This window comes from Budorcas taxicolor, chromosome 1, assembly GCF_023091745.1.
Source record: "Budorcas taxicolor isolate Tak-1 chromosome 1, Takin1.1, whole genome shotgun sequence".
NCBI lineage: Eukaryota > Metazoa > Chordata > Mammalia > Artiodactyla > Bovidae > Budorcas > Budorcas taxicolor.
In genome coordinates, this window is record NC_068910.1 from 75807946 (window position 1) to 75880034 (window position 72089).

Genomic DNA, 72089 nt, shown 5'->3' on the forward strand with positions numbered 1-72089 from the left:
TTCCTGTTTTTTTAAAAAATAGTGCTTGCTTCTAAAAGCTACATAATTAACTTATTTTTATGTTATTTTAAAATATACCATGTAAAATAGATAAGAGCAAGCTTCCCTGGTGGTTCAAATGGTAAAGAATTTGCCTGCAGTGCAGGAGACCGAGGTTCAATCACCAAGACCAGGGTTAGGAATATCCCCTGGAGCAGGGAATGGCAACCCACTCCAGTCTCCTTGCCTGGAGAATTCCACGGGCAGAGGAGCCTGATGGGCTACAGTCCATGGGGTCTCAAAGAGTCGGACACAGTTGAATGACCAACACTTTCACTTCACCATGTAAAATCCATAAGAGCAAGAATTTTTAAAAACTATTGTATCCCCAGTAAAGAATAGCTTTCAGAATGTATATTGGCCTTCTGTAAAAATCTGTTGAATAAAGAAATGAATAAATAACTAAATTAGAAAGTTTTGAAATACAATGCAATATAGGATACAATAATACTGACTTCTTGAACTTAAAATCTTCTGTTCTTTCATGATTAGAGATATAAAAGAGGAACTTCCTTCACACTTGAAGAATATATAAAGTTTTAAATACTATACATTTTTAATTTGCAGATTCTATGCCCCAAGCTGATAAAATTTCAATTCTTGTTTTTAAGAATAAATGTAAAAGATAAAAAGATTCTGACACACAGAGAGATTTGAGTGCCACAGTGAGCCAAAAAAACCTTATTCCACTTATTTTTTCTCCTATATCTTTGAAACTAACAAGAAAAGGGGGCAGTTCTTTTCTCAAAAGAGTAGCTATTTGTCTCCTCTTTTCTTGAAAATCCCTGTGGATGATACAGAGCTTACAGAATTAGTCATCAAAGAAAGCTGTATCCTGCACTGTAAGAATTGTTTCCTTATGCCTTTGTCTCTTTGGAGACATTGACATATCAAGGTAAACACTTGCATCTGCATGCATGCTTAGTCTTGTCTGACTCTTTGTGACCTTTTGGACTGTATGTAGCTTCTGTTCCCAGGCTCCTTTGTCCATGGGATTCTCTAGGCAAGATTACTGGAGTGGGTTGCTGTTTCTTCCTCCAGGGGATCTTCCTGACCCAGGGATTGAACCCAAATCTCCTGTGACTGTCTCCTGCATGCAGGTGGGTTCTTTAGCTGCAGAACCATGAGGAAACCCTCATACATTTCTGCAATAACTTGGAACACTGGGTGTATTTCATCTACAGGCCTTTGTTTATCACACAAAGCTTCTTAATTTAAATTGTGCTTTGGTGGACATCCCCCTGTGCCTGCAAGTAAGTGGTGTGGTTTTCATAATGATAGGGGCTCCTGCAGGAAAAGCAGCCTCTGTGATAATTTAGATATAGCGAGGTTAATTTCCCTTTCTTGTCATTATCCATAAATTGTATTCATGTTTCCTTTTGTTCTTGGAGACAATGTCAAATTGTAGAAGTAATGAATAAGCAATCTCTTTTGAAAGAAAAGTATTACAAGGTGATAAATGCTATTAAAATATATTTCTCGAAGGGAAATCCTTCTACATACATAATTTTGCTGAATATAAATGGTATTCTCAGGAGGCACAGTGGTAAAGACTCTGTCAGTCAATGCAGGAGATGAAAGAGACCAACATTTGATCCTCTGGAGAAAGAAATAGAAACCCACTCCAATTTGCTTGCCTTGAACATTCCATAGACAGAAGAGCCTGGCAGGCTACAATCCACATGGTCACAAAGAGCTGGACATGACTAAGTGACTGAATAGATTTTTCAAATTAGTATTTAAGGTCATGAGGTTATGTAGATGTACAGACTATGATTGCTAATATATTTTTAGTAATGGTAGCAGAAGAGATGAATCTGTAAAGGTAAATTCAATATAATAAAAATATTTCTGTTCTTTCTTGACTGAGATTGCATTTTTACAAAATATCGTTTCCGAAATGAAATTAGACCCAGATGAAATGCATTGTTTTATATTTTGGATGAATTAAACTTAAATAAGCAAGAGTTGGAGGCCCATAGTGGTTCTTTTCCCCCACTAAAGAGGAGGGAAGACCTGTGAAATGGTAGCACTACTGAAACAAGAAAAGCTATTATAATCATTGGAATTCTGCACAATTTCAGGAGAGAGAACTGAGAGCCCCATTTTATCTTTGATTGATCAACAGATTATGTTCATTCAAGCAACACTTATTAATCATCTCCTATGGGCTGAGCACAGTGCCAGGAAACAAAGATGAATACAATGAAAATCTCGGTCTCATGGAGTTCATATCTCAAAAATATAGGTATGCTTTTGGTTGGTACATTTCTTATGCAATTTGGTTTGCACTACAAACCAATATTTTTATCATATATTTTTTCTGGTTATAGATATAGTATATGAAAATTCCCATATCTCTACTGCCTAAGCAATGGTAGACATTGTTTTATCTTTATAATCTTATAACTACATTAAAATATTGCTTTTCATTTAGTATCTATTTGTACATTTAATTATAGTGACTCTAACTGTTATAAGATTACATAGAGATAAATAATCTATTATTTATAATTTAGGTTGCTTTTAATATCCTGCTGTTAGGAAGATCTTTGTAAAATGTCCTAAATAATTTTTAGGATAAATTCCTATAAGTGATGCTACTCAGTATAATCATAGGGAAATTTAAAAATCTTTTGGCAATATTTCCAATTTGACTATATACTTTGCAAGAGCAATCTATTTTAAATTCTGCTCAGTTAGGGTCTTACATTAGCAAGAATTTTCATTTTCACTTTCATTCTGATATGTGAATTGTGTTTCATATCCTTTAGTACTCTGTGCAAAACTCAACATTTTCTTAAACATTATTCATTATCTTGTTCCTTCAATTTAGAGGATTATGGTGATGGATAAATTAAATTTTAGAGTGCAGATAATCTCTTGGAATCATAAAGTCTCTGGTTATATTCAAGTTTGGCATCTTTGTTCTTCAGTTATTGCATTTTCAGAGTTTCTATTGGGGAAGTTTTCAATCGTGTTCATGAAAAGCAACAATGCCTTATTCAACATAACTCACTGAGGTCAATCTATACATCACATACTACCCTTGTTTTCTTGCTCTGAATATACATTTTTAGCACTGAGAATCACCAGAGGAGAAAAAAATAAAAAAAGGAATCCTGAGTTACTTCAGTTCAATTCAACAAATATTTCTTTAGTGTCCATGATATATTTGACTCCATCTATTCATCTAGGTACAGATTGAGATCAGGATTGCCAGGAGAAATATCAATAACCTCAGATATGAAGATGAGTCCACACTTATGTCAGAAAGCAAAGAAGAACTAAAGAACCTCATGATGAAATTGAAAGAGGAGAGTGAAAAAGCTGGCTTAAAACTCAACATTCAGAAAACTAAGGTCATGGCATCTGGTCCCATCACTTCATGGCAAATAGATAGGGAAACAGTGGAAACAGTGACAGACTCTATTATTTTGGGCTCCAAAATCACTGCAGATGGTAACTGTAGCCATGCAGTTAAAAGACTCCTGCTCCTTGGAAGAAAAGCTATGACCAACCTAGCATATTAAAAAGCAGAGGCATTACTTTGCCAACAAAGGTCCATCTAGTCAAAGCTATGGTTTTTGCAACTGTCACGTATGGATGTGAGAGTTGGACTATAAAGAAAGCAGAGGGCTGAAGAATTGATGCTTTTGAGCTGGTGTCGGAGAAGACTCTTGAGAGTCCCTTGGACTGCAAGGAGATCCAACCAGTTCATCCCAAAGGAGATCAGTCCTGAATGTTCATTAGAAGGACTGATGTTGAAGCTGAAGCTCCAACACTTTGGCCACCTGATGCAAAGAACTGACTAATTTGAAAAGACCCTGATGCTGGGAAAGACTGAAGGCAGAAAGAGAAAAGGATGACAGAGGATGAGATGGTTAAATGGCATCACCAAGTCGACTGACATAAGTTTGAGCAAGCTTCTGGAGTTGGTGATGGACAGGGAAGCCTGGTGTGCTGCAGTCCATGGGGTCACAGAGAGTCGGACAAGACAGAGTGACTAAATTGAATTGAACTGAGGTACAGATACTGTAACCATGTGAGATGAGGTCTAGCAACGTTGGGTATTGCATTTACCTATGGAATTTACTCATGGTTAGCAGAGAATTCCCAGTACTTGGAATTATTACCCGTATGGTACTCTGTGCTATTTCCATATAATAATTATGGATGTATATTTTTTCACAAGAGTGAACCTGTAGTATTTAACTCAGAAAAGTAAAGCAAAGAAAATATTTCATATTTTATAGATCTATATTGGAGAAGGCAATGGCAACCCACTCTGGTACTCTAGCCTGGAAAATCCCATGGACCAAGGAGCCTGGTTAGGCTGCAGTCCATGGGGTCGCTAAGAGTCGGACACGACTGAGCGACTTCCCTTTCATTTTCACTTTCATGCATTGGAGAAGGAAATGGCAACCCACTCCAGTGTTCTTGCCTGGAGAATCCCAGGGATGGGGGAGCCTGGTGGGCTGCAGTCTGTGGGGTCCAAAAGAGTCGGACACGACTGAGGTGACTTAGCAGCAGCAGGAGTAGCAGATCTATATCACGTAGAAATTGACTAATTCCCTGAATATGTCTTTCAGTTTAGTTCAGCTCAGGTCAGTCGCTTAGTCATGTGCTACTCTTTGCGACCCCATGAATTGCAGCATGCCAGGCCTCCCTGTTCATCACCATCTCCGGAGTTCACTCAGACTCACGTCCATCGAGTGGTGATGGCAGCCAGCCTTCTCATCCTCTGTCATCACCTTTTCCTCCTGCCCCCAATCCCTCCCAGCACCAGTCTCTTCAAAAGAGTCAACTCTTCGCATGAGGTGGCCAAAGTATTGGAGTTTCAGCTTTAGCACCATTCATTCCAAAGAACACCCAGGTCTGATCTCCTTCAGAATGGACTGGTTTGATCTCCTTGCAATCCAAGGGACTCTCAAGAGTCGTCTCCAGCACCACAGTTCAAAAGCATCAATTCTTCAGCGCTCAGCTTTCTTCACAGTCCAACTCTCACATCCATACGTGACCACTGGAAAAACCATAGCCTTAACTAGATGGACCTTTGTTGGCAAAGTAATGTCTCTGCTTTTCAATATGCTATCTAGGTTGGTCATAACATTTCTTCCAAGGAGTAAGCATCTTTTAATTTCATGGCTGCCGTCACCATTTGCAGTGATTTTGGAGCCCAGAAAATAAAATCTGACACTGTTTTCACTATTTCCCCATCTATTTGCATGAAGTGATGGGACCAGATGCCATGATCTTCGTTTTCTGAATGTTGAGCTTTAAGCTAACTTTTCCACTCTCCTCTCACTTTCATCAAGAGCCTTTTTAGTTCCTCCTCACTTTCTGACATAAGGGTAGTGTCATCTGCATATCTGAGGTTATTGATATTTCTCCTGGCAATCTTGAGTCCAGCTTGTGCTTCTTCCAGCCCAGCCTTTCTCATGATGTACTCTGCATAAAAGTTAAATAAGCAGGGTGACAATATACAGCTTTGACATACTCCTTTTCCTATTTGGAACCAGTCTGTTGTTCCATGTCAAGTTCTAACTGTTGCTTCCTGACCTGCTTATAGGTTTCTCAAGAGGCAGGTCAGGTGGTCTGGTATTCCCATCTTTTTCAGAATTTTCCACAGTTTATTGTGATCCACACAGTCAGAGGCTCTGGCATAGTCGATAAAGCAGAAATAGATGTTTTTCTGGAACTCTTTTGCTTTTTCTATGATCCAGCAGATGTTGGCAATTTGATCTGTGGTTCCTCTGCCTTTTCTAAAACTAGCCTGAACATCTGGAAGTTCACGGTTCATGTATTGCTGAAGCCTGGTTTGGAATATTTGAGCATTACTTTACTAGTGTGTGAGATGAGTGCAATTGCGCTGTAGTTTGAGCATTCTTTGGCATTGCCTTTCTTTGGGATTGGAATGAAAACTGACCTTTCAGTCCTATGGCCACTGCTGAGTTTTCCAAATTTGCTGGCATATTGAGTGCAGCACTTTCACGGCATCATCTTTCAGCATTTGAAATAGCTCCACTAGAATTCCATCACCTCCATTAGCTTTGTTAATAGTGATGCTTTCTATGGCCAACTTGACTTCACATTCTAGGATGTCTGGCTCTAGGTGACTGATCATACCATCGTGATTATCTTTGTCGTGAAGATCTTTTTTGTACAGTTCTTCCATGTATTCTTGCCACATCTTCTTAATATCTTCTGCTTCTGTTAGGTCCAGACCATTTCTGTCCTTTATCGAGGCCATCTTTGCATGAAATATTCCCTTGGTATCTCTAATTTTCTTGAAGAGTTCTCTAGTCTTTCCCATTCTGTTGTTTTCCTCTATTTCTTTGCATTGATCGCTGAGGATGGCTTTCTTATCTCTTCTTGTTATTCTTTGGTACTCTGCATTCAGATGCTTATATCTTTTCTTTTCTCCTTTGCTTTTTGCTTCTCTTCTTTTCACAGCTATTTGTAAGGCCTCCCCAGACAGCCATTTTGCTTTTTTATATTTCTTTTCCATGAGGATGGTCTTGATTCCTGTCTCCTGTACAATGTCACGAACCTCATTCCATAGTGCATCAGGCACTCTACCAGATCTAGGCCCTTAAATCTATTTCTTATTTCCAGTGTATAATCATAAGGGATTTGATAGGTCCTACCTGAGTGGTCTAGTGCTTTTCCCTTCTTTCTTCAATTTACGTCTGAATTTCACAATAAGGAGTTCATGATCTGAGCCACAGTCAGCTCCTGGTCTTGTTTTTGCTGACTGTATAGAGCTTCTCCATCTCTGGCTGCAAAAATATAATCAATCTGGTTTTGGTGTTGACCATCAGGTGATGTCCATGTGTAGAGTCTTCTCTTATGTTGTTGGAAGAGGGTGTTGCTGTGACCAGTGCGTTCTCTTGGCAAAACTCTATTACCCTCTGCCCTGCTTTATTCCATATTCTAAGACCAAATTTGCCTATTACTCCAGGTTTTCTTGACTTCCTACTTTTGCATTCCTATCCCCTATAATGAAAAGGACATATTTTTGGGGTGTTAGTTCTAAAAGGTCTTGTAGGTCTTCATGGAACCATTCAACTTCAGCTTCTTCAGTGTTACTGGTTGGGGCATAGGCTAGGATTACTGTGATCTTGAATGGTTTGCCTTGGAAACAAACAGAGATCATTCTGTCGTTTTTGAGATTGCATCCAAGTATTGCATTTCAGACTTTTTTATTGACCATGATGGCTACTCCATTTCTTCTGAGGGATTCCTGCTCACAGTAGTAGATATAATGGTCATCTGAGTTAAATTCACCCATTCCAGTCCATTTTAGTTCACTGATTCCTAGAATGTTGACATTCACTCTTGCCATCTCCTGTTTGACCACTCCCAATTTGCCTTGATTCATGGACCTAACATTCCTGGTTCCTATGCAATATCGCTGTTTACAGCATTGGGACTTTCTTCTATCACCAGTCACATCCACAGCTGGGTATTGTTTTTGCTTTGGCTTCATCCCTTCATTCTTTCAGGAGTTATTTCTCCACTGATCTCCAGTAGCATATTGGGCACCTACTGACCTGGGGAGTTCCTCTTTCAGTAGCATATCATTTTGCCTTTTCATACTGTTCATGGGGTTCTCAAGGCAAGAATACTGAGTGGTTTGCCATTCCCTTCTCCAGTGGACCACATTCTGTCAGACCTCTCCCCCAGACCCACTCATCTTGGGTGGCCCCCACACGGCATTGCTTAGTTTCATTGAGTTAGACAAGGCTGTGGACATTGTAGACAATCCTAGTGTGATTAGATTGACTAGTTTTCTGTGATTATGATTTCAGTGTGTCTGCCCTCTGATGCCCTCTTGCAACACCTACCGTCTTACTTGGGTTTCTCTTACCTTGGACGTAGGGTATCTGCTCACCGCTGCCCCTTCTGACCTTGAACGTGGAGTAGCTCCTCTAGGCCCTCCTGCGCCTTTGCAGCCACTGCTCCTTGGATGTGGGGTTAAAGACATATTTAAAGAATATGTCTTTAAAGTTGGTTAAATGGAGTCAATACATGGGAGGTTTTTGCTACAGTCACTTTGAATCACTATGATGGGTGTCGTTCCAGGAGAATATGATGAAAGCTCAGTGTGGGTAAACTTAAGAAAGAAATTCAAAACTTATTTAAGAGATAGAAAGGAAATGTTTCTATCAACAAACAGAAATCAAGTTTTTTTTTTTTTAACCTTGAATTGACTGTTTTAAGTGAATCTGATGTTCTGCAGCTTATTCAGTAGAAATTGAGAGTATAAAAAGATATATTCTGAGATATATTTGTACTCTTATCAGATATTAGGGTGCTGATGTCTCATTTAGTGTAGTGATATTGACTATAGTGAATATTATGTAAATATATTATATATTATATATAGTGAATATTATATATATTATATATATAGTGAATATTATATATATATATATATTCTTTCTTTTTTCCTTCCTTCATTTTCGTGTTGCATGCTAGTAAGGAAGCCTCATCACATCAGAGTTCTGCTCAGAAAACTCCTGGTGAGAGACACACTGCCAAACACAGACTGAGTGTTTATGCCAGATTGAAATTCCTCGTAATTTTTGTCATGCTGCATAATAAGCTGGCAGCTAAAACGGGGCTCAAGCAGATTGCCTTTCCTCCCTTCTATTTGCAGTTATTCCTTAGGAGATTGTTCTTTATCTTTGGATGGAGCCAAATTCCAAATATTTATCTCCTTTTCCAAATAATATTTTGAAAAATATTCCATTCAGTCTGTCAGACATACAACCCTCTGAATTATCAGCTCTGGCCTGAAATTACATTCTCCCACTTTTTAAAGATGCACAGAATAGCATGGCCATAAATATACTGACTTAAAACTCTCCTTTAAATAGGAGAAAACTCATTCTTACCTCAAATGGTTTTCAGCAGTGTCTTCTGTCTGAAAGAGTATTTGAATGCAAGAAGACCATTGCCAAATAACTAGATGTGTGTGTATGTGTGTGTGTGTGTGTGTGTGTGTGTGCTAACAGTACCCAGATATTGCTAGAAGTCTTAAGATTAATTCTGTCCTTTAACTAGAGGAGAAAAAATAGCTGCTAAAGAACATATCATTGTAAGCGCATTTTTTGGATAGAAAACATATATTTTTGTCTATTAAACTCACAACTTAATATCATTGCTTGTTAGGAGCAGAAAGACATGAAAGTGTTGATTAAAAACTTTTGCATATCTGTACCATAACAGTAGTATAAGTTGAAGCTGTGTCTTAAGAAAGTTGTGGTTTAGTGGAAAAAAGTTCAGGGCTCCTAAATGAACAATGGCCAAAGGAGCTAATTATCTTTAAATTGTCTGGTACAGTAGGAAGAATCCTTCTATCTTTTTTCACAGAAAGCATTTTTAGTCAAGCTGAATATCACCATTTCAAACTAGTCTTTGTTTTTCCTGGACCCTGAGTGACTTTGGGTCAAATCCTGGCATTGCTGTAGTGTTCATGATTTGGGGCAAGTTACACAATTTCCTGAGAGTTTTTTTATTTGTTGCTGTTGTTCAGTTGCTTAGTCATGTCTGACTCTTTGTGACCCAATGGACTTTAGCATGCCAGGCTTCCCTGTCCTTCACTCTCTCCCAGACTTTGCTCAAACTCATGTCCATTGAGTTGGGTATGCCATTCAACCACCTCATCCTCTTTCACCCCCTTCTCCTCCTGCCCTCAATCTTTCCCAGCATTAGGGTCTTTTCCAATGAGTCGGCTCTTCACATCAGGTGGCTGAAGTATTGGAGCTTCATTTCAGCTTCAGTCCTTCCAGTGAATATTGAGGATTTATTAGAGGAAATAATGCATTGTGTGAGGTTTCACTGAGTATATGTGAAAAAAAATGTTAAATTTGTTAGATTTAAGAAATCTAAGATTTAGTGGTTTTCTTATTCTATCATTTGCACTAGAGAGCTACCAGTTGGACACTGGTCCCTTTTCACATATTTTACCCTCATTAAGAATTACTGAGCTTCCTCGTCTTGGTAAAGGACATCTATGAAAACCCTATAGGCAACATTACACTTACTGGTGAAAGACAAGTCTTTTTCTTAAGATCCAGAACAAGGCAAGGATGTCTACTCTCACCACGTCTATTCAACATTGTACTGAGGATTCTAAATAGGACAGAACAGTAAGATGGGAAAAAGAAAAGAAGACAGATTGGAAAAGAAGAATTAAAACTATCTTTATTTGCAGTAGATATGATCTTATTATAGACAACCCTAAAGTATCACTACTAACAAAGCTAGTGGAGGTGATGGAATTCTAGTTGAGCTATTTCAAATCCTGAGAGATGGTGCTGTGAAAGTGCTACATTCAATGTGCCAGCAAATTTGGAAAGCACAACAGTGGCCACAGGACTGGAAAAGGTCAGTTTTCATTGCAATCCCAAAGAAAAGCAATGACAAAGAATGCTCAAACTACCACACAACTGCACTCATCTCACATACTAGTAAAGTAATGCTCAAAATTCTCCAAGCCAGGCTTCAGCAGTACGTGAACCCTGAACTTCCAGATGTTCAGGCTGGTTTTAGAAAAGGCAGAGGAACCAGAAATCAAATTGCCAACATCTGCTGGATCATGGAAAAAGCAAGAGAGTTCCAGAAAAACATCTATTTCTGCTTTATTGACTATGCTAAAACCTTTGACTGTGTGGATCAGAATAAACTGTGGAAAGTTCTGAAAGAGATGGGAATACCAGACCACCTGACCTGCCTCTTGAGAAATCTGTATCCAGGTCAGGAAGCAACAATTAGAACTGGACATGGAACAACAGACTGGTTCCAAATAGGAAAATGGGTACGTCAAGGCTGCATATTGTCACCCTGCTTATTTAACTTATATGCAGAGTTCATGATGAGAAATGCTGGGCTGGAAGAAGCATAAGCTAGAATCAAGATTGCTGGGAGAAATATCAATAACCTCAGATATGCAGATGACACTAACTTTATGGTAGAAAGTGAAGAGGAACTAAAAAGCCTCTTGATGAAAGTGAAAGAGGAGAGTGAAAAAGTTGGCTTAAAGTTCAACATTCAGAAAACGAAGATCATGGCATCTGGTCTCATCACTTCATGGGAAATAGATGGGGAAACAGTAGAAACAGTGTCAGACTTTATTTTGGGGGGATCCAAAGTCACTGCAAATGGTGACTGCAGCCATGAAATTAAAAGACGCTTACTCCTTGGAAGGAAAGTTATGACCAACTTATATAGGATATTCAAAAGCAGAGACATTACTTTGCCTACCAAGTTCTGTCTAGTCAAGGCTGTGGTTTTTCCTATGGTCATGTATGGATGTGAGAGTTGGACTGTGAAGAAAGCTGAGCGCTGAAGAATTGATGCTTTTGAACTGTGTTGCTGGAGAAGACTCTTGAGAGTCCTTTGGACTACAAGGAGATCCAACCAGTCAATTCTAAAGGAGATCAGTCCTGGGTGTTCTTTGGAAGGATTGATGCTAAAGCTTACTGGTGAAAGACAACTCCAGTACTTTAGCCACCTCATGTGAAGAGTTGACTCATTGGAAAAGACTCTGATGCTGGGAGGGATTAGAAGCAAGAAGAGAAGGGGACGACAGACGATGAGATGGCTGGATGGCATCACCTGCTCAATGGACAAGAGTTTGGGTGAACTTCAGGAGTTGGTGATGGACAGGGAGGCCTGAAGTGCTGCAATTCATGGGATCGCAAAGAGTCGAACACAACTGAGCGACTGAACTGAACTGAACTGATGTAATTTAAATAAAAATGGATCAAAGAACTAGGTGCAAGAACTAAAACTATTAAACTCTTAGGAGAAAACGTAGGCATAAATCTTGCAATTTTGAATTAGTGGTTTCTTAACTGTTACATAAGAAGTGCAAACAATAGAAGGAAAGAGAAGCAACTGGATTAAAAAAAAATTGTGTTTCAAAGTATACTGTGAAGAAATTAAAAAGACAAATCACAAAATGGGAGAAAATATTTGCAAATCATATATCTGATAAAAGACTAAAATATGTAAAGAACTAGATGCATGTAAATATATATTTAGAATATGTCAAGAATTCTTGCAAAAAAAATAAAAAAGCAAAAAACTCAATTAATAATGGACAAAGGCTATGAATATTCCTTCGGATGCAAATGGCCAATAAACACATGAAAAATGCTCAGTGTCTTTAGTCATCAGTTCAGTTCAGTCGCACAGTCATGTCCGAATCTTTGTGACCCGATGAACTGCAGCACGCCAGGCCTCCCTGTCCATCACCAACTCCCAGAGTTTACCTAAACCCATGTCCATTGAGTCGGTGATGCCACTGAGCCATCTCATCCTCTGTCATCCCCTTCTTCTCCTGCCCTCAATCCTTCCCAGCATCAGGATGTTTTCAAATGAATCAACTCTTCTCATCAGGTGGCCAAAGTATTGGAGTTTCAGCTTCAACATCAGTCCTTCCAATGAATACCCAGGACTGATCTCCTTTAGGAAAGACTGGTTAGATCTCCTTGAAGTCCAAGGGACTCTCAAGAGTCTTCTCCAACACCACAGTTGAAAAGCACCAATTCTTCAGCACTCAGCTTTCTTTATAGTCCAACTCTCACATCCATACAGACTACTGGAAAAACCATAGCCTTGACTAGACGGACCTTTGTTGACAAAATAATGTCTATGCTTTTTAATATGCAGTCTAGTTTGGTCATAACTTTCCTTCCAAGGAGTAAGCATCTTTTAATTTCATGGCTGCAAACACCATGTGCAGTGATTTTGGAGCCCCCCACCCCCCCACCCCCCCACCAAAAGTCAGCCACTGTTTCCACTGTTTCCCCATCTATTTGCCATAAAGTAATGGTACCGGATGCCACGATCTTCATTTTCTTAATGTTGAGCTTTAAGCCAACGCTTTCCCTCTCCTCTTTCAATTTCATCAAGAGGCTCTTTAGTTCTTCACTTTCTGCTATAAAGTTGGTGTCATCTGCATATATGAGATTAGTGATATTTCTCCTGGCAATCTTGATTCCAGCTTGTGCTTCCTCCAGCCCAGCATTTCTCATGATGTACTCTGCATATAAGTTAAACACATCATCAGAGAAGTGCAAAAAAGCAAAAAGCACAATAAGATATTACTTCACATCTAGTAGGATGGCTGCAACAAAAATGACAGATTATAGCTGTTGGTGAGAATGTTGAGAAATCACAGCCTGCGTACACTGCTAGTAGGAATGTAAAATGGCACAATCTCTTTGGAAAACAGTTTAGAAAATCATCAGAATGTTTAATATGAAGTTGCAGTTTGAACCAACAATTTTACTCATAGGTATATGCCAAAGGAAATAAAAACATACGCACATGCAAAAAGTTGTACCTGAATGCTCACAGAAGTATTATTCCTAAAAGCCAAAAAATTGAAACAACAACCCAAATGTCTTTGATCACTTTCTTAAGAAAATGTGGCATGGTATATTTATATGATGGAATATTATTTGGCAATGAAAAGAAATTGAATAGTGAGTGATAGACGCTAATGGAACTTGAAAACATTACGCTAAGTGGAAAGAAACTGATCACAGAAGACCATATTTTGTCTGATTTTATTTATATGAAATAAACAGAATAAGCAAATTTATAGAGACACAGCGTAGGTTACTGGTTGCCTAGGGCCAAAAGGGATTGAAGGGAATGGAGAATAAGTTGATTATAATTGGGATGATGGTTGTACAGTTATGTTAATACACTAAAAACCTTAAATGGATGAATTGCATGGCAAGTGAATTATATCTCAATAAAACTCTTAAAAATAGAATTGAGTGTAAGTGGCCTTTAGCTTGTGTGGCATAAAAACATTCTAAATCAGAACATGCTTCCTATAAAAAGGAAGCATATTTAGATAGAACATATCTAGTTGGAATATATGACACCAAAAGCAGTTGAGTTTGGAGCATTTTCTGTTTGGCTAGAGTAGCTATTTGAGCTAAAGCAAAAAAAAATGGACCAGAAAGTCAAGTTAACCTGTAATCAGTTTACTAGGAATTTTATATATTGCCAAGAATATAGGAGAAAATAAATTTTATACATACACACACACATATATATACATATATACATATATATGTATGTATATATATATATATAACTGTATATTGTGCTTTTATATGTTTTATTATTATTTTTAAATTTGGATAATTTTAGCATTTTGAGTTGAATATTTCAGTTATTTAAAAGTCTTTAATTTATATACTGTAGTGATCATGAAGAGAAAAATGGAATTCAGTATGTGAGTTGTATGTGTGTGTCTTTGTTTATATACATATATATGCATATATATATATATATCTGTATAAAGTTTACTTCACATGATGAATGAGTTAATGATCAGCTGATCAGCTTCTTACATTTTCAATAGTGTCATTTTATTTTATATTTTATGGTTCTGAACAGTAACACAAATCTAATAAACTACTTTTTGCTTAAGACAGCTTCAGTCAAAGTGCCTATCATTTGCACTGAAATGAACCCAATTTTTCATTTTGTGGGAAATCCTCATTATATTGAATAATTGATTTTTATCAAAAAAGTATAGTTTTTTAGAAGGAGTTATATCTGGATGTTATGGACATTGTTTAATTCTTTAAAATATCCCTTTTGAACTACAATTTAAGAAATCTCATTTTATTTTTATCATTTTTTTCTTCGAAATGTTCTTTTCCTCCAGTACAGAAAACGGTTGGCGTACTTTAATTAAGGCTTTACAAATTGTGAGAAAGTAGACGGAAGTAGGACTCAATGCCTTTGGAAGCAAAGATCCTACTGCATTTTACATTTCCATCTTTGATTTATTGCTTGAACAAAAGTAGGACCTGGAATTGTCACAATCTTTGTATGTGAGCTTATTCACTCAGTCGTGTCTGACTCTTTTGAAACTCCATAGACTATAATTCTCCAGACTCCTCTGTCCACGGGATTTTCCAGACCACTGGAAAACTAGAGTGGGTTGCCATTTCCTTCTCCAGGAGATCTCCCCAACTTAAGGATCGAACTCAGTTGTCTCCTGCATTGGCAAGCAGATTCATTACCACTGTGGCACCTGGGGAGCCCCCAGTCACAATCTTTAGGCATCCACAAAGCTTCAGAAAGAGAATAAGAGACACAAATGAAATTTTAGTTTTATCTTGACTTACAGGTGATGTAAGTCTTGCAGTCTCAAAGAAGGGCAATGCCAAAGAATGCACAATTGCACTCATTTTGAATGTTAGCAAGGTGATGCTCAAGATCCTTCAAGCTAATTGAGAAATTGAAGATGCACAAGGTAGGTTTAGAAAAAGCAAAGGAACCAGAGATCAAATAGCTCTAACATCCACTGGATCATAGAAAAAGCAAGTAGATTCCAGAAAAACATCTGCTTCATTGACCACGCTAAAGCCTTTGACTGTGTGTATCACAGCAAACTGTGGAAAATTCTTAAAGAGATGAGAATACCAGGCCACCTTACCTGCCTCCTGAGAAATCTATATGAAGGTCAAGAAGCAACAGTTAGAACCAGACATGGAACAATGGAGTGGTCTCAAATTGGGAAAAGAGTATGTCAAGGCTGTATATTGTCACCCTGTTTATTTAACTTCTATGCAGAGTTCATCATAGGAAATACTAGGCTTGATGAATCACAAGCTGGAATCAAGGTTTCCAGGAAAAATATCAACAACTACAGGTATGCAGATGACATTAATACCACTCTAATGGAAAAAAGCAAAGAGGAACTAGAAAGCCTCTTGATGAGGGTGAAAGAGAAGAGTGAAAAAGCCAGCTTGAAACTCAACATTCAAAAAAACAAAGATCATGGCATCTGGTCCCATCACTTCATGACATATAGAAGGGGGAAAAGTGGAAACAGTGAAAGATTTTATTTTCTTGGAATCCAAAATCACTGTGGATAGTGACTGCAGCCATAAAAATTAAAAGACATTTGCTCCTTGGAAGGAAAGCCATGACAAACCTAGACAGCATATTAAAAAACAGAGTTATTACTTTGCCAACAAGATCTGTTATAGTCAAACTTTGGTTTTTCCAGTAGTCATGTATGGATGTGAAAATTATACCATAAAGAAGGTTGAGAACTTAGGAATTGATGCGTTTGAAGTGTGGTGCTGGAGAAGACTCTTCAGAGTCCCTTGGACTGCAAGATCAAATCAGTTAATCCAAAGGAAATCAACCCTAAATATTCATTGGAAGGACTGATGGTGAAGGTGAAGCTCCAATATTTTGGGCACCTGAGTCGAAGAGCTGACTCATTGGAAAAGACCCTGATGCTGGTAAAAACTGAGGGCAGGAGGAGAAAGAGCTAACAGAGGATGAGGTGTTTAGATGGCATGACCAACTCAATCGACATGAATCTGAGCAAACTCCAGGACATAATGAAGGACCAGGAAGCCTGGTGTGCTGCAGTGCATGGGTAGCTAAGAGTTGGAGACGACTTAGCAATTGAACAGCAATGAGTGTTCAGTTCAGTTCAGTTCAGTCACTCAGCTGTGTCCGACTTATTGTGACCCCAAGGACTGCAGCACGCCAGGCCTCCCTGTCTATCACTAACTCCCAGATTTTACTCAAGCTCATATTTGACAAAACGTGGTCCATTGGAGAAGAGTATGGCAAACCACTTCAGTATTCTTGCCTTGAGAACCCCATGAACAGTATGAAAAGGCAAAATGAGGAAAGTATGAAAAGGCAAACAGGCAAAATGGTTGTCTGAGGAGGCCTCACAAATAGCTGAGAAAAGAAGAGACATGAAAGGCAAAGGAGAAAAGATATACCCATTTGAATGCAGAGTTCCAAAGAACAGTCAGGAGAAATAAGAAAGCCTTCCTCAGTGATCAGTGCAAAGAAATAGAGGAAAACAACAGAATGGGAAAGACTAGAGTTTGCTTCAAGAAAATGAGAGATACCAAGAGAATATTTGATGCAAAGATGGGCTCCATAAAGGACAGAAATGATATGGACCTAACAGGAACAGAAGATATTAAGAAGAGGTGGCAAGAATACACAGAAGAACAACAGGTGTTATCAAGCTCTTATTTCAGAGATCTTCTACATATTGGCTTATTCACTTCTGAAAAAGGTAGTTGCAGTCAAAGAAGGAAAGTGCCCAGTGATCCCTGTTAAGCTTTATCCACTTAGTACAGGAATTTGTATACAGCCAGAGACTGACTCAATGGTGAGGGGAATTTAGTATCAGACACTTAAACAGACTTCAATACTGATCATCCTGATTTAAGATTTGGCATTCTCTTGTAGTTGATGAAAGTGAAGCTCATTCTCATCACTCCCTTCTGCAGTTTTCATTTTTTATTAATATTTATCACTATTTATCATGTGCCCTGGTTCTATTGTGCAGGGACTGTTACCCAGGCTAACATTGACTGGACTTTTGAAAATCTCATCCCTTTCTTGAGCCTTCCCTCTCTCTAATTAGACTGTGGTATAGTCTAGTCAAGGCTACCGTTTTTCCAGTGGTCATGTATGGATATGAGAGTTGGACTGTGAAGAAGGCTGAGTGCCGAAGAATTGATGCTTTTGAACTGTGGTGTTGGAGAAGACTCTTGAGAGTCCCTTGGACTGCAAGGAGATCCAACCAGTCCATTCTAAAGGAAATCAGTCCTGGGTGTTCTTTGGAAGGACTGATGCTAAAGCTGAAACTCCAATATTTGACCACCTCATATGAAGAGCTGACTCATTGGAAAAGACTCTGATGCTGGGAGGGACTGGGGTCATGAGGAGAAGGGGACAACAGAGGATGAGATGCTGGATGGCATCACTGACTCAATGGTGATTACCGGGAGCCAGTGTGAGGAACTCTGCCCATGGCAAAGGTCATGAGGAAGGAGGCTTCGGCATATGCAAAGGCGGGATTAAGCCTCAGGAAACCCCCTGTTCCTGAGCATCTACTCCCAAAACCAGAGTCTGCACACTTTACTGTTTTATGCTCTCACCTACACCTCTGACTTTATGGGGGGCTCTCCCCCATCACCTCTCTACAGCTTCAGTTAATAAAAATTCCTGGGTGTGACAAGAGTGTTTCAACTTACGAACTCCTCTGAAGGTTATCTAGCCTGCCTGTACAGGTTCATCCAGCCACATGTGATTGTTTACAGCCTCCCAACCGTGAGAGGCACGCGATGCTGTAAACTTCCTAAATACAGATTCTTTTGAGAAGTTAGAAAATTATTAGTATAGTATAGTGGGTTGATTAGAAATTATATTAGTGAAGGGTTTTTCATTTGTTGAGCCAATATTTGCTGCTAAATTCCCTGCCCTTATAATGAATATAATTAGCATATAGAAGAAAGAAGTATTAACCTTTAAGATTAACCATGTTAACCTTAGGCTAAGTAAATTCCTTTCTTAATTGTAACCCACTACACCCTCACCCTATAGGAATGCAACTGTATCTGGTAACTTCAGAGGGTGGTGCCTGGTTTAAGAAAAATCACCCTTGGAAAATAAGTTTTTTGGTTATCAGAAAGAAAGGATCATGAAATGTCAGCAGGCCTCATGGCCAGAAGATGATGTAAAACCCCTAAAGACCTTTATGTATACTTTTATATGAAGCACCTGATTTTGATAAAGGTCAGGACTGCTGACCCCCGTGTGACTTTAAAATTTCCATTTGTCTCTATGTGTAACAAAAGGTATGTAAGCAAACCTAAAAATAAAGAAATCAGATCAGTTTATGGAAAGACTGATTCCCCTGTGTCGTTCTTTCTTGTTCTATGTTTTTCTGGCTGAATTCCCATCTGGAGCGTGGGTGTTTGCCAAGCCTGCTAATTTTGCCCTGGCATTTAAGTTCCACGCGAGGGGGAGCCCAAGATGGTGCACCCTCCAATATTCAAGTGGGCACCAGTGGCCTACGTAGGTGGTGCATCTTCTTGTCTTGAAGCTTTATTGGTATCCCATGTAAACCGTTATTCAGCCTCTTTTTCTCCACTAATTTTCCTACTATGCTATTTCTTTCTAATCTCCCTGTATATCTTTAATTAAGCAATTAATTCCTAGGACGCTGACTCTGTCCCCGCTTTGAATTACCCTGGATCCAATAGGGTTGGACCCCGGCAGGTGATGAGTTTAATTATATTCTTTGCAGCCAAAGATGGAAAAGCTATACACAGTCAGCAAAAACAAGACCGGGAGCTGACTGTGGCTCAGATCATGAGATCCTTATTGCCAAATTCAGACTTAAATTGAAGAAAGTAGGAAAAACCACTAGACCATTCAGGTATGACCTAAATCAAATTCCTTATGATTATACAGTGGAAGTGAGAAATAGATTTAAGGGACTAGATCTGATAGATAGAGTGCCTGATGAACTATGGATGGAGGTTCATGACATTGGTCAGGAGAACGGAATTAAGACCATCTGCATGGAAAAGAAATGCAAAGGAGCAAAATGGTTGTCTGGGGAGGCCTTACAAATAGCTGTGAAAAGAAGAGAAGTGAAAAGCAAGGAAAAAAAAGGAAACATAAGCGTCTGAATGCAGAGTTCTAAAGAATAGTAAGGAGAGATAAGAAAGCCATCCTCAGCGATCAATGCAAGAAAATAGAGGAAAACAACAGAATGGGAAAGACTAGAGAACTCTTCAAGAAGATTAGAGATACCAAGGGAACATTTCATGCAAAGCTGGGCTCAATAAAAGACAGAAATGGTATGGACCTAAAAGAAGGAGAAGATATTAAGAAGAAGTGGAACGAATACACAGAAGAACTGTACAAAAAAGATCTTCACGACCCAGATAATCATGATAGTGTGACCTAGAGCCAGACATCCTGCAATGTGAAGTCAACTGGGCCTTAGAAAGCATTACTACAAACAAAGCTAGTGGAGGTGACGGAATTCCAGTGGAGCTCTTTTAAATGCTGAAAGATGATGCTGTGAAAGAGCCAGCATATTTGGACAACTCAGCAATGGCCATAGGATTGGAAAAGGTCAGTTTTCATTCCAGTTCCAAAGAAAGGCAATGCCAAAGAATGCTCAAACTACAGCACAATTGCACTCATTTCACACGCTAGTAAATTTATTCTCAAAATTCTCCAAGCCAGGCTTCAGCAATACATGAACCGTGAACATCCAGATGTTCAAGCTGGTTTTAGAAAAGGCAGAGGAACCAGAGATCAAATTGCCAACATCTGCTGGATCACAGAAAAAGCAAGAGAGTTTCAGAAAAACATCTATTTCTGCTTTATTGGCTATGCCAAATCCACTGACTGTGGATCACAATAAACTGAAAAATTCTAAAAGAGATCGGAATCCATGACTACCTGATCTGCCTCTTGAGAAACCTATATGCAGGTGAGGAAGCAACAGTTAGAACTGGACATGGAACAACAGACTGGTTCCAATTAGGAAAAGGAGTATGTCAAGGCTGTATATTGTCACCCTGCTTATTTAACATACGCAGAGTTCATCATGAGAAACGCTGGGCTGGAAGAAACACAAGCTGGAATCAAGATTGCCGGGAGAAATATCAATAACCTCAGAAATGAAGATGATACAACCCTTATGTCAAAAAGTGAAGAGGAACTAAAAAGCCTCTTGATGAAAGTGAAAGAGGAGAGTGAAAAGTTGGCTTAAAGCTCAACATTCAGAAAATGAAGATCATGGCATCTGGTCCCATCACTTCATGGGAAATAGATGGGGAAACAGTGTCAGACTTTATTTTTGGGGGGCACCCAAATCACTGCAAATGGTGATTGCAGCCATGAAATTAAAAGACGCTTACTCCTTGTAAGGAAAGTTATGACCAACCTAGAGAGCATATTCAAAAGCAGAGACATTACTTTGCCGACTAAGGTCCGTCTAGTCAAGGCTATGGTTTTTTGAGTGGTCATGTATGGATGTGAGAGTTGGACTGTGAAGAAAGCTGAGCGCCGAAGAATTGATGCCTTTGAACTGTGGTGTTGGAGAAGACTCTTGAGAGTCCCTTAGTTTGCAAGGAGATGCAACCAGTCCATTCTAAAGGAGATCAGTCCTGAGTGTTCTTTGGGAGGACTGATGCTAAAGCTGAAACTCCAATATTTGACCACCTCATGTGAAGAGTGGACTCATTGGAAAAGACTCTGATGCTGGGAGGGATTGGGGGCAGGAGGAGAAGGGGACGACAGAGGATGAGATGGCTGGATGGCATCACTGACTCGATGGACAAGAATTTGGGTGAACTCTGGGAGATGGTGATGGACAGTGCGGCCTGGCATGCTGCACTTCATGGGGTAGCAGAGTCTGACACGACCGAGTGACTGAACTGACTGACTGAACACTTTTTTTCTTTTTTTGCAGGTTTCTCATCATATTTCATTTTTTTTTTTAACTTTACAATATTGTATTAGTTTTGCCCTAGATTAACATGATTCTGCCATTGGTGTACACGTGTTCCCAATCCTGAACCCCTCTCCCACTTCCCTCCCTGTACCATTCCTCTGGGTCATCCCAGTGCACTAGCCCCAAGCATCCTGTATCATGCATTGAACCTAGATTGGTGATTCGTTTCTTATATGATATTATACATATTTCAATGCCATTCTTCCAAATCATCCCACCCTCTCCCTCTCCCACAGAATCCAAAGGACTGTTCTATACATCTGTATCTTTTTTGCTATCTCACATACAGGGTTATCATTACCATCTTTCTAAATCCATATATATGTGTTAGTATACTGTATTGATGTTTTTCTTTCTGGCTTACTTCACTCTGTATAATCAGCTCCAGTTTCATCCACCTCATTAGAATTGATTTAAATATTTTCTTTTTAATGGCTGCATAATACTCCATTGTGTATATGTACCACACCTTTCTTATCTGTTCATCTGCTGATGGACATCTAGGTTGCTTCTATGTCCTGGCTGTTATAAACTGTGCTGTGATGAATATTGGGGTATATGTGTCTCTTTCAATTCTGGTTTCCTTGGGGTGTATACCCAGCAGTGGGATTGCTGGGTCATAAGGCAGTTCTATTTGCAGTTTTTTAAGGAATCTCCACCCTTTTCTCCATAGTGGCTGTACTAGTTTGCATTCCCACCAACAGTGCAAGAGGGTTCTCTTTTCTCCACACCCTCTCCAGCATTTATTGCTTGGAGACTTTTGGATTGCAGCCATTCTGACTGGTGTGAAATGGTACCTGATTGTGGTTTTGATTTGCATTTCTCTGATAATGAATGATGTGGAGCATCTTTTCATGTGTTTGTTAGCCATCTGTACGTCTTCTTTGGAGAAATGTCTATTTAGTTCTTTGGCCCATTTTTTGATTGGGTCGTTTATTTTTCTGGAATTGAGCTGCATAAGCTGCTTGTATATTTTTGAGATTAGTTGTTTGTCAGTTGCTTCATTTGCTATTAATTTCTCCCATTCCAAAGGCTGTCTTTTCACCTTGCTTATAGTTTCCTTGGTTGTGCAGAAGCTTTTAAGTTTAATTAGGTCCCATTTGTTTATTTTTGCTTTTATTTCCAATATTCTGGGAGATGAGTCACAGAGGATACTATTGTGATGCATGTTGGAGAGTGTTTTGCCTATGTTCTCCTCTAGGAGTTTTATAGTTTCTGGTCTTACATTTAGACCTTTAATCCTTTTTGAGTCTATTTTTGTGTATGGTGTTAGAAAGTATTCTAGTTTCATTCTTTTACAAGTGGTTGACCAGTTTCCTAGCACCACTTGTTAAAGAGATTGCCTTTAATCCATTGTATAGTCTTGCCTCCTTGTCAAAGGTAAGGTGTCCATAGGTACATGGATTTATTTCTGGGCTTTGTTTTGTTTCATTAATCTATATTTCTGTCTATGTGCCAATACCGTACTGTCTTGATGACTGGCTTTGTAGTAAAGCCTGAAATCAGGCAGGTTGATTCCTCCAGTTCCATTCTTCTTTCTCAAGATTGCTTTGGCTATTCGAGGTTTTTGGTATTTCCAAACAAATTGTGAAATTTTTGTTTTAGCTCTGTGAAAAATACCGCTGGTAGCTTGATAAGATTGCATTGAATCTACAGATTGCTTTGGGTAGTATACTCATTTTCACTATATTGATTCTTCCCATCCATGAACATGGTATATTCCTCCATCTATTAGTATCCTCTTTGATTTCTTTCACCAGTGTTTTATAATTTTCTATATATGTCTTATTTTCTTTAGGTAGATATATCCCTAAGTATTTTATTCTTTTTGTCACAATGATGAATGGAATTGTTTCCTTAATTTGTTTTTCTATTTTCTCATTATTAGTGTGTAGGAATGCAAGGTATTTCTGTGTGTTGATTTTATATCCTGCAACTTTACTATATTCATTGTTTAGCACCAGTAATTTTCTGGTGGAGTCTTTAGGGTTTTCTCTTACATAATGAGTAAAATGTTATTTTTTTGCTCATTATGCTATTTTGTCCTTAGTTTAGTTCATCATTGTTGTTTGGTGTGAACTTCTAAATTTTATCAGTATTAGTGGAGAAGGAAATGGCAACCCACTCCAGTGTTCTTGTGTAGAGAATCCTGTGGACAGAGGAGCTTGGTGGGCTGCTGTCCATAGGGTCACATAGAGTCAGACATGACTGAATCAACTTAGCATGCATGCACGTGTTGGAGAAGGAAATGGCAACCCACTTCCATATTCTTGCCTGGAGAATCCCAGAGATGGAAGAGCCTGGTGGGCTGCCATCTATGGGGTTGCACAGAGTCGGGCATGACTGAAGCAAGTTAGCAGTAGCAGAAATGGTGAGAAAATCAAGCCAATGGTTCAGTTCAGTTAAGTCGCTCAGTCGTGTCCGACTCTTTGTGACCCCATGAATCGCAGCACGCCAGGCCTCCCTGTTCATCACCATCTCCTGGAGTTCACTCAGATTCACGTCCATCAAATCAGTGATGCCATCCAGCCATCTCATCCTCGGTCGTCCCCTTCTCCTCCTGCCCCCAATCCCTCCCAGCATCAAAGTCTTTTCCAATGAGTCAACACTTTGTGTGAGGTGGCCAAAGTACTGGCGTTTCAGCCTTAGCATCATTCCTTCCAAAGAAATCCCAGGGTTGATCTCCTTCAGAATGGACTGGTTGGATCTCCTTGCAGTCCAAGGGACTCTCAAGAGTCTTCTCCAACACCACAGTCCAAAAGCATCAATTCTTTGGTGCTCAGCCTTCTTCACAGTCCAACTCTCACATCCATACATGACTACTGGGAAAACCATAGCCTTGACTAGACGGACCTTAGTTGGCAAAGTAATGTCTCTGCTTTTGAATATACTATCTAGGTTGGTCATAACTTTTTTTCCAAGGAGTAAGTGTCTTTTAATTTCATGGCTGCAGTCACCATCTGCAGTGATTTTGGAGCCCCCAAAAATAAAGTCTGACACTGTTTCCCCTGTTTCCCCATCTATTTCTCATGAAGTGATCGGACCAGATGCCATGATCTTCGTTTTCTGAATATTGAGCTTTAAGCCAACTTTTTCACTCTCCTCTTTCACTTTCATCAAGAGGCTTTTTAGTTCCTCTTCACTTTCTGCCATAAGGGTGGTGTCATCTGCATATCTGAAGTTATTGATATTTCTCCCAGCAATCTTGATTCCAGCTTGTGTTTCCTCCAGTCCAGCATTTCTCATGATGTACTCTGCATATAAGTTAAATAAGCAGGATGACAATATACAGCCTTGACATACTCTTTTTCCTAATTGGAACCAGTCTTTGTTCCATGTCCAGTTCTAACTGTTGAAATACTAACAGTTTTGGGGGCTGTGTTAGGCATTACTGACAAAATGGAGGCACGGCCCCAACCCCCTCTCCTCATCTTGCAGGCATGGCCCTGGGATGATGGAGTTAGGCCTTGTGATTCTGACTTGTTCTTTCCTTTCTTCCATTGAATTGGCTGGAAAGAATGTTAAGGTGCTTGAGGAAGCATGAGAAAACACAAAGCCTTCTACAGTTGTGCCAAGAAATAATCTATAAAATAACCATTGACATTTGTTCAAAGATCTTTACAAAGAATGTCCCAGGATGAGCATGTAGGCCAGAGCTTGAGGCCATGGGAAGGATTTTTATCTGAGACTTGTTTGTGAGGGAAATATTTATGGCAAAAGAAGATTGCTGAGTTTAGGGTTTTGGAATAATTAAGAATAGCTAGAAGCCTTTTTAGGAGATAGTGATCTTAAGATGCTAGGGGTAAACAGGATTTAGAAAGATAAGAAATAAACTGAGGAATGTAGCATGAGTTACAATGTAATCACAAGTTAAGTACAGTAAATCTGGGTGGGGGAAACTAGAAACATCAAACAGCTGACCTAATTCTTTTGTCAAAGTATAAAAGAGAACCTGAAGCTTGAAATAAAGATGTAGTCCCATACTTCGAGTCAGAGGCTACATTATTGTCTGCTGATGTAACTCCGTACTATAAGTCAGAGGCTACATTATCATCGCCGACACTGTCCATCTCTTCAGGTTGAATCCCTGGCTGCTGGAGCTGGATTCTGGCATATGACCCAACATATATGAACAACTTCAATAATTTAGCACAATGTGAAATGCAATTGTTATTTTTCAAGCTTTGTGTGTTGATTTGACTTCCCAGAAAATAACACTTTCCTTAGTCTTCTTTGAAAACGATATTTTCTCCAACTGACTTTCCAGAAATTTGTCAAAAATTTGTTTCTGTTTTCTACTTGTCTTCTCTTTCTGCAGTTAAATGGTGATATTGACAAGACAATCAAAAATTCAAAGTGACATATATGTCTTTCTACATTGTTTTCTATTTGGGAGAGTTATGATGCAAGAATGAGGGAAAGAAAAGAATAGTGAAAAATAGTTGGGATCAGCATGTTCACACTTCTCTATTTTAAAATGGACCACCATCAATATCCTACTTTATAGCACAGGAACGCTGCTCAGTATTATGTGGCAACCTTGATGAGGTGGGTGTTTGGCGGGGAATGGATATTTGCATATGTATGGCTGAGTCCCTTTGCTCCCCACCTGAAGCTATCACAACATTGTTAACTGCTATACTCTATGTGAAATGATTAGTCCCTCAGTTGTGTCTGATTCTTTGTGACCCCATGGACTATAGCCCACCAGGCTCCTCTGTCCATGGGATTTCCCAGGCAAGAATACAGGAGTGGGTTGTCATTCCCTTCTCCAGGGGATCTTCATGATCCAGGGATCGAACCTGGGTCTCCTTCATTGAAGGCAGATTTTTTACTGTGTGAACCACCAGCGAAGCCCCTATACTCTACAAAATAATAAAAAAATTAAATTAAATTAAATTAAAATATATACTTAATCACTGCAGTAAGAAGGACAGAAGGAAATATGATGTTAATGAGGAATAAAAGTAAACAAATAAAAGAATTGTTAATATGCACTAGGACTTTCAGTGAATTTATGGAAATGGAGTCCCTGACTGGAACAATATGATTACTGATGATGGAATGGAAAGAGAACCATGTCTGCCGCTGTCTGCCATTCCTTATTTTTCTTTTAAACTTGCACTGAGAAAAAACATTTTCTGCTTTCTCTTATGTCTACACTACATACATTGTTTTATTATACTTTCAAACTGGTTAAACTAACTTAAAAAATTAACCTCAAAGTCTAAGTAATTAAGCATAGAATTAATGCAGACAATGTTAAAGTTATGGACCTATGGGAAAGTTAGAAATATAATTTCAAGTTGATTCCCAAATAAAAGGTGAGCCTGCATCAAGATCTATAAACCAGAAGAAAAATAGATTTAGATAAAAATGAATCCTTCTTCAATAATTTTGTTTGGCTGATTTCATCTTTTGAAAAATTGGAAAATGATTCTTGTCTTTTGACATAGCCAGAATTAATGAGGATGGATCGGAACTATTGCAAGATAAGAAAGTGCTATCCATTCTTTGTGACAGTAAAACTATACTCATTTTATTGTTTGGTATCTTATAGTCACTTTTCATATGAAGAATTAATTGAAGACATTAAACATTTTAATTGAAAATCAAAAGGAGTGTTTCTTTGTTGGAGAAGACTCCTGAGAGTCCCTTGGACTGCAAGGAGATCCAACCTGCCCATTCTGAAGGAGATCAACCCTGGGATTTCTTTGGAAGAAATGATGCTAAAGCTGAAACTCCAGTACTTTGGCCACCTCATGCGAAGAGTTGACTCACTGGAAAAGACTTTGATGCTGGGAGGGATTGGGGGCAGGCGGAGAAGGGGACGACCGAGGATGAGATGGCTGGATGGCATCACTGACTCGATGGACGTGAATCTGAGTGAACTCCGGGAGTTGGTGATGGACAGGGAGGCCTGGCGTGCTGCGATTCATGGTTTCTCAAAGAGTCGGACACACTGAGTGACTGAACTGAACTGAACTGAGTAGGAACACCCTGAGTGACATGAGTAGAAATGGTGCTCCATATGAAGTGGTGAATCGGCTTTTTCCCTGCATACAGATTGTTTAAGCAATTGGAAAAAACTTCACTGCTTTATTTTGTATATTAAGGCATAGGTTAGGCAAAAGTTCACTAATGCTGTTGACTTATCTGCATATAAAATGTCAAGTGCTATCCAGGAGAGAGTGCTAAATGTTCCACAGCCTTGCAAATTTGCCTAATAGAGGAGAGAGTGCATTAATTTACCATTACCTTGTTAAACCTCATTGCAATATTTTCACTTTTTACACACTTTGCAAGTCAATTGAAATAAAAATTGCAGGAGTTTTATTCGGTCAAAGGAAAAACGTAACTAGATTTTGCCTTTTCAGTCGTATCACAAAATGCCAGAACGTTATAGTTTATAAGTAGTGAAGGTTATTCATGTAAGACAGATATGAAGTTCCAGATGGTAAGGAAAGCATTTCTAATCAATTTTTATTTATGCCTACTGTAAAGATGCTGCCTTAGTGAGTGAAGAGTACAATACGTTATTCGATGGCATATAACGTTTTGTATGATGTCTGTAATAACTGAAACTTCTGAAAAGAAATAGAATAAGGTTGACAAATCGGAAAGAAGCAAGTTGTTACGTGCTTGCCATCTCAGAATTTTAATAAAGCTCTGGTTGAAAATATTAAGAAAGAATCCTTGTGATAAACATAGAAATGACGTACTGAAGAGGACTAAGGGTAGTTGGTATCACTTAACATCACTCCCCTTTCTGTGCATGTGTAGTCAGGGAGGTTTCCTGACCATGAGAATGAGAAATATGTATTTTTTAATCTTCTATCTGGGCTTCCTACATGGCTCAGTGGTAAAGAATCCACGTGCCAATGCAGGAGATGCACATTCAGTCCCTGGGTGGGAAAGAGTCCCTGGATAAAGAAATGGCAACCCACCACAGTATTCTTGCCTAGGAAATCCCATGGACAGAGGATCCTGGCAGGCTACAGTCCATGGGGTCACAAAAGAGTCAGACACAACTGAGCAACTAAACAACAAAGAAAATAATATAACATAATAATTCTCATTATAAAATAATTTTCATTAAATCCATGGCTGTGTGTGGGTGTAGGTCAGAGTTTCTTACATTCTGTACATTGCATTAAGCATTGCTTTTTCAAAAAAACTTTTTTTTCCCATAAAATATATTAAAACAAATAGCTAGCCATTATAAATATCTCTAATGTTTTATATTAAAGAATTAATGCAAATATTTTATGCTGAAATTGTATATAAATTATGAAGCCACATCTTCCCATAGTCATTGAAGAGTTATAGGTAGAAAAAAATATAATTTGACTTTATTTTCTCCTATAAGTTTTCTCTATTTCATATCTTATCAAATGGATTATGATTTTTTTGGGGAATATTTGCAACCATTATCAGGAAAATGTAAATGTTTCAAGATGTGTCATCGAAGGAAAGTATTTTTATTTTTTATGTATTTTCAGCTAGTCAATGTGAAGAAACATTTTTTAATCCAATAGGTAGAATTTTTTACATAGATCCTTCCAAATAACACTGTGTGTCTGTCCTCCATGGACTGTAGCCCACCAGGCTTCTCTGTTCATGCAATTTTCCAGGCAAGAATACTGGAGTGGGTTACCATTTCCACCTCCAAAGGATCTTCTGGACCTAGGTATTAAACCCATGTGTCGTGTCTCCTGCATTGGCAGGTGGATTCTTTCTCACTGTGCCACTTGGGAAGCCCTCCAAATAGCATTATCCAGAGGTAGATACAAAGTTTAGTAATGGGATGGGGCAAAAATGAGCTATAGCAGCCCTGCTCAGCCATTGGTTGGCAGGCACTGCTGTAGTCCCACCCTTCTCCCCCTCCTCTGTATAAAAGGAGCTTGAATTTGATCTAGAATGAGATGATATTTTTGAGATGCTAGTCTGCCATCTTCTTAGTCTGCTAGCTTTCTGATTAAGCTTATTATTCCTTGCCCTGATCATTTGTCTCCCTATTTATTGGCCTGTCATGCAGGGAACAGAGTGGATTGGGCTCAGTAAAAAAAACTACCTTTTAAAAATTTTTAAAACTTTTTTTGAAGTACAAATCTACTTTTTAAAGCTTTGTACACGTGTGTGATTTTAGGTGGCTGTGTTTCTTTTCTCTTTTCTGATAGTCTCCCATCCCCGCTCACCACATTTAGAGCAGCTCCATCTGTCTCCAAGAGTTTGATTCTACACACAGATTAGTCTTGACTGTGCAGTTGATTAAATTATTCAAATATATATATATGTTTGCTCCATCTGATGCCTTAAGTCATCCATACTTGGCATCTTATCTAGAGGCCAAATAAACTGAAACTCACTAAAGATAGCTACCTTTACCCCAACAATAACAAATTCTAGTCTAGAAATAGGCTTATGAATTACAGAACTTGTTTTATTTAAAATTGCTTGGAAAGAAAAATATCACGTTGCACAGAAAATTCGCTTATTCTTAAGACCTCTAGGAGCACATGTTGCTTCTCTGAGCAAATTAGAAGTCTCCTCTCCCCAGACAAATACACATACCTCACTTTGACTAGATGCAGTTTTCTGGTTGCACAAAATTGTAAGCAGAGCACACACTAGATTTCAGTATGCTCGGCACACTTACACTCTTGAGCTGGGCACCGTTCTGCAGTGATCCAGCATGTTCAGTTGTATATAAACTGTAATCTCCAGCTTAAAAGACATAAGGAGCAATTCTGAAAAGAAGTAGGGGATGAATAAATTGGAAACTGGAATAAACCTGCATGTACACAATATAAAATATTTAACATTTACATTAGACTGATAGGTTTAATTTTGACCATATTAAAAATACAACCTTGTTTTAGTAAAGTTTGAACATAAAACTGAAAAGAAAAATACTGATTTTTCCAGAGTTAGCTGCTGTTAATATGAAGCTTGCATTTTTATTGTTTTTATTTGTTTTTTTCCCAACAAAAGTTCTCACTTATTTATTACTGAGCCACAGTACTAGTGCAGAAACACTAACACAGATATAAAAATCATTTCCCCAATAAAACACATCCAGCTGTTGGGATAATAGTGATTTTTTTTTCAGAGTAAGATGCAAGTGACCCTGACAAACAACAAATATACACGCTACCACTCGGGTGGGACTTCATATAGACCCAGACTGGTTCTTCTTCCATATCTTCTCTTGCAGTTGTGCCTGATTTTATTACTAGGTTTTATTCAAATCCACTGGGGATGGAGCAATTCAGGTCTCATTTTTTGGCTAGGAATTGCTTGATCCTAAAAGTCTGATGACAAGACTTCAGTTCAGTTCAGTCGCTCAGTCGTGTCCGACTCTTTGAGATCACATGAGTTGCAGCACGCCAGGCCTCCCTGTCCATCAACATTTCCCGGAGTTCACTCAGACTCACATCCATCGAGTCCGTGATGCCATCCAGCCATCTCATCCTCTGTCGCCCCCTTCTCCTCCTGCCCCCAATCCCTCCCAGCATCAGAGTCTTTTCCAATGAGTCAACTCTTCCCGTGAGGTGGCCAAAGTACTGGAGATTCAGCTTCAGCATCATTCCTTCCAAAGAAATTCCAGGACTGATCTCCTTCAGAATGGACAGGTTGGAGCTCCTTGCAGTCCAAGGGACAAGACTTGGTGAGGAGCTAATTCAACCACAGATAGGATGGAAAAGAAGAGAGTTCAGTTCAGTTCAGTTAAGTCGCTCAGTGGTGTCCGACTCTTTGCGACCCCATGAATCACAGCACGCCAAGCCTCTCTGTTCATCACCATCTCCCGGAGTTCACTCAGACTCATGTCCATCGTGTCCATGATGCCATCCAACCATCTCATCCTCGGTCGTCCCCTTCTCCTCCTGCCCCCAATCCCTCCCAGCTTCAGAGTCTTTTCCAATGAGTTAACTCTTCGCATGAGGTGGCCAAAGTGCTGGAGTTTCAGCTTCAGCATCATTCCTTCCAAAGAAATCCCAGGGCTGATCTCCTTCAGAATGGGCAGGTTGGATCTCCTTGCAGTCCAAGGGACTCTCAAGAGTCTTCTCCAACACCACAGTTCAAAAGCATCAATTCTTTGGTGCTCAGCCTTTGTCACAGTCCAACTCTCACATCCATACATGACCACAGGAAAAACCATAGCCTTTACTAGACGAACCTTAGTCAGCAAACTAATGTCTCTGCTTTTGAATGTACTATCTAGGTTGGTCATAACTTTTCTTCCAAGGAGTAAGCGTCTTTTAATTTCATGGCTGCAGTCACCATCTGCAGTGATTCTGGAGCCCAAAAAAATAAAGTCGGACTCTGTTTCTACTGTTTCCCTGTCTATTTCTCATGAAGTGATGGGACCGGATGCCATGATCTTCGTTTTCTGAATGTTGAGCTTTAAGCCAACTTTTTCACTCTCCTCTTTCGCCTTCATCAAGAGGCTTTTTAGTTCCTCTTCACTTTCTGCCATAAGGTTGGTGTCATCTGTATATCTGAGGTTAGTGATATTTCTCCCAGCAATCTTGATTCCAGCTTGTGCTTCTTCCAGCCCAGCATTTCTCATGATGTACTTTGCATATAAGTTAAATAAGCAGGATGACAATATACAGCTTTGACATATTCCTTTTCCGATTTGGAACCAGTCTGTTGTTGCATATATCCAGTTCTAACTGTTGCTTCCTGACCTGCATAGAGGTTTCTCAAGAGGCAGGTCAGATGGTCTGGTATTCCCATCTCTTTCAAAGTTTCCCACAGTTTATTGTGATCCACACAGTCAGAGGCTCTGGCATAGTCAATAAAGCAGAAATAGATGTTTTTCTGGAACTCTCTTGCTTTTTCCGTGATCCAGCAGATGTTGGCAATTTGATCTCTGGTTCCTCTGCCTTTTCTAAAACCAGCTTGAGTACCTGGAAGTTCACGGTTCATGTATTGCTGAAGCCTGGCTTGGAGAATTTTGAGCATTACTTTACTAGCATGTGACATGAGTGCAATTGTGCAGTAGTTTGAGCATTCTTTGGCATTGCCTTTCTTTGAGATTGGAGTGAAAACTGACCTTTTCCAGTCCTGTGGTTACTGCTGAGTTTCCCAGACTAGCTGGCATATAAAGTGCAGCACTTTCACAGCACCATCTTTCAGGATTTGAAATAGCTCCATTGGAATTCCATCACCTCCACTAGCTTTGTTTGTAGTGGTGCTTAGAAAGGCTCACTTGACTTCACATTCCCGGATGTCCAGCTCTAGGTGAGTGATCACACCATCGTGATTATCTTGGTCGTGAAAATCTTTTCTTCACAGTTCTTCTGTGTATTCTTGCCACCTCTTCTTAATATCTTCTCCTTCTGTTAGGTCCATACCATTTCTGTCCTTTATCGAGCCCATCTTTGCATGAAATGTTCCTTTAGTATCTCTGATTTTCTTGAAGAGTTCTCTAGTCTTTCCGATTCTGTTGTTTTCCTCTAATTTCTTGCATTTATCGCTGAGGATGGCTTTCTTATCTCTCCTTACTATTCTTTGGAACTCTGCATTCAGATGCTTGTATCTTTCCTTTTCTCCTTTGCTTTTCACTTCTCTTGTCACAGCTATTTGTAAGGTCTCCTCAGACAGCCATTTTGCTTTTTTGCGGTTCTATTCCAGGGGATGGTCTTGTTCCCTGTCTCCTGTACAATGTTATGAACCTCCGTCCATAGTTCATCAGGTACTGTGTCTATCAGATCTAGTCCCTTAAATCTATTTCTCACTTCCACTGTATAATCATAAGGGATTTGATTTAAGTCATACTTGAATGATCTAGTGCTTTTCCTTACTTTCTTCAATTTAAGTCTGAATTTGATAATAAGGAGTTCATGATCTGAGCCACAGTCTGCTCCTGGTCTTGTTTTTGCTGACTGTATAGAGCTTCTCCATCTTTGGCTGCAAAGAATATAATCAATCTGATTTCGGTGTTGACCATCTGGTGATGTCCATGTGTAGAGTCTTCTCTTGTGTTGTTGGAAGAGGGTGTTTTCTATGACCAGTGCGTTCTCTTGGCAAAACTCTATTAGCCTGTGCCCTGCTTCATTCTGTACTCCATGGCCAAATTTGCATGTTACTCCCGGTGTTTCTTGACTTCCTACTTTTACATTCCAGTCCTTTATAATGAAAAGGACATCTTTTTGGGGTGTTAGTTCTAAAAGGTCTTGTAGGTTTTCATAGAACCATTCAAATTCAGCTTCTTTAGATTTACTGGTTGGGGCGTAAGCTTGGATCACTGTGATATGGAATAGTTTGCCTTGGAAACAAACGGAGTTCATTTTGTTGTTTTTGAGATTGCATCCAAGTACTGCATTTCGGACTGTTTTGTTTACCATGATGGTTACTCTATTTCTTCTAAGGGATTCCTGCCCACAGTAGTAGATATAATGGTCATCTGAGTTAAATTCACCTATTCCAGTCCATTTTAGTTCGCTGATTCCTAGAATGTCAACGTTCACTCTTGCCATCTCCTGCCTGACCACTTCCAATTTACCTTGATTCATGGACCTAACATTCCAGGTTCTTATGCAATATTGTTCTTTACCTTGATTCGTGGACCTAACATTCCAGGTTCTTATGCAATATTGTTCTTTACAGCATCAGAACTTGCTTGTATCACCAGTCACATCCACAACTGGGTATCGTTTTTGCTTGGCTCCATCTCTTCTTGATGAAAGTGAAAGAGGAGAGTGAAAAAGTTGGCTTAAAGCTCAATATTCAGAAAACAAAGATCATGACATCTGGTCCCATCACTTCATGGGAAATAGATGGGGAAACAGTGTCAGACTTTATTTTTTTGGGCTCCAGAATCACTGCAGATGGTGACTGCAGCCATGAAATTAAAAGACACTTACTCCTTGGAAGAAAAGTTATGACCAACCTAGACAGTATATTCAAAAGCAGAGACATTACTTTGCCGTCTAAGGTCTGTCTAGTCAAGGCTATGGTTTTTCCAGTAGTCATGTATGGATGTGAGAGTTGGACTGTGAAGAAGGCTGAGCACCGAAGAATTGATGCTTTTGAACTATGGTGTTGGAGAAGACTCTTGAGAGTCCTTTGGACTGCAAGGAGATCCAACCAGTCCATTCTGAAGGAGATCAACCCTGGGATTTCTTTGGAAGGAATGATGCTAAAACTGAAACTCCAGTACTTTGGCCACCTCATGCAAAGTGTTGACTCATTGGAAAAGACTCTGATGCTGGGAGGGATTGGGGGTAGGAGGAGAAGGGGATGACAGAGGATTAAATGGCTTGATGGCATCACGGACTCGATGGACATGAGTCTGAATGAACTCTGGGAGACGGTGATGGACAGGGAGGCCTGGTGTGCTGCGATTCATGAGGTCGCAAAGAGTCAGACATGACTGAGCGACTGAACTGAACTGAACTGATCCCTTCATTCTTTCTGGAGACATTTCTCCACTGATTTCCAGCATATTGGGCACCTACTGACTGGGGGAGTTCCTCTTTCAGTATTGTATCATTTTGCCTTTTCATACTGTTCATGGGGTTCTCAAGGCAAGAATACTGAAGTGATTTGCCATTCTGTTTTCCAGTGTACCACATTCTGTCAGACCTCTCCACCATGACCCGTCTGTCTTGGGTGGTCCCACACAGCATGGCTTAGTTTCATTGAGTTAGACAAGCCTGTGGTCTGTGTGATCAGATTGGCTAGTTTTCCGTGATTATGGTTTCAGTGTGTCTGCCTTCTGATGCCCTCTTGCAACACCTACTGTCTTACTTGGGTTTCTCTTACCTTGGACGTGGGTTATCTCTTCACGGCTGCTCCAGCAAAGTGCAGCCGCTGCTCCTTACCTTGGACGAGATCCCCCTTCCTGACCTTGAACATGGAATAGCTCCTCTAGACCCCCCTGCGCCCGTGCAGCTGCTGCTCCTTGGATGTGAGTAGCTCCTCTCCTCCACCCCTGACCTCTGGCGTGGGGTAGCTTCTCTCGGCCATCGCTCCTGACCTCGGACGTGGGGTAGCTCTTCTCAGCCGTGCTTCTGCAGGTTCCGTCGCAGCCGGTGCGCTTCTTTAGTTGTTGGGAAATGAATGGTTTAAGTCAAATACCTTTCTGCTACTGCTAAGTCACTTCAGTCATGCCCGACTCTGTGCAACCCCATAGACAGCAGCCCACCAGACTCCCCCTTCCCTGGAATTCCCCAGGCAAGAATACCGGAGTGGGTTGCCATTTCCTTCTCCAATGCATGAAAATGAAAAGTCAAAGTGAAGTCGCTCAGTCGTGTCCAACTCTTTGCAATCCCATGGACTGCAGCCTACCAGGCTCCTCCATCCATGGGATTTTCCAGGCAAGAGTACTGGAGTGGGCTGCCACTGCCTTCTCCCACATAGCAGGTGGATTCTTTTCCTAGCACTATATCCTCGGTACTTTGGGGGAAAACAGAGATTGATCAGGAAGAACCTAGTCCAGCCTCATGGGATTGATTGTCACCAGGCAGAAGAAAGTGACTAGGTCATTTGAAATATTGTATTACTTCAGATGGGACTTTACAAGCAGAACTGATTAAACTCATTCAAGTGGAAAAAACAGAACGAGTGACTTCCCTGGTGGCCCAGTGGATAGGAATCCACCTGGCAATGTGGGGGACACGGGTTTGATCCCCTGGGAACCACAGCTACTGAAGCTCATTCACCCTGGAGCCTGTGCTGGGCAACACGAGAAACCACGACAGTGAGAAGCCCATGCCCCAGAACTAGAGAGATACCCCTACTTACTGCAGCTAGAGAAAAGCCTTAGCAGCCATGAAGACTCAGTACAGCCAAAAAGAAATACATAATTTCTTTAAAAGACAATTAAAAAAAAAAAGTGAGAATAGTAACACCCATTCAAATGCCTTTCTACAAGTTGTATTTCTGATGTTATTGTTAGGTAGGTAGAATAGGGAAAATGAGTCCAAAATGACGATGACTAAAAGACAAGGAAGGGAAAAGCCCAAAAAAATAGAACAAAGGAAGGTCAAAGAAAGGTCCGAGGACCGGAGTGAGGACTTCAGGTAGAATAGCACTCCTGGCTGAGCCCAATTTGTATAGGGTAGGCCCAGGGGGAAGAAAACATATAAAAGGAGGAGCCAAGCACTCTCTCACGCTGTCTCTCTCCTGCATGCGTACGCTTTCTCTCTCTCTCTACCCACCCCCCCCAACCCCCTGCCTCAGGAGCACTGGTGTGCTCCTCCACTCTCTTCTCTTCTTTGAGGATTGGATTCTCCTGCTATCTTCTAAATAAAATAGAGCTGTAACACTGATTTGTCTAAGAGCTATGACATGGTTTGTTCAAGACCCGAGAGTTGTGCTGCGCCAAGGGCTTTAATGTCCGTTGCCCCAAATCATTGTTGTGACAAGAACCAAGAAACATACACTCTCTTGACATTATTAATCTGAATAATGAATTATTTGCCTTTTAATGACATAAAAATTCCCACCCAACCTCAAGTAGAGGCCACTGCTAGGAAACAATATTTTCCTGTTAACACATGTTATTAATATTATTGTAATTATAACTACATGCTACTGGAGAAACTTATTTTATTATGAATTTCAGTGTCTGATCCCAAGGATTAGATTTTATCTTCCAAACTGTAGTTTAATAGCACAATATATCAAGGGTTTATTTACTGTTTTAGATAGTGCCACAGATTTATTTTTTCATAGGCGCTTAAGTAACCAGATTGCAGAGCTGAAAATAGTTTGCATTTTGATTCATTTTCTGATCTAAACAGGGTTCAACCTTAAAAACATGAATATTGAAACACACAATGTTATTTCCACTACAAATATTCTAACTTGAAAAAGTGTAAAACAGTAATATTATTGCTAATGGTACTGTCCATTTTTCTATTTCTTTGTTTGAAAAGACTCCTTAACTGGAAAAATTACTTGTATCACTGTTTTAATGTTTGTACTTATTACATATGAAGACACAGAGCCACTTGAAGAAAAAATTGTCTAGCTTATTTCCTGTGGACTGAGAAACAGTGGAGTTGCAAGAGATATTTTAAAATTTATTTAGACATAGATGCTTTTAAACCACTGGTTCCTTCTTTTAACACCCATTAAGTGCTTCTCTCAGCATCCAGGCTCAGTGGTTCTTTTCAGTGAAAATTATGTTAACTGTAACTCATTGGTATCATTAATCAAGTAGTATCTCTCTAATAGTTAACCAGGATTTCTCAGAATAAGCTGGAATAATTTTCAAGGATATAAGGGTGTATAATGTGATTGGTGGGCTTCCCTGGTGTCTCTGGGGCAAAGAATCTGCCTGTAATGCAGGAGATGAGAGTTTAATCCCTGGGTTGGGAAGACCCCCCCAAAGAAGGAAATTGCAACCCACTCCAGTATTATTGCCTGGCAAATCCCATGGACAGAAAATCTTAGATGACTACTGACTACAGCCCATGGGGTCACAAAGGAGTAGGACATGACTTAGCAACTAAACAACAACATTCTTACCTAAAACACAATTTGCTTATGGTACTCTGGACCTAATGAACTCATGTGACTGACTGAATGGCTACTGCTAATACTGCAGATGCCCAGGAAGCCAAGTCAATTGGATTTGACCAGGAGGTGTCCTCTCTCCTTTAATGAACCTAAAATCTGCCACTGACTCACCAGCTTCCACTACAGCACTCACTGAAACACATTAATTCCGCTTTAAAACAGCACCAGTCATAGGAGGTTCAGAAGCACCTCTTTCAAGCTTTATGGGACAGCATTTTTTTTTTTTCTGCTCTGTGGAAGTAGATACACATGTGATCACATGCACAATTGCTTTCTGAGAACTCTTTCATTTCAGATATTTCCATTACCCAGCTCCATGGAGATTGGAAGAGTTTGCCCACACACCTGGCAACCTGGATCCTAACTTGAACAAACTCTCTTCTATTGCACAACAACCGAGGCAACACAATTTAAAAGAAATAACCTCAAGGTGATGCTTCCTCCATGTCTTAGTTCACAGCCCCACAAATCTTGATAAATAGGCTACAAACTGGACATTCTTTTTATGCCTCTCCTTCATGGTTCTCAAAATTATGTCCTAATATTTTACCAAAAAAAAATTGTGAGAAAACTGTATGCTTGCATTTCTATTAGATTTGCTATTGACCATGTCATTTATTACTTTGTTCCCAGGAACTAGTAGCACTCAGAAAACAAAAAGGGAGGGGTTTACAATGCTGTTTTTCACATTAAATTGGTATAGTTTCTATTTCTATTGTTAGGTAATGATATTTTCCTCTTTCCCTTGATTGCTAACATACTCATAAACTTTATACAAAGTTGTTAGTCTTTTCTTCAGCTACAGTATATGGCTCACAATGGATGGTCAATAAATATTTGTAACTTTTTATTGAATGCTGACTCAACTAGCTCTTGCAGTGAATGAGTTGTCTCTTACACTTTTCTTCCTCTGTTTTCTGTTGATTAAATTAGAAGCAGCAGCAGTTCATGGAGACTTTGGATGAGATGGAAATGTCTTATACCTTGATAATGGTGATTACCTGAGTGTATACATTTGTCAAAACTCATCAAGTGTACCTCTTTAAGAATAGGTGTTGTTAAGGACCTGTTGTATAGCACATGGAACTCTGCTCAATGTTATGTGGCAGGCTGGAGGGGAGGGGGATTTAAGGGAGAATGGATCCATGTATATATATGGCTGAGTCCTTTTACTCTCCACCTGAGACTGTCATAACATTGTTTGTTAATTGGCTATACCTCAATACAAAATAAAAAGTTAAAAAAAAAAAAGAATAAGAGTTGTCTATGGGATCGAAATTATACCTCAATAAAGATCACTTTAAAAAACAGTGTACACACTGGTATATTTAAAATGGATAACCAACAAGAACCTTCTGTATGGTCTGGGGAACTGCTCAGTGTTATGTGGCAGCCTGGATGAAAGGAGTTTCGGGGAGAATGAATACATGTGTATGTATGGCTGAGTCCCTTTGCTATCTACCTGAAACACAACATTATTAATCACCTATACTCCTATATAAAATGCAAAATTAAAAAAAAAGGGTGTGCTGGCTGTGCTTAGTTGCATAGTCATGTCCAACTCTTTGTGACACCGTGGACTACAGCCCACCAGGTTCCTATGTCTCTGGTTATTCTCCAGGTGAGAATCCTGGAGTGAGTTGGCATGCCTTTCTCCAGGGATAAAAGGATGTATAGAGTAAGTATTCATGCATTGATTACAGTTCCTTTTGACATGCTAAAAATTTAAAACTGTCTTTACATGAAAGAAGCATAGTATTTCAGAATGTAATGGAAAGCATCATTGACAAAACTTACAATATTTAAAGATAGTCACTGTGTCTAGAAGTGAGAACAAAAAATTGTGTCATGTGAAACAGAGGCAAGTCTCAGAAAATTAGCTCAGCGTAGAACCCTGAGAAGGGCCTCCTTTTTTTTGTAAAATTCGACTCAATAATTTCCCTCTAAGATTACAGTAAGATTTTGTGTTTCTACAAGAATTCTATTATCAATACATAGTAAATATATATTTATATATGTATTTATCTACTGAATTAATAAAAGGCTAAATGGACAGTTTACATAATCTTTTACAAGTCAATATACATTAAAATTCAATATCAATGATTCCACAGAATATAGAACATTTTAGCAGGTATAACCTGGTATAACAGTTCTCCAGGTGTGTTTTCAAGAACCTGTAAGGGGCATTTTTTGGTGACCTCTGTTAGAATTCTGGCTATGAGGTCACAGAATTTGTTATTGTGTCCTTGAAATTTGCTAAGAATTTGTTAAAAGTAGAGTTTAAGGGTTTTCCACCTCCCTTCACAATGTGATAGATATGTTAATTAACTTGACTGGGAGAAATACTTCACTATATATTGTAAAATAGTGTACATACTTAAAGTGTACACTTTTTTTTTTTTGGCCAATAGTACCTCAATAAATCTGGGAAAATGGAATTCATGATAGGAGTGATAACAATTCTGGGTCATGTCTCCCAGCTGACCCTCAGACCAAGACAAGAAGAGCAAGGTGTTTAAATAACCACATGTGGATGGCACAACAGCAGGGAGAGGCTGAAGAGAGTGATAAATGTGGCAAACAGAATGCATCTCACAGTCAAATAAAACACTTTTAACGATTAGGAACAAAAGCTATGCTAAATCAAGCTAGTTACAAATGATAACCTAAGATGATATTGGAGGTAGTGACAAAACAATAAATCATTTAAACAAGAAAATGAGCTGATTGAAGGCAATCTATTCACTCTAAGTCGGAGTAAGCAAGGCAAAAAGATAGAGAAAAGTTCAGTGTCACAGAATACAAGTAGCATCAAAATATTAAAGCAAAGATCACAGCATCAGATGTTATAGAGACCTAGGAAGATGAAGAATAAGACACATAGATGTGTGAATGCACATACCCCATACCTCTGTACTGCTTTCCACCAGGAGTCATATACTTTGTGCTTTAAAGAAAGCATCCCAGTATTATTAAACAGAAGTCAGATGTAAAGGTGTTTGTAGGTGAAGTGGAAGCAGGGAGTATAAACGACATTTTTGAGAAATGTGATAGTATAATATGAACTACAGATGGTAGACTTGAGGGAATATTTTTAGTGTGTGCAGAGATGAGCATTTTTGTGATCTGACAAACAACAGACAGAGGAAAACTGAGAATGAAGGATGTGTGTAAAGGTGTCACTGGGGAAAGTAAGAAAATAAAAGGATAGTTAAGAAAAATAGAGGATAAAGATTAATTTATTCACTGTTATGTGGCAACTCCAGAGGACTTGTCAATAGGGAACTAATAGAGATTGGTTATTGACTCAGGAAAGCATAGATGGTGTTTGTTAAGGAGTGGAATAGTCACATAAAGAATTGAATTTGGGAAGAGAAAGGATGGATATACGTTTATACGTACATGTTTAAATATGCTTGGAAGCCATGAATAATAGAGGCAGGCTGCTGGGGGATAGATGAGGAGATGCTAAATAAGTGGCACTGGTAAGGAAAGTGAACCATGTACCTAAGGATTATCAGTGTTTAACACATCCCAAGTTCCAGTGGGATATTAGCATGATGCTATAGTCGAGTTGCTCGGTGGTAGAGCAGGCAGGTCACAGAAAGGCTGCTGGAAAATCTGCATTAATATTAACAGCCAATGCTTCCTGAGAATTACTAAGTGACAGACACTCTTCTAAGAAAACTGGAGAGCTTGGCTTATTTATTAGTCATACAAGATAGGAGCTATTAATATCACCTTTCTTTTTTTCCCCCCCAGAGGCACAGAGAATTCAAGTAACTTGGTCAAGATTTCACAGCTTGTAAATGGCAAAGCGAGGTATAGAACCCGGGCTCCTGACTCTTGAGATCATGCTGTCAGTCACATCATCATTCTGCCTCCCATATTAGGAAATTCAATGGGCTGCTAAGTGAGAGTTCTACTTTTTATGGGTTTCTCTTCAAAGGAAGTTTCAGGCCTGCAGAAGAGTGGATGCCTCTCAAAGGTCTGGATAAACTTGCCCTTTTTACCATCCAGAGGAAGCCTTATGCTTTCTGTTGAGTACAGAAACTCACTCATGCTCCTTTTTGTCTCCATTGTTTCCATGTTCACATTTTCTGCCTTATGGTAGCCTGACTGGGTATTGGGTATTGACTCAGGCAAGAGTAGACCATGTTTGTCAATGAGTAGAATAGAGTCACATAGAGATCTGAATTTGGGAAGAATAGGATCAGTCTCATTCTTTTTTTTTTTTTTTTCTTCCATAAACACTCAATTACTTCCCAGAGTAGTGTAAGATTAGAAAGGCTACTGAAGACAATGAGGCTAGTTTCTGTTACCTATTGCTGTGTAAAAGACCACTTCAAAACTTAGTGCCATGAAAGGACAACCATCTGTTATTTATTATGCTTATGCAGTCTTGGAAATGATTGGCTCTCCTTAAGTGACAGGTAATAATAAGTACTAGTGTTTATTATCACCATCAGCAGCAATCAGTTCAGTTCAGTCGCTCAGTCGTGTCCGACTCTTTGCGACCCCATGAATCGCAGCACGCCAGGCCTCCCTGTCCATCACCATCTCCCGGAGTTCACTCAGACTCATGTCCATTGAGTCCGTGATGCCATCCAGCCATCTCATCCTCTGTCGACCCTTCTTCTCCTGCCCCCAATCCTTCCAAGCATCAGAGTCTTTTCCAATGAGTCAACTCTTCACATGAGGTGGTCAAAGTACTGGAGTTTCAGCTTTAGAATCATCCCTTCCAAAGAAATCCCAGGCTTGATCTTCAGAATGGACTGATTGGATCTCCTTGCAGTCCAAGGGACTCTCAAGAGTCTTCTCCAACACCACAGTTCAAAAGCATCAATTCTTCGGTGCTCAGCCTTCTTCACAGTCCAACTCTCACATCCGTACATGACCACAGGAAAAACCATAGCCTTGACTAGACGGACCTTAGTCGGCAAAGTAATGTCTCTGCTTTTGAATATACTGTCTAGGTTGGTCATAACTTTTCTTCCAAGGAGTAAGTGTCTTTTAATTTCATGGCTGCAGTCACCATCTGCAGTGATTCTGGAGCCCCCCAAAATAAAGTCTGACACTGTTTGCACTGTTTGCCCATCTATTTCCCATGAAGTGATGGGACCAGATGCCATGATCTTCGTTTTCTGAATGTTGAGCTTTAAGCCAACTTTTCACTCTCCTCTTTCACTTTCATCAAGAGGCTTTTTAGTTCCTCTTCACTTTCTGCCATAAGGGTGGTGTTATCTGCATATCTGAGGTTATTGATATTTCTCCCAGCAATCTTGATTCCAGCTTGTGTTTCTTCCAGTCCAGCGTTTCTCATGATGTACTCTGCATATAAGTTAAATAAGCAAGGTGACAATATGCAGCCTTAACATACTCCTTTTCCTATTTGGAACCAGTCTGTTGTTCCATGTCAAGTTCTAACTGTTGCTTCCTGAACTGCATACAGATGTCTCAAGAGGCAGGTTAGGTGGTCTGGTATTCCCATCTCTTTCAGAATTTTCCACAGTTTATTGTGATCCACACAGTCAAAGACTTTGTCATAGTCAATAAAGCAGAAATAGATGTTTTTCTGGAACTCTCTTGCTTTTTCCATGATCCAGTGGATGTCAGCAGCAATAGCATAATAGAAACAATCCACAACCTGCTAATGGAGAACTTACATCTCTTCTCTTTCTGGTACCCCAGTACCTTAGAGTCAGGGATGTGAAATGTGAGGAAACTCACAGACTGCTCTGGGTGACTTCAAAACTGTTTCAAAACTCAGCATAGTATGTAAAAAGAACTTTGGATAAAACATAAGAAGACTTGGGGCCCAGACTTGGTTCCACCACTTGGTAGCTACATTAACTTGGGCAAATCATAGTCATTCAAATTCTGAGTAAATTTCTTAACCATGGTCAATGGGATCAATGGGGTCGATAGTCACCTCACTAGACTAGTAGTTTTTGTTGCTCAGTTGTGTCCAACTCTTTGTGACCCCAAGGACTGTAGCCCACCAGGCTCCTCTGTCCATAGGATTCTTCAGGCAAGAATACTAGAGTGGATTGCCGTTCCCTACTCCAGAGGATCTTCCCAACCCAGGGATTGAACCTGGGTCTCTTGCATTGCAGGCAGATTCTTTACTGTCTGAGCTACAGGGAAGTCCTTGTTATAGTGTGGCTATGAAAATTAGATTAATACCGTGTATAGGGTGCCTTGAAAAGACAATCAGTTCAGTTCAGTTCAGTTGCTCAGTCGTGTCCGATTCTTTGTGAACCCATGGACTGCAACAAGCCAGGATTCTCTGTCCATTACCAACTCCTGGAGCTTGCTCAAAATCATGTCCATTGAGTTGGTGATGCCATCCAACCATTTCATCCTCTGTTGTCCCCTTCACCTTCTGCCTTCAATCTTTCCCACCAAAATGGTCTTTTCAAAAGAGTCAGGTGGCCAAAGTATTGGAGTTTCAGCTTCAACATCAATTCTTCCAATGAATATTCAAGACTGATTTCCTTTAGGATGGACTGGGTGGATCTCATTGTTGTCCAAGGGACTCTAAAGAGTCTTCTTCAACACCACAGTTCAAAAGTATCAATTCTTTGGTGCTCAGTTTTCTTTATAGTCTGACTCTAAAACCATACATGACTACTGGAAAGACCATAGCTTTGACTAGACGGACCTTTGTTGGCAAATAAAAGATAATGGACAGTGGAAAAGACCATCGACAATGCCTAACGTGTATTAGACTCTTTCTTACTGGGATCTTGTTTGAAATGCTTTACATGTATTAAATCATCTATGAAGTTGGTGGTATTATTAATCCTATCTTGCTGCTGGGGACCCTGAGGCACAGAGAAGGTCAGTAACTTGTCCAAAGCCAGGCACTTCATAAGTGTCAGAGTGGGGAACCAATGAGAAGGTGCTCATTCCTGTCAGGAACCAATGAGAAAGGAGGTCACTTGTGAAAAGAAAGAAACCTAGAGAAACCTGAAGTAGCTCCTCTAGGAGCACAGAATGAATGGATCCAGAGGAGGCAGGGGTAGGTATCTGCACTGGGCTGAAAAGGAATAGCTGAGTTACAGCCTTGCTTGATTATAGGTTTCTCTTTTCATGGAGGGATTAGATGTGGCAGAGGAAGGCTATTTTCCCTCAGGCATTCTCTTAGAAGGCCACTAAGTGGCTCTGATCATGAACTCCTTATTGCCAAATTCAGACTTAAATTGAAGAAAGTGGGGAAAACCACTAGACCATTTAGGTATGACCTAAATCAAATCCCTTATGACTATACAGTGGAAGTGAGAAATAGATTTAAGGGATTAGATCTGATAGACAGAGTGCCTGATGAACTATGGACTGAGGTTCATGACACTGTACAGGAGACAGGGATCAAAACCATTCCCATGGAAAGGAAATACAAAAAAGCAAAACAGCTGTCTGAGGAGGTCTTACAAATAGCTGTGAAAAGAAGAGAAGTGAAAAGCAAAGGAGAAAAGGAGATGTAAGCATCTGAATGCAGAGTTCCAAAGAATAGCAAGGAGAGATAAGAAAGCCTTCCTCAGGGATAAATGCAAGGAGATAGAGGGAAACAACAGAATGGGAAAGACTAGAGAACTCTTCAAGAAAATTAGAGATGCCAAGGGAATATTTCATGCAAAGATGGGCTTGATAAAGGACAGAAATGGTATGGGCCTAACAGAAGCAGAAGATATTAAGAAGTGGTGTCAAGAGTACACAGAAAAACTGTGCAAAAAAGATCTTCATGACCCAGATAATCACGATGGTGTGATCACTCACCTAGAGCCAGACATCCGGGAATGTGAAGTCAAGTGGGCCTTAGAAAGCATCACTATGAACAAAGCTAGTGGAGGTGATGACATTCCAGTGGAGCTATTTCAAATACTGAAAGATAGTGCTGTTAAAGTGCTGCACTCAATATGCCAGCAAATTTGGAAAATTCAGCAGTGGCCACAGGAATGGAAAAGGTCAGTTTTCATTCCACCTCAAAGAAAGGCAATGCCAAAGAATGCTCAAAATACTGCACAATTGCACGCACCTCACGCTCCAGGCCAGGCTTCAGCAATACGTGAACCGTGAACTTCCAGATGTTCAAGCTGGTTTTAGAAAAGGCAGAGGAACCAGAGATCAAATTGCCAACATCTGCTGGATCATGGAAAAATCAAGAGAGTTCCAGAAAAATATCTATTTCTGCTTTATTGACTATGCCAAAGCCTTTGACTGTGTGGATCACAATAAACTGTGGAAAATTCGGAAAGAGATGGGAATACCAGACCACATGACCTGCCTCTTGAGAAACCTATATGCAGGTCAGGGAGCCACTGTTAGAACCTGACATGGAACAACAGACTGGTTCCAAACAGGAAAAGGAGTATGTCAAGGCTGTATATTGTCACCCTGCTCATTTAACTTCTATGCAGAGTACATCATGAGAAACGCTGGGCTGGAAGAAACACATGCTGGAATCAAGATTGCCGGGAGAAACATCAGTAACCTCAGATATGCAGATAACACCATCCTTATGGCAGAAAGTGAAGAGGCGCTAAAAAGCCTCTTGATGAACATGAAAGTGGAGAGTGAAAAAGTTGGCTTAAAGCTCAACATTCAGAAAACGAAGATCATGGCATCTGTCCCAATCACTTCATGGGAAACAGATGGGGAAACAGTAGAAACACTGTCAGATTTTATTTTTGGGGGATCCAAAATCACTGCAGATGGTATTTCAGCCATGAAATTAAAAGACACTTTCTCCTTGGAAAGAAAGTTATGACCAACCTAGACAGCATATTTAAAAGCAGAGACATTACTTTGCCAACGAATGTCCATCTAGTCAAGACTATGGTTTTTCCAGCGGTCATGTATGGATGTGAGAGTTGGGCTATAAAGAAAGCTGAGTGCCGAAGAATTGATGCTTTTGAACTGTGGTGTTGGAGAAGACTCTTGAGAGTCCTTTCGACTGCAAGGAGATCCAACCAGTCCATTCTAAAGGAGATCAGTCCTGGGTGTTCATTGGAAGGAATGATGCTGAAGCTGAAACTCCAATACTTTGGCCACCTCATGTGAAGAGTTGACTCATTGGAAAAGAACCTGATGCTGGGAGGGATTGGGGGCAGGAGGAGAAGGGGATGACAGAGGATGAGATGGCTGGATGGCATCACTGACTTGATGGGCATGAGTTTGAGTAAACTTCAGGAGTTAGCGCTGGATAGGGAGGCCTGGCGTGATGCAATTCATGGTTTCTCAAAGAGTCAGAGAGGACTGAGTCAATGAACTGAACTGAATCAGTCCTTCAGTGAACTCCACCCCAAAGGTGAAACCCAACTTCTTCCCCAGGAATTTAAGGGTCTAGGTAAGGGCTTTGTAGTCATTTTATTTTAGACAGAGAAATGAATTTGGTCCTCAGTGATTTTGTTTACTATTGTACTTGCTAAGCTGTGTCTGAATTTTTTGCAACTTCATAGACTGTTGCCGGCCAGGCTAATCTGTCTATGGGATTACTATACTAAAATTTATATTTTATGATTTCTTTTATCCTTTTTATTCATTTTTAATTCTGTGAAACAGCAAATAATGTAAAATGTAAGAGTGATAACCTTGGGGAAAGCATGGACCCCAGATGCTCATTCTCAAAGGCCAGAATCAGAGAGCGTAGCTGAAAGTCAGGCAGTTTCCCCTTCTCCCTACATAAAGAATGTGGGGTGAGAAGAGTTACCCATAGACAGCCAAAGTTCCCTTTTAAAAAATTCTCTTATTAATTCTGAAGCTAAATTTGCAAGATTATTTTGAGAAACAAATTGGAATATGTTTCAGATTAACACAATTAAGGTGCAAAATCATTATCCAAATGTTTTTTAAAAAGTAGAATCAAATTGTTTAGGAATGAATGTATTTTGTTTCTCACATTAGTTATCTTTTAACATTTTATTCTAAGTTCTAAATATCCCCCATTTTGTGGACACTTATTCATCTGATTTTTAGGAATGCAAACTGTCCCTATTAGAAGTGATGACCAGTGCAGTTTAAAGGTTACTTATGCAGATATTTATAAATGGCTGAGGTCTTATTGACTAATAGTGAACAAAGATATATATAGCTAGCTAGACAGACATATTCTCTCTCTCCATATACATATATAAGACCTCAGACATTTATAAATATCTGCATAAAGAACCTCTAAACTGCACTGGCCAGTTTATATATATATGAAAGATTTATCTTATGAGTTTGTAAGTGGTGATGAAGTTGAAGATGATTTTTTGTTCCAGTTGTACAGCTTGTAGTCAACTTCGGATATTGCTTTAGGAGAGAGACACTCAAAAACTTGAGACTTCAGATAAAAGCACACATCTTGCTGCCTGAAACAACAGGGGGAGAAGTCAGGTTGGCAGGAACAATTTTGCCTCATCTTATTTCTTCCTTGATGTATAATTGCTCTTTAGTGGTTTAGAGTCACTGAAAGTTCTCATCTTTCTACAGGTAACACGTTTCTGTAGAAACTTAAAAAGAACAAAGTGCACACTGTTATTGCGCTGTTATCTCTCTTCTAAGCTTGGCTATTTGTAAACATTTAGAACAAATTGCTTTTCAGAAAGTTGATTGATTGGCTGACCCCATTTTGAATAACATGGGACAGTCTATTTCATAGAAAAAAAGATAACTCTATCTTCTACTTGAAAGCAACTCAACTCTGCAAACCTAGGCATCTTTAGTGTTCAAATAATCAGAGTTAAATTCCTTTCAGAACTCTGACTTGATAAACCTTTCAATGTGTATTTTGATTAACTGTCTGAGTGATTGATTGATGGATCTTTCCACATTGGGCTGAATTGATTATAGAGGTGCCTGCAATAAAAGGACCATGCTGTGTATTTTGTAAATAAATTAAGCTGTTAGTCTTTTATATGTAATTTATAACAGACTACAGATCAGTAGGCATTTGGACTTCAAAGCTGTTCTTCAGTTTCTTTATTCTTTCAATGATGTATTTCATACATCTAATATATAAAGTATACAATATATCAAATTATGAAGTCTATGTTTCTGAAGAAAATTAATATTTTAAAATACATATAATTATTTTACTGTAGCATCAATTTTTATTAATGAAGTTAATCTTCAATGGTTTAACTATTTCTGCAACTGTCTAATAATAATTCTGCAGTTCTGCCTTGTCCAAAAGCTTCCCTGAAGTAAGAGAGAGAGCCATTTTCTATTTGTGACCCCTATATGTTTGTGAAAGTTCTTTTTAAAATTTCCCAATTAAACTTCTCCCAGATTCTAAACCAGAGTGCTAAATTAAAATTCTGATTCCATGTTTTGTGTCTGTAGGACCTTGAGTGAGTTTACGTAACTGCCGTGTGCTACATTTCTTCTCTATAACTAAGATCATATTACCTCTTATACTATTACAAAAATTGCATGAGTTATTAGATATCTGGCATATATTAAGCTATTATTATTGTTACTTTTTATTATTTTGGTAACCATAATATAGAGAATTATAGTTCATATCCATGAATTTCCATGTGAAAGAATATGTGAGCAACAATTCCGGAAGACCTGTTCTTTCTGAATCTTACTATGAGGGCCATTGTAATTACATCATAATTTGAAATATTTCATCAGTTTTCACCGTTTAGACAGTTACTGATTATCTAACCAATGTCACACCTTTTATTTAAGGATACAAGTATAAATAAAATAAAATCTCTTCTTTGAAGTTTAAAAAAATCCGATGGTTTCAATTTGAACATTTGTGATCAAGCATTTGAACATCTGTGATCTATTTTGCATCTGAAAGTGTATACAGAGATTGAGATAACTAAATAAAAGTAAGGCACTATCCAGATAATATGTGAAGATCGGCATGGTCACATTTTCAAAAGCCCCATGTTGTTCAGATGCTAAGTCGTGTCTGACTCTGTGACTTTATATACTGTAGAATGCCAGGCTCCTCTTTCTTCCACTGTCTCGCAGAGTTTGCTCAAATTTATGTCCATTGAACTGGTCATACTATCTAACCATCTCATCTTCGATCACCAGCTCCTCCTTTTGTCTTAAACTTTTCCCAGTATCAGAAAAAACTGAGGGTACTCTTTCTTGTCTTTTCCAATGAGTCGTCTCTTTGCATCAGGTAGTCAAAGTATTGGAACTTCAACTACAGCATCAGTCCTTCCAATGAATAGTCAGGGTTGATTTCTTTAGTATTGACTGGTTGCATTTCCTTGCAGTCCAAGGGACTCTCAAGAGTCCTCTCCAACACCACAGTTTAAAAGCATTAATTCTTCAGTGCTCAGCTTTCTTCACAGTCCAACTCTCACATCCATACATGACTAGTAGAAAAACCATAGCTTTGACTAGATGGACCTTTGTTGGCAAAGTAATGTCTGTACTTTTTAATATGCTGTCTATGTTTGTCATAGCTTTTCTTTCAAGGAGCAAGCATCTTTTAATTTCACGGCTGCAGTCACCATATGCAGTGATTTTAGAGCCCAAGAAAATAAAATCTGCAACTGTTTCCCTTGTTTCACCATCTATTTGCCATGAAGTGTTGTGACCAGATGCCATGATCTTAGTTTTTTGAACACTGAGTTTTAAGCCAGCTTTTTCAGTCTCCTCTTTCACTTTCACCAAGAGGCTCCTTAGTTCCTCTTCGATTTCTGCCATAAGGGTGGTGTCATCTGCACATCTGAGGTTATTGATATTTCTCCTGGCAATCTTGATTCCAGCTTGTGCTTCATCCAGCCTGGCATTTTGCATGATGTACTTTGCATATAAGTTAAGTAAGCAAGGTGACAAAATACAGCCTTGACTATATACAGTTTCCTCATTTTATAAATTTCACCTACACAAGGTATTTGAGTATTTGTGATGGCTGGAAGATAGCTGGAAAAGGACTTTGATGAAAGATTGGCAGTTATGTTAAAAGAGAGAGACAAATTAAACACCTGGAAATATACTCAAACAATGTTAAATTTATGTCTTATTATTTTCTATTGTTTTTGTTGATGAAATAAACTGAATCAGTAAAGGAGTTACTGTGTTATAGCAGAAAGAGGGTGTTTTTAAACCAGGCAGACATGGATGATGTTATAAAGTGTTGTTAATTCCTGCTTATATGCAGACTGCATCATGAGAAATGCTGGGCTGGATGAAGCACAAGCTAGAATCAAGATTGCCAGGAGAAATATCAATAACCTCAGATATGCAGATGACACCACCCTTATGGTAGAAAGCAGAGAAGAACTAAAAACCTCTTGATGAAAGTGAAAGGGGAGACTGGAAGTTTGTTAAAAACTCAACATTCAGAAAATTAAAATCTTGGCACCTGGTCCCACCACTTCATGGCAAGTAGATGGGGAAACAGTAGAAACAGTGACAGACTTTACTTTCTTGGGCCCCCAAATCCCTGCAGATGGTGACTGCAGCCACGAAATTAAAAGACGCTTGCTCCTTGGAAAAAAAGTTATGACCAACCTGGACAGCTATTAAAAAGCAGAGACATTACTTTGCCAACAAAGGCCCGTCTAGTCAAAGCTATGGTTTTTCTACTAGTCAAGTATGGATGTGAGAGTTGGACTGTGAAGAAAGCTGAGCACTGAAGAACTGATGCTTTTGAACTGTGGTGTTGGAGAAGACTCTTGGAAGTCCTTTGGACTGCAAGGAGACCCAACCAGTTCATCCTAAAGGAAATCAGTCCTGAATATTCATTGGAAGGACTTATGCTGAAGCTGAAATTCCAATTCTTTGGCCACCTGATGCGAAGTACTGACTCATTGGAAAAGACAGTGATGATGGGAAACATTGAAGGTGGGCGGAGAAGGGGACAACAGAGGTTGAGATGGTTGGATGGCATCACCTACTCGATGGACATGAGTTTGAATAAACTCTGGGAATTGGTGATGGACAGGAAGGCCTGGCGTGTTGCAGTCCATAGGGTCACAAAGAGTCAGACATGACTGAGCGACTGAACTAAACTGAACTGAACCTATGATTCTATATATGTAACCTTGGGTGAAATATTGAATATTTTCTCTTTTAGGACTTTGCATGCATAAATCAAAACCTGCTTTGTGGATTAGTATTAACGTGTGTAGGACAACTGGCAGGATGACTGTGTGACTGATATTTCAATAGAGTCTCAATGAAGAGCAGTTATGTGTTTATTTTAGCAACTGAGATGACTGTATCTAACATTGGACCAGTTCCAAACCTCCCTTTTTAGGTATTATTGCATGACCTTCCATTCTAAGTTAGGTAACGTTACTTACTTGTAGATTTTCACTCCTGGAATGCAAATTCTTCCAGGGCAGGAGTTGAAACTTTGTCTGTAGCTGCTCAACACCTAGTACAGAGTTTGCCTCTTAGAATTTAGTCAATCAATTTGGAATGCTGAGTTCTACTCAATGTACCAGTAGGTTCTTGTTGTTTAGTTGCTAAATTGTGTCCAACGACTCTCTTGCCACCCATGGACTATAGCTCACCAAGCTCTTCTGTCCATGGAATTTTCTACAGTGAGTTACTGGAGGGAGTTGCCATATCCTTCTCCAGGGGATCTTCTTGACCTTGGGATCGAACCCACGTCTCTTGCACTGCAGGTGGACTCTTTGCCTCTGAGCCACCAGGGAAGCCCACCAGAAGGTTCTGGGCAATATAAACTAAATTCTGAAGAGACCAGAGATCTCCAACGGATATAATTGCTAACTTGTGATGGGCAAAAACAATAGATGGAATTTATCTTGATTTAAGCAACAGCTTTCTATTTTGCTGAATAATAGTATACTTTTGATTTTTCTGGAAAATCATTTGCATGACAATGATTTAGCAAGAGATTATTTTTAACTAAGATAGTGTTTATCTGATACAACCTTATAATTGATAGGTACTGAGTGAAACACATTGAGAAGAGGAGTAACTTTCAGGCAAACTAGTACATTGATCATTAAATACTACAGTTCATCCTCATTTTATTGGAATTACTTTACAGCATTGTGTCAATTTCTACTGTACAACAGTATGAGTTAGCCATACGTATATATATCTCCACCCTCTTGGGCCTTCCTCCCACCCCCATCCTTATCCCACCCCTCTAGGTCATCACAGAGCACAGAGTGAAGCTTCTGTGTTGTATAACAGCTTTCCCCGAGCTTCCCACCATCTATTTTAATATGGTAGAGTATATATGTCAATGTTACTCTCTCAGTTCATCCCATCCTCTTCTTTCTTCTCTGTGTTCACAAGTACATTCTCTATGTTTTCATCTCTATTCCTGCCCTACAAATAGGTTCAGCTGTGCCATTTTTTTCTAGATTCCATATATATGCATTAATGTTTAGGTTAAACTTAGACAGCATATTAAAAAACAGACATTACTTTGCCAACAAGGGTCCATATAAGTCTTTCTGTCTTCACTCTGTATAATAGGTTCTAGTTTCATCCACATCACTACAACACTATCTTGGCTATAGTAAGTTCAGTTCAGTTCAGTCGCTCAGTCGTGTCCGACTCTTTGCGACCCCATGAATCGCAGCACTCCAGGCCTCCCTGTCCATCACCATCTCCCGGAGTTCACTCAGACTCATGTCCATTGAGTCTGTGATGCCATCCAGCCATCCATCCTAGGTCGTCCCCTTCTCCTCCTGCCCCCAATCCCTCCCAGCATCAAAGTCTTTTCCAATGAGTCAACTCTTCTCATGAGGTGGCCAAAGTACTGGAGTTTCAGCTTTAGCATCATTCCTTCCAAAGAAATTACAGGATTGATCTCCTTTAGAATGGACTGGTTGGATCTCCTTGCAGTCCAAGGGACTCTCAAGAGTCTTCTCCAACACCACAGTTCAAAAGCATCAATTCTTCAGCCACAGCCTTCTTCACAGTTCAACTCGCACATCCATACATGATCAAAGGAAAAACCATAGCCTTGACTAGATGGACCTTAGTCAGCACAGTAATGCCTCTGCTTTTGAATGTACTGTCTAGGTTGGTCATAACTTTTCTTCCAAGGAGTAAGCGTCTTTTAATTTCATGGCTGCAGTCACCATCTGCAGTGATTTTGGAGCCCCCCAAAGTAAAGTCTGACCCTGTTTCTACTGTTTCCCCATCTATTTCCTATGAAGTGATGGGACCGGATGCCATGATCTTCATTTATCGAATGTTGAGCTTTAAGACAACTTTTTCGCTCTCCTCTTTCACGTTCATCAAGAGGGTTTTTAGCTCCTCTTCACTTTCTGCCATAAGGGTGGTGTCATCTGCATATCTGAGGTTATTGATATTTCTCCTGAAATCTTGACTCCAGCTTGTGTTTCCTCCAGTCCAGCGTTTCTCATGATGTACTCTGCATATAATTTAAATAAGCAGGGTGTCAATATACAGCCTTGACGTACTCCTTTTCCTATTTGGAACCAGTCTGTTGTTCCATGTCCAGTTCTAACTGTTGCTTCCTCACCTGCATAGAGGTTTCTCAAGAGGCAGGTCAGATGGTCTGGTATTCCCATCTCTTTCAGAATTTTCCACAGTTTATTGTGATCCACTCAGTCAACGGTTTTGGCATAGTCAATAAAGCAGAAATAGATGTTTTTCTGGAACTCTCTTGCTTTTTCCGTGATCCAGCAGATGTTGGCAATTTGATCTCTGGTTCCTCTGCCTTTTCTAAAGTCAGCCTGAACATCAGGAAGTTTACGGTTCACGTATTGCTGAAGCCTGGCTTGGAGAATTTTGAGCATTACTTTACTAGCACGTGAGATGAGTGCAATTGTGCCGTAGTTTGAGCATTCTTTGGCATTGCCTTTCTTTGGGATTGGAATGAAAACTGACCTTTTCCAGTCCTGTGGCCACTGCTGAGTTTTCCAAATTTGCTGGCATATTGAGTGCAGCACTTTCACAACATCATCTTTCAGGATTTCAAACAGCTCCACTGGAATTCCATCACCTCCACTAGCTTTGTTAGTAGTGATGCTTTCTAAGGCCCACTTGACTTCACATTCCAAGATGTCTGGCTCTAGATTAGTGATCACATCATCATGATTATCTGGGTCATGGAGATCTTTTTTGTACAGTTCTTCTGTGTATTCTTGCCACCTCTTCTTAATATCTTCTGCTTCTGTCAGGTCCATACCATTTCTGTCCTTTATCGAGCCCATCTTTGCATGAAATGTTCCTTTGGTATTTCTAATTTTCTTGAAGAGATCTCTAGTCTTTCCCATTCTCTTCTTTTCCTCTATTTCTTTGCATTGATCACTGAGGAAGGCTTTCTTATCTCTTCTTGCTATTCTTTGGAACTCTGCATTCAGATGCTTATATCTTTCCTTTTCTCCTTTACTTTTCACCTCTCTTCTTTTAACAGCTATTTGTAAGGCCTCCCAGACAGCCATTTTGCTTTTTTGTATTTCTTTTCCTTGGGGATGGTCTTGATCCCTGTCTCCTGTACAATGTCACGAACCTCATTCCATAGTTCATCAGGCACTCTATCTATCAGATCTAGCCCCTTAAATCTATTTCTCACTTCCACTGTATAGTCATAAGGAATTTGATTTAGGTCATACCTGAATGGTCTAGGAGTTTTCCCTACTTTCTTCAATTTAAGTCTGAGTTTGGTAGTAAGGAGTTCATGATCCGAGCCACAGTCAGCTCCCGGTCTTGTTTTTGTTGACTGTATAGAGCTTCTCCCTCTTTGGTTGCAAGGAATATAATCAATCTGATTTTGGTGTTGACCATCTGGTGATGTCCTTGTGTAGAGTCTTGAAAACTAGCTGTTTTTCTTCCTTTGTTGTTTGTTGTTCAGTCACTCAGTCGTGTCTGACTCTTTGTGACCCCATGGACTTCAGTACACAGGCTTCCCTGTTCTTCACCATCTCCTGGAGCTTGCTCAAACTCAGGTCCATTGAATCAGTGATGCCATTAGCCATCTCATCCTCTGTCCCATTCTCCTGCTGCCTTCAATCTTTCCCAGCATCAGGGTCTTTTCAAATGAGTCAGTTCTTCCCATAAGGTAGTCAAAGTCTTAGAGCTTCAGCTTTAGCATCAGTCCTGCCAATGACTAGTCAGGGATGATTTCCTTTAGGATTGACTGGTTGGATCTCTTTGTAATCCAAGGGATTCTCAAGAGTCTTCTCCAACACCACTGTTCAAAAGCATCAATTCTTCGGTGGTTAGCTTTCTTTATGATCCAACTCTCACATCCATACATGACTGTTGGGAAAACCATAGCTTTGACAAGATGGACCTTTGTCAGCAAGGTAATGTCTCTGCTTTTTAATATGCTGTCTAGGTTGGTCCTAGTGTTTCTTCCAAGGAGCAAAAATCTTTTAATTTCATGGCTGCAGTAACCATCTGCAGTGATTTTCGAGCCCAAGAATGTAAAGTTTGTCACTGCTTCCAGTTTTTCCTAATCTATTTGTCATGGAGTGATGAGACCAGATGCCATGATGTTAGTTTTTGGTATGTTGAGTTTCAAGCCAAGAGGCTCTTTAATTCCTCATTGCTTTCTGCCATATATGCAATTTTAGGTGTATTTAACTTTAAGTATATTTAATTTTACAATAAAGTTACTTTAAAAAGTAGTCATCAAAACCAATTACCAACATGGTAAGGTAAATTAAAACTCCTAATTTTACCCTTGACCTCTGGTGTAAATATTAATAAATCTGACTTGCACTGTCAAAAACATCTCAATTTGGACAATAAATTATGTGGTCCCACACAAATAATTAGGGGCTTCGCAGGTGGCATTAGTGGTAAAGAACCTGCCTAGATAAAGCAAGAGATAGATATAAGAGAGATGATGGTTCAGTCCCTGAATTGGGAAGATCCCCTGGAGGATGACATAGTAGCCTTTTCTGCCATAAGGGTGGTATCATCTGCATATGTGAGGTTATTGATATTTCTCCCAGCAATCTTGATTCCAGCTTGTGCTTCACCCAGTCTGGCATTTTGTATGAGGTACTCTGCATATAGTCACAAAGAGTCAGACATGACTGAGCGACTTCACTTTCTTTCACTCTGTATATAAGTTAAATAAGCAAGGCGACAATATACAGCTTTGACATACTGCTTTCCCAGCTTGGAACCAGTCTGGTTCTAACTGTTGTCTCTTGACGTGCATACAGGTCTCTTAGGAGGCCGGTAAGGTGGTCTGGTATTCCCATCTCTTTCAGAATTTTCCACTATTTTCTGTGATTCACACAGTCAAAGGCTTTGGCGTAGTTAGTAAAGCAGAGGTAGATGCTTTTCTGGAATTTTCTTGCTTTTTCTATGATCCAACGGATGTTGACAATTCGATCTCTGGTTCCTCTGCCTTTTCTAGATCCATCTTGAACAATCTGGAAGTTCTTGGCTCACATGCTGTTGAAGCCTAGCTTGGAGAATTTTGAGCATTATTTTGCTAGCATGTGAAATGAGTGTAATTGTGTGGCAGTTTGAATATTCTTTGACATTACCTTTCTTTGGGATTGGAATGAAAGCTGACCTTTTCTAGTCCTGTGGCCACTGGAGTTTTTGAATTTGCTGGCATATTGAATGCAATACTTTAACAGCATCATAATTTAGAATATGAAATAGCTCAGCTAATTCCATCACCTCCACTAACTGTGTTCATAGTGATACTTCCTAAGGCCACTTGACTTCGTACTCCAGAATGTCTGGTCCTCCTAGTTGAGTGATCACACCACCATCGTTATCTGGGTCATTAAGATCTTTTTTGTATAGTTCTTCTGTGTATTCTTGCCACTTCTCCTTTAAATACTTATAAATGATAGAGACTATTTAATACTGTGAAAATGCCAATTTTCACAAGCCAATAAAAAGTTACAATTAGTCATTTAAATAATCTTGAAAACTGAATAAATTTTCAGACCTGAATAAGGAAAAACCCCACAAGGCATTTCTCCATAAAAATCAATCAAAATTATCAATGAAGAAAAATAATCTTCTTTTTAAAAACTCAGCTACAAAAATACAGAGTTGCTAAATTCTTCTAATTCCATAAAATTATGGTCTCATCTCAGTCCTTTGTTTCTGCTCTGCCATATTCTGAACATTTAGATGTTTCTGCCTGATCTTTGTATAGATTTCTCCTTCAGATCATTTATGTCTCTGCTTCGATGTCACTTCCTTAGAGAGGATTTGCCTGACAGCCATTCTCTTTCCCACTCTATGTACTCATCTTGCTTCCTACTTTACAGCACTTATTTCTACTTCAAATTAAGTTATTTATTGGTTTACTTGTTCAGTGGTCTGTCTTTTTTTATGAGATTTTTGGCTCCATATGGGCAAGGTCCTTATATTTTCCTCTATTATTTTTTCAGCTCCCATTAAAATTGTGTTCAGTTGATGCTCAATGTTCTTTGGAAGGACTGATGCTAAAGCTGAAACTCCAATACTTTGGCCACCTCATGCGAAGAGTTGACTCATTGGAAAAGACTCTGATGCTGGGAGGGATTAGAAGCAAGAAGAGAAGGGGACAACAGAAGATGAGATGGCTGGATGGCATCACGGACTCGATGGACGTGAGTTGGGGTGAACTCCGCGAGTTGGTGATGGACAGGGAGGCCTGGCGTGCTGCGATTCATGGGGTCACAAAGAGTTAGACACGACTGAGTGGCTCAACTGAACTGAACTGATTCGAATAGATGACCATATAATCAGAGCCATTACTTTTGCTTAAAAGCATGGACTTTATGGTAAAATGATCTAGGGTTTACATTTAAATTCTGTGATTTATTAGCTTAGTGAATTTGTTTGAGTTATCTAAGGTTTGTAAACTTCAGTTTTTAAAATTTTCATTTATAACATATGATTAATAATGATAACGTGATGGTTGACTAAAAGATAAAGCAGAAGATAAGTGTAAAGAGCTCAAATCAGAAATAGATTATATGAATGTGAATTTTTTCTCTCAGTTTTTTAAATTAATATTTAAAAAAATTTGGTAATAGTCATATACTGTAAAACATGGTATTTTAACCATAATTAACTGTACAGTTTAGTGACACTGCTACTGCTAAGTCACTTCAGTCGTGTCCGACTCTGTGAGACCCCAGAGACGGCAGCCCGCTAGGCTCCCCCATCCCTGGGATTCTCCAGGCAAGAACACTGGAGTGGGTTGCCATTTCCTTCTCCAATGCATGAAAGTGAAAAGTGAATGTGAAGTCGCTCAGTCGTGTCCGACTTGTAACGACCCCATGGACTGCAGCCTACCAGGCTCCTCCATCCATGGGATTTTCCAGGCAAGAGTACTGGAGTGTGGTGCCTTTCGTTCACATCATAGTGCAACTCTTACCATCATCCATTTCCTAAACTAAAACTCCTTGCCAATTAAACACTAAGTCTTTATTCCCTCTCTCCATAGCATCTACCAATGTACTTTCTGACCCTATGAATTTGACTATATTAGGAACCTCATCATCAGCAGCAGCAGGAACCTCATCTAATGAATATGAATTTATATCACCTTCATTGGACAATAAGCTTTGAAGGTAGAGATTATGTATTTCTTGCCTACTATACACCCCCTTGGAGAAGGAAATGGCAACCCACTCCAGCGTTCTTGCCTGGAGAATCCCAGGGACGGGGGAACCTGGTGGGCTGCCGTCTATGGGGTCGCACAGAGTCGGACACGACTGAAGCAACTTAGTAGTAGTAGTAGTAGTAGTAGTAGTAGTAGTAGTAGTAGTAGTAGTGGTAGTATACACCCCTAGTTTTTGGCACATTGGAAAGGTTAATAAATAATATTGATTAATGAGCGAGTGAATGAATGAACTCTACAGAAAGTCAAACACTCCAAAGTGTGGTAGTCCTTTTGACATGTAGTGGTAGTATTAAAATAAATAAGTCACATTTTGTCAGATAAGTGGAGGAGTTTGATTGTTTATACTGCTGTATTTTAAACACAGGGATCTTGATGGCCAACAATTAGTCGACCTCAGAACACTATGTGAAACCTGATATCTGGGAATTTCAGTAGCTGGTAAGGCAGCTCTTATCAGTTCATCTTAGGAAACAAGAACGTTTGGTTCTATGGAAATTTAGGAGACTCATTGGAATTATTCATTAACCTATAAAAAAATTAGAAAATATAGCATACCTAATATATATGACCTTCTTAGTCTCTTGGAAGAGACTTCCTTTTACTTTGTGAGGGAACTGCAAAACTCTCTCTACTAAGAACAAAGATTGGCAATGTTGCAGTGTATGGAATTGACCCTCCAAAGAGTGCTCATTTGGATCAGGACTATAGGTTTTACAGCTCCTAGAATTGCATTCCAAGGGTGTTACACCCAAGAGTCCTCTTCGGGAGTTCTGACTCTCTCCATTTGTGAACTTAGACCAACATTTATTTTCTTAGATTACTGTGAACTTGCTCTTGACTGCCAGTAGTTTTCTGGTCCACAATCCATGCAATTGTGATGTGATGTGAAAAGATCAATAACCCTTCTGAAGTTTTCATTTCAGTCTAAATCATTTTCTAGCTCCTATAATTTTGCCAAGAAAAAAGTTTAAAAGATGTTGCCAAGATATTAGAACATACAAAACATGTATTTGAGGCTAGTAAATATGATTGTACATTAATCATTTAAAGTATATATTTAGAAGAATTTTGAGTCAGATGTATTTGTTTTTCTTGCACTTGATTTTCTGTAGATATATGAAACTGCACTGCATATGAAAACACACCAGAAGGAAGGGGATGATTTTGAAATATGTTGTATTTAAAGATAAACAACTACTACAACAATAACAGAAACAAAAGGACATTACAGATTATGTAGGAGCTGGATAGTTGGTATTTCAGTGTTGTCAAACACTTATTTTGAGCTGTGCTAGCTGAAGTTCAATGTGATTTTCAGAATATTACATTTCACTAATAGGGATTCTGTCAACAGATATGGTTTTGAGCTACACTTCAAGTTAGAAAGCAAATTTATCTGCGCACTTGAGTTTGGAACCTTGCTCCAAACACTGAAAAAAATTTTCTGATCAGGGTTTGAAGTGAAGCAAAGCAATTCATAACCAGATATGATTTCCTTTAAGTCATGAGAAACATATGCCATATATGTCTATTTTGTGTGTGTATATATATGAATAGTATATATTTTCACTTATGTGTTTCTATGAACATTTATGGGCTTCCCTGGTGACTCAGTGGTAAAGAACACTCATACCAATGCAGGAGACAAAGGATATGTGAGTTTGATCCCTAGGTTGGGAAGATCCCTGGGAGAGGGGAATGGCAACCCACTCTACTATTCTTGCCTGGGAAATACCAGGACAGAGGAGCCTGGTGGACTACAGTCCATGGAGTCACAAAAGAGTCGGACACAACTTAGCAACTAAACAACAGCAATGTACATTTACATATTTATGCATAAGTCCCCATAAGGACATTTATTTCAAATAACAACAAAAAATCTAATATAGCATAAGTGAGATTTATTATCTTATAGAACATGAGGCCCACAGAGAATAGTTGTAGGCCTGGTTAGATCAACTGCTTAGTAATACAACCAAAAGATCACCTGTCCTCAGAACTCTGGCTTTAACCACAAGATTCTTTCCTCATGAGTGTAATTTGGCTGCCACAGCATCAGCCTTTACTGCTGCTCAGTCTTATTCAGGGACAGGAGAAAGAAGTCGTCAAATAATCTCTCCCTCTTTTTTAAGTTAAAGGGCTCCTTAAAATGACTTCTTTACATTGGAAAAAAAAAATCACATGTCAACTTGAGGATAGACTGTTTTCAGCATAATGGAATTTCTAATAGAGGCTTAATCCAGCTGAGGATAGAGTTATCTGTCTTAGGACATGGCCAGGTAAAGGGCAGAAGTAGTCACTTGATCCAAGGCCAGGAAAACATGGGGGGAAGACTTACAGAGACAGCAATACAAATTTACAAATTTGTAATACAAGCTTAGCAATACAAACTTACAATACAAACAGCACAAACTTACAGAGACTTGCACATACAAATACCAAATTTCTGGTACCCACGATTGCTGATATTTTTAATTCTTTTGCATTTGCTGTGAATTTTTAAGTCAATACAGTAAAATCAAGCAAAGTAACAGACTATGGTTACCAAAGGGGAATGTTGGGGAGTGTGTGCTCAGTCGTTCAATCATGTCTGACCCTTTGCAATCCCATGGACTGTAGCCCACCAGACTCCTCTGTGCGTGGAATTTTTCAGGCAAGAATACTGGAGTGGGTTGCTATTTCTCACTCTGGAAGATCTTCCTGAGTCATATATAGAACCTACCTTGCTTCTGGTGTCTCCTGCATTGGCAGGTGGCTTCTTTACCACTGAGCCACCTGGGAAGCCGAATGTTGTGGTGGGGAGGAGGTTTAGTTGCTAAGTCTTGTCCGACTCTTGCGACCCCATGGACTGAAGCCTGCCAGGATCCTCTGTCCGTGGGATTCTCCAGGTAAGAATACTGGAGTCGGTTGACATTTCCTTCTCCAGGGCATCTTCCTGACCCAGGAATCGAACCCGGGTCTCCTGTACTTCAAGCAGAGTCTTTACCAACTGAGCTACGAGGGATGCCCAGTGTTGCAGGGAGAGAAGGGTAAATTAGGAATTTGGCATTAATAGATGGCATATTACTGTATATAAAAGAGATAAAACAAAGACTTATTGTATAGCACAGGGAACTATATTGAATATCTTATAGTAACCAATAGTGGAAAAGAATTTGAAAAGAATATATATACATATATATATAAAACTGAATAACTTTGCTATACACCTGAAACATTGTAGAGCAACTATAGTTCAATGAAAAAGAAAACAACAATAGGAATTCCCTGGTAGTCCAGTGGTTAGGATTTGGGGCTTCTTCCACTATAAGGGGGTTGAGATTCAATCTCTGGTCAGGAAACTAGGCTTTGTCGCCAAAACAAACAAACAAGGAATAGTCTATTGATGTAAAATTGTATCTTTCTTTCTGTGATCCTTAAAGAATTTAAAATATAAGCATGTAGAAACAAAGGAAATCAAAGCAGAGTCCAAATTGTTAAAAATATAGATATTTTAAATGGATTTATTCTGGTATTTTCTTAAGAGTAAAAGAGTGGATTATTTCCTTACTTCAAGGAGAGGAGATGAAAGAGTTAAACAGTGATATGGTAATGGTTTTCAAATTTTACCTTGATCAAACTATTAAACATTTTACATTCAAAATACTCAATGAAACCGTAGTAAAATGCACTGTTACATAGTATACATACATACAGACACACACAGACAGACACACACACATGTATAGGTGTGTATGTGGGCATTCCAGCTAACTCACTGGTAAAAGAATTCACCTGCCAATGCTGGAGACACAGGAAATGTGAGTGGGTCAATTCTTGGGTTGGGAAGATCCCCTGGAATAGGAAATGGCAGCCCACTCTAGTATTCTTGCCCGGAAAATTCCATGGTAAGAGGGGCCTGGTGGGCTACAGTCCACTTGCAAAGAGTTGGACACAACTGAATACACATGCAAGCTCTCATTGATGATTTACTGGATAAGCAAATTTGTAAACAAAGCAAAAACACTGTTTTTTTGTTGTTGTTTGTTTTTCAATTTATTAAAGGGAAGTTATTCTCTGAGATGACCTACCATTCTTTGAGACTGAATAGAAGTAACCACCTGCCTTCCTGGAAACATCATTGGTTCACTGACAAAGCAAGAGAGTTCCAGAAAAACATCTATTTTTACTTTATTGGCTATGCCAAAGCCTTTGACTGTGTGGATCACAATAAACAGTGGAAAATTCTTCAAGAGATGGGAATACCAGATGACCTGACCTGCCTTCTGAGAAATCTGCATGCAGATCAAGAAGCAACAGCTAGAACTGAACATGGAACGACAAACTGTTTCCAAATCAGAAAAGGAGCACATCAAGGCTGTGCATTGTCACCGTGCTTATTCAACTTACAGGCAGAGTACATCATGTGAAATGTCAGGTTGGATAAAGAACAAGCTGGAATCAAGATTGCTGGAAGAAATACCATTAACCTCAGATATGCAGATGACACTACCCTTATGGCAGAAGATGAAGAAGAACTAAAGAGCCTTTTGATGAAAGTGAAAGCGGAGAGTGGAAAAGTTGGCTTAAAACACAACATTCAGAAAACTAAGATCATGGCATCTGGTCCCATCACTTCATGGCAAATAGATGGGGAAACAGTGGAAACAGTGACTGACTTTATTTTCTTGGGCTCCAAAATCACTGCAAATGGTGACTGCAGCCATGAAGTTAACAGGTGCTTGCTCCTTGGAAGAAAAGCTATGGCCAAAATAGACAGCATATTAAAAGCAGAGATATTATTTTTGCCAATAAAGGTCTGTCTAGTCAAAGCTATGGTTTTCCCACTAGTCATGTATGGATGTGAGAGTTGGACTCTAAAGAAAGCTGAGCGCAGAAGAATCAATGCTTTTGTGCTGTGGTGTTGGAAAAGACTCTTGAGAATCCCTTGGGCTGCAAGGAGATCCAACCAGTCCATCTTAAAGGGAATTAGTCCTGAATATTCATTGGAAAGACTGATGTTGAAGCCTAAACTCCAATTCTTTGGCCACCTGATGCAAAGAACGGACTCATTGGAAAAGACCCTGATGCTGGGAAATATTGAAGGCAGGAGGAAGGGTATGACAGAGAAAGAAATGGTTGGATGACCTCCCGACTCGATGGACATGAGTTTGAGTAGGCTCTGGGAGTTGGTGATGGACAGGGAGGCCTGGCATGCTGCAGTCCATGGGGTAGCAAAGAGTAGGACATGACTGAGCCACTGAACTGAACTGAACTGAACTGAAATTCCAGGACACACACTCTATTGTTGCCTTGATGTATGAGAACATGATTTGGTATCAACAGCTTATTGTTAAGTTTCTATGGTTCTCACATTCTCAATTTCATTCATATTCTTTGCCTATTACAGGGAAGCATGAGACACTGAAAATGTCAAGAAGAAAGGGATATGAACCTAAAGCTGAGTTGCCAAGTAGAATCACAAATAAAGGGGATATTTTAAAAAAGCTTAAAAGACTGAAAAGCACAAATGTCATAGAGTTACGCATCTCTGTATAAGGCAAAGAAAATTTCTTATCTCTACCTAAGGATGTTTTCTGAGCTTCCAACCACTTTCAACAGGCATGCAAGTCATTTGTTAACATTGACACTGTCTTAAAGGAAAGGAAAATAGAAGAAAAGTACACACCATTATGACAACTCAAAACCAGGTACAGTGCAAAAGCTTTAATCTGTTAGTTTTCTTTTAAGTTTTTTTCTTATTCATAATCTCTCTAATCCAGGTAAAAAAATTGTATTTCAGGTTAATGTACTGATCAGAAATAAAATGAATTGATGCATCAAGTGAATGGTCTTTATAGCTCTTCAGTAAAGTAATCCTAGCAAGAACAGGGAAGTCTATGAAGCTCATATTTCTGGGAAAACTTGGAAATGGTGAAAGAACTCTGGAGACAAATGCTTGCCTGGGTTTCACTTCTTCTGTCTAATGTTTACATCTTTCTAATGAAACCTGAATGCCCCCAAATTCTCATGTCTTGGGGGATCACCTTTCCCTTTTTAATGTGTGCAACATTCTCACTGTATCTGACTCTTTGCAACATCATGGACTGTGGCCAGCCAGGCTTCTCTGTCCATGGGAATTTTCCAGGCAAGAATACTTTAGTGAGTTGTCATTTCATCTTCCAGGGGATCTTCCTGACCCAGGGACTGAACCTGCATCTCCTGTGTCTCCTACATTGGCAGGTGATTCTTTACCACTTGAGCCACCAGGGAAGCAGCCAACACATTACAGAGCCTTGATCACATTGCTGACAGTGGTTCAGTTCAGTTCAGTTGCTCAGTCATGTCTGATTCTTTTTGAACTCATGGACTGCAGCATGCCAAGCCTCTGTGTCCATCACCAACTCCCAGAGCATACTCAAACTCATGTCCATTGAGTCGGTGATGCCATCCAACCATCTCATCCTCTGTTGTCCCCTTCTCCTTCCACCTTCAATCTTTGCCAGCATCTGGGTCTTTTCCAATGAGTCAGTTCTTGGCATCAGATGGCCAAAGTATTGGAGTTTCAACTTCAGCATCAGTCCTTCCAATGAATATTCAAGACTGATTTTCTTTAGGAAGGACTGATTAGAGCTCCTTGCAGTTCATGGGACTCTCAAGAGTCTTCTGCAACACCACAGTTCAAAAGCATCAATTCTTTGGCACTCAGTTTTCATTATAGTCCAACTCTCACATCCATACATGACTACTGGAAAAACCATAGCTTTGATTTGATGACCTTTGTTGGCAAAGTAATGTCTCTGCTCTTTTTTCTTTTTTTAATTTTAATTTTTACTTTATATTGCTTTACAATACTGTATTGGTTTTGCCATACATTGACATGAATCCGCCACGGGTGTACTTGAGTTCCCAATCCTGAACGCCCCTCTCACCTCCCACCCTATATAATCTCTCTGGATCATCCCTGTGCACCAGCCCCAAGCATCCTGTATCATGCATCGAACATAGACTGACGATTCATTTCTTACATGATAGTATACATGTTTCAATGCCATTCTTCCAAATCATCCCACCCTCTCCCTCTCCCACAGAGTCCAAAAGTCCGTTCTATACATCTGTGTCTCTTTTGCTGTCTCGCACACAGGATTATCATTACCATCTTTCTAAATTCCATATATACGTGTTAATATACTGTATTGGTGTTTTTCTTTCTGGCTTACTTCACTCTGTATAATAGGCTCCAGTTTCATCCACCTCATTACAATTCACCACATTAACAAATTGAAAAATAAAAGCCATATGATTATCTCAGTAGATGCAAAGAAGGCCTTTGACAAAATTCAATATCCATTTATGATAAAAACTCTCCAGAAAGCAGGAATCAAAGGAACATACCTCAACATAATAAAAGCTATATATGACAAACCCACAGCAAACATTATCCTCAATGGTGAAAAATTGAAAGCATTTCCCCTAAAGTCAGGAACAAGACAAGGGTGCCCAATTTCACTGCTACTATTCAACATAGTTCGGGAAGTTTTGGCCACAGCAATCAGAGCAGAAAAAGAAATAAAAGGAATCCAAATTGGAAAAGAAGTAAAACTCTACATAGAAAACCCTAAAGACTCCACCAGAAAATTACTAGAGCTAATCAATGAATATAGTAAAGTTGCAGAATATAAAATCAACACTCAGAAATCCCTTGCATTCCTATACACTAATAATGAGAAAGTAGAAAAAGAAATTAAGGAAACAATTCCATTCACCGTTGTCTCTGCTTTTTAATATGCTGTCTAGGTTGGTCATAATTTCTTTTCCAAGGAGTAACCATCTTTTAATTTCATGCCTGCCGTCACCATCTGCAGTGATTTTGGAGCCCCCCAAAATAAAGTCTGACACTGTTTCCACTGTTTACCCATCTATTTGTCATGAAGTGATGGAACCGGATGCTATGATCTTAGTTTTCTGAATGTTGAGCTTTAAGTCAACGTTTTCACTCTCCTCTTTTACCTTCATCAAGAAACTCTTCAGTTCCTCTTCACTTTCTGCCGTAAGGGTGGTGTCATCTGCATATCTGAGGTTATTGATATTTCTCTCAGCAATCTTGATTCCAGCTTGTGCTCCCTCCAGCCCAGCATTTTTCATGATATTCTCTGCATAAAAGTTAAATAAGCAGGGTGGTAATATACAGCCTTGACGTACTCCTTTCCCAATTTGGAACCAGTCTGTTGTTCCATGTCTGGTTCTGTTGCTTCTTGATCTGGAGACAGATTTCTCAAGGGGCAGGTCGGGTGGTCTGGTATTCACATCTCTTGAAGAATTTTCCACAGTTTGTAGTGATCCAAACAGTCAAAGGCTTTGATAGTCATTAAAGCAGAGGTAGATGTTTTTCTGGAACTCTCTTACTTTTTCCATGATCCAGCAGATGTTGGCAATTTAATCTCTGGTTCCTCTGCTTTTTCTAACTCCAGCTTGAACATCTGGAATTTCATGGTTCATGTACTGTTGAAGCCTTGCCTGGAGATTTTTGAGCATTACTTCACTAGTATGTGAGATGAATGCAATTGTGCAGTAGTTTGAGCATTCTTTGGCATTGCTTTTCTTTGGGATTGGTTAACCTTGCCTTTATGAAACCTTGTCCTTGGTAAGTAACTAGCCCAGGGATCCTTAAATGTTCAATATATCCATCCTAAGTGACTACTTGCCATCTCTTGCTTGATATTCCTGTTCTGAACACTCTGTGATCAGAATTTACCTTCTCACAATCTTCTCTCTGGGCTTCCCTGTGGCTCAGCTGGTAAAGAATCCTCCTGCAATGCTGGAGGCCTAGGTTCAATCCCTGGGTTGGGAAGATCCCCTGGAGAAGGGAAAGGCTATCAACTCTAGTATTCTGGCCTGAAGAATTCCATGGACTGTTCATGGATAGTCCATGGGGTCGCAAAGAGTTAGCCATGACTGAGCGACTTTCAATTTCACTTTCAAATTTCTCTCTAGAAAATGCTCCTCTGCCACTGTCATGTCACACACAGGGTCAGCACCTCCACCCTTCTTGGTAACATAATCAGAGAGAGTATTCCTCAAGGCAAAAAGCTAAGAAAGCTAAACACTGCTTGTAGCATTCAAAAAGAAACCTGAATTACAGAAAGGGATTGCAATGCAAAATATTACAAAAGTAAGCAAAAAAAAAAAAAAAAGTTAACGTTATATTTGCCCCTTTGAAGTACTCATTCTCTGTCATAGAATTCCTGATTTCTTTTGAATTCCCCTTTCCCCTCCTTTTCCTTTCCTCTTCTCATGATAAGCTTGTGATGACCATGTGTATCAATTTCAGGAGCCCCTTTCCACCATTATGTCATTTCTTAGAGTCCAGGCTCCAACTCTCAGACTCAGATAAATAAATGAAGTTTTTCTGTGCATATGTGCTTAGTTGCTTCATTCCCGTCTGACTTCTTTTTGAGACCCTATGGACTGTAGCTCACTAGGCTCCTCTGATCATGGGATTCTCCAGGCAAGAATATGGGAGAGGGTTGCCATGCCCTCCTCTAGGGATCTTCCTGACCCAGGGATTGAACCCGTGTCTCCTGTACTGCAGGTGAATTTTTTACCACAAAGCCACTGGGGAAGCCCTGAAGACTTTTTATCCGCCCCCTCCCCCCCGAATTCCACTTTCTTTATTATGTCCCTGAATTATTACTTCTGAAAGCATCTGTTCCTTCAATCACTACCCAATCACTACCTGCATGAGAGTATTAAGTTGCCCAGGGTCTGAACTAGTAATCTCAAGAGCCAACAATGCTTTTTCCTGACATTGTTCCAAGCATCCTGATAAAAAATGACAATATTATGAGCACCTGATTCGTGCTTACCCAGATGGTTCCTTCTGGTATTAAGGGAAAGCCTGTCCCCAAAACAATCTCCAATTTCCATCCAAGAAGACAGACGTGGCTTGTCACCCCAGTATTATCTTTTTCAACTGCAAAATTTAAAGGTGAAAGTATACCTCTTGCAACAAAAAAGAAACTGCTAGCAACTAAAATAAGCATAGTTGCTCTATGCAGATTGATTGGCAACTACTGATTTGTTTTCTTATGTAGCAACCCCCTTAATATATAGTGTATTGTAGCATCATCCTTTATAATATAAAGATGCATGAACATGTATGTCAGGAGATTTGTTATGTCTACACTTTCATGTTCTATACTATTGTACTTTATTTTTTAGAGATATTCAGACTTTTGGACTCAGAGGGAGAGGGAGAGGGTGGGATGATTTGGGAGAATGGCATTGTAACATGTATACTGTCATGTAAGAATCGAATCGCCAGTCTATGTCCGACGCAGGATACAGCATGCTTGGGGCTGGTGCACGGTGATGACCCAGAGAGACGTTATGGGGAAGGAGGTGGGTGGGGGGTTCATGTTTGGGAACGCATGTACACCCGTGGTGGATTCATGTCAATGTATGGCAAAACCATTACAGTATTGTAAATTAAAATAAAGGATAAAAAAAAAAGGAAAAAAAAAAGAAGAAGCAACTGATTTTGTAATAGAAATCTCTAAGGATGAATGGAACTTAGGGGAGGGAAGTAAATTTCAAAAATTTTTTCAGTCTAAAGATTTTTTTTAAATCTTGAAAATTTCCTTTGGTGACATCAACCAAATAATTAGCATGTATTGCTGAAAACTCACCTTCTAGACCTAAAACTGGTCTTGAAGTTGTGAGATGATATTTAAATTTAAGAGCTTCTGGTATCAAAATGTTTTCATCATTCTTTCCGAAGATGTCATAATTCTTCATCAACCTGAATGTACAGTTTAGAAAGTCCTAAATTTAATGAGTTTCAAAAATAATCTGATTCACATTTTTGAAAATTTGATACCTCAGTGAAAGATAACCTGTAACAATTTTTTGGTAAACAATGGCGTTTTGTTTGCTTTCTACAGTAAGCAAATAAAAATGGTTATATGGTTAATAAGTAGGTTTACATGTTTCTTGAACATAGAATCAATCTTATTTATTTAATTAAAATAGTCTCATGCTGTCAACATTTTAGTTTTTTTTTTACTGTATTTTCATAGAATATAAAGTCTGAGTTTATATTCAGTTATTTATTTCTCCTTTGAACAAATTTATCTTTCTTGTTTGCCCTAACATCGAGTCATTATAGAAATATGTTCTCCCACCCTCAATTTGCTATCATTACACACAATTCTCCTTTAGCATGTTTTGCCTCGAGGAATAACTGTTCTCTGTCTTCGTGAAAGAATCTATCAAAGGGGCTGTGCTTCATAGCTTTGCCAGTGACAGTGTTTCAAGAAAAATTGCTGATTGAAAATAATGTGCAAACCCACCAATGGGCATTGCTTAGGTAAACCTCTCTTTTTAATGGCTGAGGGCCATTTTGTCTCAGAATAACTGTGCACATGTCCACAGAACTGGAGTTTGAGTACGAGTTTCCTCAGATGTCCTTTGAGATGTCTCAAGATGTTTTGAGAATATTTTTCAGGAGATCATGAAAATGCAGTAGTAAATACGTACCTGATCATGTCTAAATGATGAATAACTCATTGAGTAGTCTATGGTGTTTCAGCAGGGCTCTTTGATGTATGGCAAAACCAATACAATATTGTAAAGTAAAAAAAAAAATAATAACAATAAAATAAAATTTAAAAAGTTATTTAAAATAATGTTCAGGTAAACTTTGAAAATTGTCACTGGATCTTGATAACACACAATTATATAGAAAAGAGCTCTTGGTTGAATAATACGTCAATGAGTAATTCAAATAGAATTGTTTTTGGCCTTCTATTGCTGGAAGTATTGTGCCTCTGAGAAAATATCTAATTTTTAATTTACTTGTAATTTTATATTAATATACAAATTTAAATGCATTTGTATATTTCACATTTTGTTCTGGAATGTTTAGAAATTTTTAATGTTATACTACTTGAATATTCTGATTAACCATAAAACACTTTTAATAGTTTTGACTTTATCTGAAAAATGAAGTTTTTTCCTAACCTAGAATACTTGGTACATAAACTATTTGATATTTGTTCATTTTATGGTTGAAATTTTCCTATGACCTTAGGTGAGTTTTTACAATAAGCACTAGCATATTTAAGATAAGAAGTTGAAATTACATGTATACTGATTCTTGGTATTTTGTGGAAGTGTTCTGCTTAGTTAGGTTTTGCTATGCACATTTCTGAGTATGTATATTGTGTGTACATTTGTATTAGAGATATCATAAAAGAAGTGAAATAATATAGCACATTGAGACTTTTGAGTTGAGTGTTTAATCCTATAAAACTAAGATAGAATTCTTTATAATTTGTAAAACAAAAATACAGAAATATACTTTGTCAAGTGAAAAATTCTGATATTAGTATTTCACAAATGTGATATAAAAAACATATTTCTTTTTCTTGCATTTTTTAAAAATTTTTATTTTATTTTATTTTTAAATTTTTATTTTTACTTTAAGAGATTAAACCATATGGAGTCTGTTTACACAGACACATGATTTCAGAATGCAAACACTGTTGGTGATGCCTGCATGTTTAGGGTAACAGTATTTTGAGAAAGTAACTTTCAAAAAGATTTTAGGTTCCATGTTCCTCAAAGAGAAATTGATATTCTGAATTGATG